The sequence below is a fragment of the Podarcis liolepis genome, assembly GCF_965112155.1.
Source record: "Podarcis liolepis genome assembly, chromosome: 5".
Taxonomy (NCBI): Eukaryota; Metazoa; Chordata; class Lepidosauria; order Squamata; family Lacertidae; genus Podarcis; species Podarcis liolepis.
Window position 1 is genome coordinate 53,013,153 of NC_139556.1, and position 72,089 is coordinate 53,085,241.

The 72,089-nt window shown below is 41.7% G+C and overlaps 2 protein-coding genes and 2 long non-coding RNA genes across 7 annotated transcripts in view; 1 reads left to right on the top strand and 3 right to left on the bottom strand.

Annotated features, from left to right (window-relative positions):
• Window positions 1-17,147: 17,147 nt before the first annotated feature.
• Window positions 17,148-44,533, bottom strand: TRUB1 (TruB pseudouridine synthase family member 1). Its single transcript, XM_083505018.1, has 8 exons — window positions 44,009-44,533; window positions 39,827-39,922; window positions 38,871-38,926; window positions 28,735-28,816; window positions 22,741-22,813; window positions 21,133-21,272; window positions 19,746-19,802; window positions 17,148-17,660 (listed from the first exon to the last, which is right to left on the bottom strand). The coding sequence occupies exons 1-8, from the start codon at window positions 44,151-44,153 to the stop codon at window positions 17,446-17,448; spliced, it is 864 nt and encodes a 287-aa protein (XP_083361144.1). The 5' UTR covers window positions 44,154-44,533; the 3' UTR covers window positions 17,148-17,445.
• On the bottom strand, window positions 23,597-28,718 carry LOC310707708. The gene is made up of 2 exons (XR_014526678.1): window positions 27,030-28,718; window positions 23,597-25,864 (listed from the first exon to the last, which is right to left on the bottom strand). It is a non-coding gene; the product is annotated as an uncharacterized lncRNA (long non-coding RNA).
• A 12,365-nt stretch (window positions 44,534-56,898) lies between the features above and the next one.
• The window catches only part of FHIP2A (FHF complex subunit HOOK interacting protein 2A), a 33,203-nt gene continuing 18,012 nt past the window's right edge, over window positions 56,899-72,089 (bottom strand). For 2 of the 4 annotated variants that reach the window (XR_014526629.1, XR_014526630.1), the window contains 6 exons: window positions 69,618-69,708; window positions 67,047-67,190; window positions 62,008-62,148; window positions 60,845-60,948; window positions 60,376-60,766; window positions 56,899-58,697 (listed from right to left, as the gene is read on the bottom strand). Coding sequence is in view for 2 of the 4 variants with exons in the window: in XM_083504794.1 (XP_083360920.1) it covers window positions 60,661-60,766; window positions 60,845-60,948; window positions 62,008-62,148; window positions 67,047-67,190; window positions 69,618-69,708 (586 nt within the window). In the remaining 2 variants the exon portion in view is untranslated. Of the gene's footprint in view, window positions 60,767-60,844; window positions 60,949-62,007; window positions 62,149-67,046; window positions 67,191-69,617; window positions 69,709-72,089 lie in introns of all 4 variants that reach the window. The other 2 variants (XM_083504794.1, XM_083504793.1) reach the window with 1 other exon arrangement.
• LOC310707696 lies at window positions 67,389-71,033 on the top strand. Its single transcript, XR_014526659.1, has 2 exons — window positions 67,389-69,638; window positions 70,733-71,033. It is a non-coding gene; the product is annotated as an uncharacterized lncRNA (long non-coding RNA).

Genomic DNA, 72,089 nt, shown 5'->3' on the forward strand with positions numbered 1-72,089 from the left:
CCTATGTTTCACCAAGGGGGTTGCTGGTGTTGTCAGCTGTCATTGTGAAGGACCCCTGACAGTTAATTCCAGTCGTGAACGACTCTGGGGTTGCGGTGCTCACCTCTCTTTACTGGCCGAGGGAGCCAACGTTTGTCCACAGACAGTTTTTCCAGGTCATGTGGCCAGCATGACTAAGCCGCTTCTGGCAAAACCAGAGCTGCACACTGAGATGCCGTTTACCTTCCCACCAGAGTGGTACCTATTTATCTACTTGCACTTTGATGTGCTTTTGAACTGCTAGGTTGGCAGGAGCAGGGACTGAGCAATGGGAGCTCACCCCATTGCGGGGATTCGAACCGCCAATCTTCTGATTGGCAAGCCCTAGGCTCAGTGGTTTAGACCACAGCGCCACCCGCTGTCATTGTACTATCCACTTATTGGGGGAAAGGTGATGCCCAGATAAGGTGACATCCCCCCTTATCTGAGCTAACAGTCCCAATCAATCACAGCATAGTGAGAGATATGCGTGCAAGCACACTACATTTGGCACCACCTTGGCTGTAGGAGTTCCTGGAAGGAGGCAGACAAGACACAATCCCAAAGCTGGGCAAGCATGAGCTAGGCTTTGGGAAGGATGTGGGAAGGCGCCCCCTTGGCCCCTACGCCCTGTTGCAGGGGAAGCAGTTGTGCTGCAATAAATCAATCTCTGTTCCCTGGCATATGTCCCCAAATGTTTTGACACCCTGCCATCTACCATTCAAATTTTTCATATTTCTGGGGAAAGAATTGTATATTTAATGCTACATATTACTGATTCTGTTTTCTTTCTTCAGTACGACCTTTAAGCCCCACTTTCATGGGTCCTTGTTTTTAAAATCCCATTTGGCCCCCTTCCAGAAAATCATTTCAACATCTTTCTGGTTCCATGGCAGAAGCAGCTACAATGAAATGCAAGACAACAAAGGACATTTTCTCTACTGATCCCATTTCCTTCTAGATGTTTTTAAAGAGATTGTTCAAAGAAAACATCTGAGAAAGAAGCACATGTAATTCTATTTTATCTCACTGTCTTCTAATCTTCCTCCATTATTGATGGGTTTTTGTCAGAAGCCTTTTTGTGATGGGAATTTCCTCTTTATTCACTTAAAGGAAATCAATACTGTTTTAGGAAGTCCAATTTTTAATTCTCTATCTACAGTGGGAGGGGAAGTGGGCTTTTTCTCTTCTGTGTCAATGCAGATCACCATGTCATGGGTTTAAAATGTATTCCGTAGACACGATATTGATATTTCATTTGCATGGCTTTGACAGGTTGAAGCCAGAACTTTCACATTCTGTTAAAAAAGTGGATTTCTCAGAATAAAAAAAAGGCAAATTGCAAACTAGAATAATCAAATAGTGCATTAACCTTATTTAACCTTCCTGCTGTTGCACCATTTACATGAGCATAGCTTTTAGATGTTGGTGTCAGAGGTATATTAAATTCTCATCTTTTCAAGGTGCTACTTCTGCAGTAATACCAAATCAAAACACCTATCCAGCCCCAGGAAAAAACAACAAATGTCTATATTAAACTCCATCAACATTTTCCTGCTTCAGAGTCATGCCCCAGGATTCTCACAGCAACAGCAGCATCATTCATGCTCTTAATGCAAGCTACCACCATCTCCCAGCTCACATATGCACTTTGTCAATATGACCAACATCAGCTGTGCAAATCATCTCTTTTGCATATAATAGGCATCTCACAATGCAGGTGTTTAATCCTCACCCCCTGCCCCCCTGACAAAAAGAGATGGATGACAAGTAATTCTGGAGAACAGTGGAATTATAGCTGTGATTGTGTTTAAAGGCAGACCACTGTTTAGCTTGTATGATCTGTCCATGGACCACCTTAGCATTGTTATAAGTTTGGGGTGGGAGAAGACCCCTCCCCTTCGAAACCCAAGAAATTAATGACTCTCAGAATCTAGCTAATATTTGAGATAGGAAGTGAAAATGCAAGCTACAGAACTGGGCCAGACAAGGAATTCCTGGGCTGATTTATGCAAATCGGCCTGGCCAGGCTGGTTGAATGCAAGCCGTTAATATGAAACAATGGCTAGGCATTTACACATCAAAGAAGGTTCTCAGGTCTGTACAAAACTGGGATTGCCAAGGTGATGGGGAGTGGTTTGAGGTGACAGGAAAAAGTGTCATTTTGCAGGAGGCAATTTTTTTGGGTGAGAGGTGTGCTAGGAAGGAGAACAAAAGGCAGTCCTCCATGAGCTGGGAGACATGACTGACTGCTGCTTTGGCCCCAACCTTGTTGAAGTTATCAGAGGGGCAACGATAGACACTCTTGGGTATAATGTTCTGCACACTCTCCATTGCAGACTTCCAAGTCTTGTTAATAAACCATATTTCTCAAAGAAACTAGTCTCCGCTGTGCCAACAGAAACACAACCCTGAGTAAGCCCCTGGAATCTCAATCAGCCACTCGGCAGAGATTGGGATGGTGTGTAACAGTATATGTATGTATTCCATGTGTACAAATGACTAGTGGATGGGGAGAAAATTCAGCATCTATTGTTGCCGTCAGGTGGGGCAAGGGATAATCAGTACAAAACATTCTATAAACAATGGATTGAAGTCTTGGCATTGTGCTGCCCTTTAATGGAACTCACAACATCAGCTGCCTGAGTGGGTGTCTCCTTGCCCCACCCAATGATACGGATAAGTGAATGGATATATGGGGGTGCCAACTCTAAAGAGCACAGTCCAAACAGATGGTTTGCATGGTCAGTGGCAACCATTACCTGCTGAAGGTAGGCAAGAAGTAGATCTAGCCCTGCTTCCTTTATCTGGCCCTATAGACCACCAAGCAGATGGAGATTCCTGCACTGTAGGGTCATATGTGCACCTGGGCATGCTGTTGTGCTCAACGACCCATGGGTTGTTGTTGCAGTCAAAATGTTTACACCTCTTACACACATAACAATTAATGCCTCCCCCCACAAATAAAACCCCAACAACAGCAGCTAATTGAAACTTTGTTCAGGGTACCGTTTCTTTCTTCTATCATATGGAGCGTTTCTGCTGACTAAGGAAGGAACAAACAGATGGCATATTATGGCTACATTTTACAATGGGGGGGGGGAACGCTTGGTCCTACCACTATTGAGAGTGCACGTGCCATTTAAGATTTTCCTGCAGATCCCAGTGAATTATGCTGAGCCTGTTTACAGCCTTGAAGCAAATGAAGCATGTCCAACTCAGGAGTTTGCACCTGTTAAACTAAATAAATCTCAAAAGGGAATATCCTTTTTCTGACCCAAATATCAACACTGATGCCAGGAAAATGTGCAAAACAATGAGAGAATCACACGTGCGCCAGAAACATGCCAGATAGGGGTGTGTTTGCATTTGGAGAGGTTGAATAGTCAGGTGTCTCGGTTGTGCAGACCAAATCCCATTTATATAAGTCACTTTTGCTAATGTACTAATCCTGAGAATGCTTCAAAAGGGAAATTGTGCCATTCTTCAGTGTGCAGCTGTCCTGCAAACAATAAAACAAATCCATCCAATTAAATGCGGAAAGTGAGTTCTACTGGTTGTCCCTAGCATTTTTTGTTTGTTTTATGTTTCTTTAGCTGCTGGGTGTGGAAATCAGATGTATATGAGCTAATGCATAGCTTAGAAATTAGAATATATATTTGGCCTTCTGAAAATGTCTTAGCTCAAAGGAATATCACTCCAGAGTAATGCACTTGCTCAAAAAGTGAAGTTATAGTAGGAATACTTCTTATGTTTCAGTGCCAATTTATATTGGACATTATTATTCATGCACAATTGCAAGGACACACTCAATAAGCTGCACATCTGAATGAGAGGTTGCATATGGTTCTCATCTCTTTGTTCCATACACTTGTCTTCTGATATCTCAAAGGACAACTTAACAGGCACTATCCTTAAATACTGGTAAGAAAGGAAATGAGATTTAGATTGTCATCAGGGCTCTTAGTGGCTTTTACAGAAATTGGACCTACGGACCTATGATAGGAGCCTGATGCCTAGTGAAGAGACAGAGCAGCTGACTATACTGCTTAACCCATAGTTCAGAGTAAAGATCACCTAGGAAGGTTTGACCTGGGGACAAATGCCAATATCATGGAAACTAAGATGTTAAAACCATTCTGGCCTGACCTGCAACCAACGATGGATTTTTGAGTAGCACCAATCCCTTCCAGCTGAAAAGCTAGTATGTAAAATAGCTCCAAGCCTCAACGTATAACACAGGACGGAGTAACCTGTGGCCCTCCAGATGTTGTTGGACTCCATCTCCCATCAGTGAGTCTCTGCCAGCATGGCCAATGATCAGGGATGATGGGAGTGGTAGTTCAATGACATATGGATCACCACAGGTTCCCCAACCCTGATTTAACAAGTGGTGGTATGTCTCATGCTGTAGATTTGAAATCTGGAGAGGAGATGGCTAACAGAACTATTAAGGCAGCCTCCAGCTCCAGCATAATTTCCAAATAACTCATTTTTGTTAGGTAGATTGGTTGAGGGCTCTTAATGGTTGGCCTTCTCAGTCACTGAGAAATACCTTAATCAGGGAATATCTCTCGCCTCCCTCCCTGCAGTCAATTCAGGAAGTAACTGAACAGTGAGAATGATAAAAATAATATTGCTCAGGAGATTGCAGAGTTTGGTCTCTGTACAGTATCTTAGGGTGCTGCCTCCCTCCCCAGAGATCTGATGTGGGAGCAGTAGACTTTGGCAGTCTGTTGCAGTGTTTAAGCCAAGTATTGGGAAATTTTAATTAGGCTCCAGTTGCCACCATCCCCATCCAGTATGGCCCACAGTTGGGGACAAAGGAAGCATCTGGAGGTTCCCCACCCCAGTTATAGGAGTCCTGTGGCCCTCCAGATGGTGAAGAACTACAACTTCCATGATTCCTGGCCACTGGCCATGCTGGTTGAGGCTGATGGGAGTTTAAGTCCAGCAGTAACTGGGGAGCCACAGGTTCCCTTCCCCTGGTTTGAGAAATACTACTACCTCCATATTTGCAAAGGAACACAATATTACAGAATTCCAATATGCCTCCTGTGGTTTCCTTCCAAAGGAAATCAAACCTGGGTCAATGCTTCAACCCCCTGGAACTTCTCACTGCTTGGAAAAGTGGTATGATCGTCACAATGCAAACAAATCTGGGCACAAGGGGGAGATTTTTTTCAAATCACTTAGAAAGGGATAAGGGGGGAGGGTGAGACGCCTAAACATTTTGCTGTTAATTTCAGTCCTTTCCTTGTGCAAGCTTTCAGTGTAATTGTACGAAAGTTAAATATTTTGTAGGGATAAATGTGGCAATGGACAATATTAGAACTCTTCATTCTTCCTGAAAAAAGAAGCCATTATCATATTCATTTCTCCAGGGCTAGAAAGTCATGAATACATCTGCAGCAATTTGACCTTTGAAATTTCTCCTTCAAGTTTCTGTAATGAAGGGGTGGGCCACATCACCAGCAGTCCTTACATTCCCACCTCCCACCTTTGGGACATCTACATGTTAGCCTACAGGCTCTGGTTAGAATCCCCCAAGGCTCTTGAGCTTTAATTATTATTTTTTCATTTTATGAAAGGAGTACATTTCAACTCTCATTGTGCTGCATACACTACAAACGTAATGGCAGTGGGTTCACCATTCTAAAAAAACGAGATAGCAGATAAGGAGAACTCCGCAGGGACTATTTCCAGGTTCCACATCTTGTTCACCTCTCGTATAGGTTTATGAGGCCAACTCATCATTTTGAATATCTAAGCTCTGTGCCCACTGGTGGGGGGGCAATAAAATCATGCTTGTTGTCTGTCCCTGTCACATATTGCTTAAGGTGCTTTATGTACGATATTAAAAATCTATTTAAAGCATTTTTTTTAGTGAGGGAAATGAAAGGAGAAAGGGGGATACATTAAGGCTGGGATAGGGAACATTTTTCACCCAAGGATACTCAGTCTTGGAACATATATAAGTGTGGCATAGTTTAGTTGGAGCTAAACTGCTTTGGTTGCCCTGAAGAGAGGGTGTGTATAACCCTGCTGATTCCCTTGCGGGGAATGTTCTGAGGGCTGCTTGCCAGCAATGGGTGAGGCAAGAGGCAAAAGCAAGTGAGACTCTGGGTGCGACGGATAGCTTTGAACAATAACCTGCATTCCAACCATGCAAAAACCATGCACACATATGCACACCTCTATCATACATCCAGGCAAGCAAGATACAGGATTACAGTTCCAGAACACATTCCAGTGAGGAAAAAGGGCTAAGGGAGAGCACAGAGCAGGGTCCATGAGAGCGTTGCATGGAGAGCTCTGGAGGAAGGCACTTGGTCCCTAGGCCTGAGGGTCCCCACTCCTTCATTTTGATCTCTGTTAGTGAGACTTTTTTTGAAAAGCAGATGGAACAATAAGCACTTCATATAAGTGAAGAGCTTACACTGTTTATAAGCTACTGGGGTCAGTTCAAGGCTTTAGTGCTTATGTATGAAGGGCTGAATGACTCAAGACCCAGTCATCTGAAGGAGGGCCTCTCCTGTCTTGCCTGGGCTTTAAGATCTGCCACAAACGAAAAGATAACATGGCACAAAGCTCAGAGAAAGTAATTGGAAGCAAACATAAGGTAGTTGGTGTCCTGCTTTTAGAAGGAGGCCACAGGTAAGGCTGCTGCAGCACCAAGAACCACCTTTAGTGGGCTGCAGCTAAGTTAATACATACTGAGCCTCTGCCCCCAGCCTAGCTCTCAAATGCTCCACCCTTTTTGTTAGAAAACACCTCTGGCCTGAAGATGGTTCTCCCTTTCCTTTCTTTAGCATCCTGCCTGGTGTTCTTCCTGCAGAGTGAACTCAGTTTCTTGGGCCCAGGGGAATGTTCTACAGACCCTGATGCTATAGCATTCATTTCAATAGGCTCCTGCCTACCAGGTTCAGGAAGGAGTCATAACTCAGTGGGAAAGCATTTGCTTTACAAGCAGAAGGTCCTAATTTCAATCTCCATAATCAGACCCCCGTCTGAAACCCTGCAGAGTCACTGTCCATCAATGTAAACAATATTGAGCTAGATGGACCAAGAGTATAAGGCCACTTCCTTATGTTCCCTGATTATCAGCTACAGGCTCAGCACTAGGAACCTGGTCCATCTCTTCAGCCGGTGGCACTGTAGCCTGGTTGCTGCTGGACTCTAATGTGAAGGCAGTTGGTGGCATCGCCTGGGAAGAAGGAAGATCCAGTACCACACCACAGTGTTTGACAGACATTAAATATACAATTTCTGTATGCCCAGTTACAGTTGTTACTTTTTAAGGTGGCCATGTTACCCATTTGCAGCCCTATATGTAGCTTGGGAAAATATAAAGAGAAGTGGGTCATCTACAAAGATTCAGCAGACCATTACAGCTCCTGCATTTATAACTCAAAGGAAGAACACCTTTTGAAAGCCTTCATCTCATGGAAGAAAGATGCTGCGTTAATGGGGCTAAGAGGAAAGCTGGTATCCTTTTAAAACTGCAACATCATATAAATTTTTCAAGCAGCAATTAAAAGATGCCAAATGCAATCTGGTACATTTCAAAACTCAAAAGTTAGCTCTGTTAGCGTATGCAATGGCAATTTATCAATGTTTTGGTCCCAGCTGGAGAATCCCTGGCTCCAGGAACACAAACAATAAAAGCCTTAATGAGACAACAAATAGAGCTGCAGTTTCAGATTTACCCTGAATGTCCACACTTACCCAATTAGCTGTTGGCAGAGGCCTAAGCAGCTTTGCCGACTCTGCTCATCAGAAGAAAACGAAACGTTTAGCACAGAGGGGGGAAAACCACACATACAGGCTAGCATTCATTATCCTAAATCCTATCTGAACAATATACTTTATAATACATATCCCTCCCCCATACATTGGCAGTCTCCTTTTCCCTTTTCAGGATTAAGCAGCAGATGTTCAAGCAACAGCTCATCTTAAGGCTCCTACCACATGCACACAATACATCACGGCACTCTTTTGTGTGCTTGCTGTACAGAACTGCAAATAACCTGACCCAGGCTTCAACTAATCAATGAGTAGAGCCAAGTGCATTTTGAAATCCATAATCTTTGAATTCTTGCCTGACATGGCTCACCTAGAAAGTTGCCTGTTTATACCATACGGTGCATGGCATGGATCTGAATCGATTCTCTCTTTTCAACCAAAAGCAAACAGCCATGTATTGTACATGACCAAAACAGACAAGCAGGTAAGCAATATCTGCACTTGGCTGACTACGTACTTTCCAATCCAAGTAGCCTACATTGTAAAGCACACAGAATCACTTTAGAAGCCAGAGTTTTTACTTTTTGTTACATCCATTCCTGAACACACACACGGAGAAGTGCGCCCCCTGGCCTATGCCTGGCCCCAACCTCCCTACATTCTTCAGACTAGACAGCTCAATTGGTTAGAATGTAGTGCTGATAACAACAAGGCTGCAGGTTCAATCCCTGTATGGGACAACTGCATATTACATGATCCAGGACCCTTTTTCCAACTCTACATTTCTATGATTCTATGATCTAAAAGGCACTGTGAAAATGCAACTGTAATGGTGCTTTTGGGGAGCAATAGTGCTCACTAGTACTGAGTACAGTCACCTCTTTTTTTGCTGCTCAAGGCAGCCATTTTGTGCTGGCATCCACAGCACTTTTATCAAGGTGAGAATGGGCACCTTATTATCATTATTATCATTATTTATTAATTAATTAAATTTGTATAGCATCCTATACCCACGTAATAAAAAATTCCCCCCACACTTCATTTGTCACTCTCCGAAAGACTGACTTGTATGGCCTACCCAAACAATTGAGAAGACCTCTTACACCAGAGCTTCTGATCACACATGGAGCCCCATTCTCAGCTTCTGGTCAATGAGAGGGCAAAGGGAGGAAATCCTCCACACATTCAATAAATGTATGAAAGAGAAGGTGAGACGACTATTGACTGAATTCATGAATTGTTTCACATGGCTAGTAAAATGTTGGCTGTTGTAACAGTTAGGGGTGTGTATGAGTGGGAAGGTTTTGCTTATATAATGTAGGGATCCTGGAAATTGGGAGAAATAAAATGACCTGTTGTCCCTGTATGAACCCATAGCTAGGTAGTGCAGATTTGGTCCCATATTGCAGTGTTCTTTATTTTATTTTTTTCAACAATATACTGTATATACTGCTTAACATGGTCATTTTTAAGTGGTGCAGCTGCTATTTTTCACATGAGCACCTGGCGGCCACTCACACACCTTCAAGATCCAACTCTTTAAAAAAAATATGATTCTAAGTTTATTTAATTAACAAATAATACAGCTTTTCCTGGCCAGTAACATTTCACGTGATGGGAGGAAGAGAGTTGCATGTTAGAATAACACGCACACAAACAAAAATATCCACGTACTTCAAATTATGCTGTCCTATAGTTCTATATTGCTTGAGCATTTCATGAAAAATGTGATATAGTGCAAGATAACCGTGGTTACTAGTGTAATTTTAGAATTCAATTTCCTTGGCAACAGATGCTGACATCTCTAACTCAAACAAAGTGCTGAGAAACACTGCACTCTCTCTAGAGTGGCCTAAAAAGGCAGAAAGAGAGGGAGAGAGATCCATTTCTGCTACAACACAGGAAGAGTGAGCCTTTCAGAATGCATCATTTATGGTTCTGTAGAACAGAAATGTTAATCCCAAACAGATTGACAGCCACAGGGCAGAATCCTGCCACAGCGAGACAATGGTGGGAAGATAAGGAAGATGGGTTGAGGCTCTGCCTGCATTGTAGGATAGCTGGGATGTTTTGTACTATGGCAGCCTACAGAAACTTGATTATTTAACCAGAGTGGTACTTCAAAATTGAAATCAACCACTGAAAGAGCTTATGCAACCTTTTCCCAGGGATTTTTTTCATGAAAGAGAGTGGCCCTGTGTCCATAAAATATGCTGTGGATCAAGAAATGGGGAGGGTTGTGACCAAGGAAGAATTAGGCATTGGTCAAAAAGGGACAAATTGTGAAGCTGGCATAGGTGATTTAAAAAGCATTTGAATTTGTGACAAGATTTATGGATGGTCCCACTGCAAACCTTGCTGATCAGAAGAAACCAAGTGCCATCAATTAGGCTTAGGAACAGGTTTTACTCATTTTCCTTTGGATTCAGCATCCATCTACAGCTTCAATCCATTTGACCATAGCTCTACACTATGGTCCAATTTTTACTGCAAATTGACATTTCTTTTTTTGTCTTTTTTTCTTCTTTCAGAAAGCACACACTCTCTCTGTTATAATCATTGTGTGTCTTCTGGAGCTAAGGAAGAGTGCAACACTAAACCCATTTTTCAGCCTGTACACCGAGATCCAGCTCCAGGGGCCTTCTGGATGTTCTCTCATTGCGAGAAGTGAGGTTTCAGGGAACCAGGCAGAGAACCTTCTTAGTAGTGGTGCCCGCCCTGTGGAACGCCCTCTCATCAGATGTCAATGAAATAAACACCTGACTTTTAGAAGACATCTGAAGGCATCCCTGTATAGGAAAGTTTTTAATGTTTGATGTTTTATTGTGTTGTGGCTGGGGCAACCCAGCAGCTGGGCGGCATATAAATAATAAATTATTATTAGTATTTATTACTGTTGCTCTTACTAGATCCCATATGGGTTTTTGACACCACTGACCACGGAATTCTCCTGGACCATCTACAGGAGATGGGTATCAGGGACTGTGTTCTGCAGTAGTTCTGATCTAATCTCCAGGAACTATTTCTGAATATAGCGTTGCACGATTGCTTCTAAGTCTCATGGCTCTTGAGCTACAAGACGCCACAAGTCACTATACTGTCTGCAATGCTATTTAACATCTACATGAAGTCATTGGGCATCCACATGAAGTCATTGGAAGTTATCTGTATTTAACAATTACAGTTCTCTGCTATCTCATTTACAGTTCTCTGCTATCCCATGCCCCTAAGTGGAAAAAGATGATGTGATAATGAAAGTAGGAAAACAGTCCCCTCACCAAGAGCTTTGAAAATCACAAGAGGTTCCTTCCACAATTCTTCCCAATCACACTCCTATTTCATAACAGCAAAACATCTTGGATTTTTGCCTTCTCTTTGCAAGTTTTTACCAAGCACAAGCTCACCTTCGGATAAACCCCTGAAACATGGCTATAAAAATGTCACAGGCACCATTGACTATTTCACAATTATCTGGATTGTATTTATAGCCAAAACGTAATTCCAGGCCAGTGATCTCAGCTCACTTGCTTAACAGCTTCTTTTCCCTGGAGTTGTTTTTTTTAACACCCCGAGTATGGAAGTACAATATTTCCTACCTGTCAGGATAACTCAACGCTCTGTGAGTATTTGCCAATATCTACCACCAGCCCACGCTCTCTCCCCTCTTAAGCATGCCTCTTAATACCAGTTGCTGGGAATGCAAGTGGGAAGAATGCTGCTGTGCTCAGCTCCTGCTTCTGTTCTTCCCACAGGCATCTGGTTGGCCACTGTGAGAACAAGATGCTGGACTAGATGGGCAGCCACTTCCCATGTCTTTAAGCAATGGATGCTAGAACTTTCCTACTATAATGTAACCTTCTAAGCAACTCAATTTTTAAAAGTTGTTGGGCTAACACAGCTGCAAAACAGGGCTGGCTTAATGATCACAGCACTATACCCAGGAAAGGTCACAAGAGAAGTCCATGCACAAGGCCTCATTTCCTATAGCATGGCTCAAAAGATGCCAGGGGATTGAACATAGGATTTCTCCATGCAAAACAGGTGCTTTTCTAAGCTACGTGCACCCCCACCTTGTAAGAGAAACCATCAACAACTGGGTCAATCCATTAATAGCTACATAGACCATGAAGATGCAATTTGTCTTTGAATACCAGTTGGATGGTGGGCAACAGACATAGTCTAACACCATCATGCCATGTTTGCGGGCTTCCCAAAAGTTATCAGACTGGCTACTGTAGGAGACAGGATGCTGAATGAGAATCTTTGGTCTGATCCAGCAGGGCTCCTAATAAGTTAAAATGCAGACACATTCAAGGCATCTATGAATTATAAAACAAGAAGCTTTACTAACACCTCCTTTATTAATATCCCCCACGATAAAGTGCAAAATAAGGATGCTTGGATGTCAGGCAAAGTTCAAGCAAGCACTCATCATGCATGCAGCATGCCAAGTGGTGCTTCCTCAGCAAATACCATGCTAGCCCAAACCAGCCACAGCATTCCACTCCTCCAAAATGTGAAGTTTTTACTGTAGTCTTAACTACAAATGAATAGAGAGCATAGTCAGGTCATTGGTTCACAAAGCAAATTGTCATCTGCTGCTATTGGCAGCGGCAGCTTTTCATGGCCTCTAGCAGAGGTATTTTCTGCCACTGCTGTTTGAAATCTTTTAACAAGAGATGTCATGGATCAACCTTATGCATGCAAAGAATGCAACATGCTGCTGAGCTATCACCCCAGACAGTTGAGTTTGATTTACCAAATATAGTAAGGATGAAGAACCTGTGGACCCTGAGAGGTCATTGGACTACCAACAGCCCTGTATAGCATAGCCAGTGCTCAGGGATGAAGGAAGTTGTAGTCCAACGATGACTGGAGGGCCACAGGTTAAGCACATCTGATGTACACTGCAGCAGGAATGCCGCTTTTCTTCCACAGGTTCACTTGCTACGATGCAAATACGAAACACAACGTTCTCTTAAGAAATGCTCAGTTCTGAAGATTCCAGCTGTGTCTCAGCCAACCTATTCCACCGTCAGGGATGATGGGAGTTGTAGTAATATGACATCCAGAGAGTATGTCATTGGCTACACTTTCCTTAGTCTAACCTACTTCCCAGGGTTGTTGTGAGGATAAAAGGGGGAAGAAACTATAAACTCTTTGCAAATAAGGGTGGGATAAAAATGGAAAGAACAAAACATTCGGAACACCCCTGAGCACTAAAGATATGTTCAGTCACGTAAGTAACTCCACTCAAACTAATGACATTGTGCTGGATTTACCATGACAGTAAGACAATGACAGCGTTCCTCAACCCTACAGCACAACTCAAAATTTATTTAAGGCCATGTTTTTCTTCAGTTAGTCAAGGAAGCATAGCTCTGCTTGTCCCTGGTAAGCACGACATTAAAAAGCTGGAGTTGTAGGCTTGTGCCAGCAAGTCCATTACACACAGGTTCCAAATGCAGACGAGTCTAACCACCCTTTCAATGAACCAAAGCAAGAGCCCTTCCCATATTCCATATCCATCTTATGCACATTCACAGACAGGGAAACCAAGAGTTAATGATACAGCATTCTGGGTACACCATCAAGAACATCATCTGGGAATAATTTGTGAACAGGGAACAAGCAAGCTTTTTAAATCAGGGAGGCAAGTGAACTAATCGTGGAGCACCTGGCAAGGCCTTAGAACAGTTGCAGCTGAGGGCTAGTTCATGTGTCCCCAAACAAAGACATTTCTGAAATTTTCTGCTTACCTGGAGTTCACTTATCTGTCACCAGTTCCCCATATCTGAGAGCAGGATGAGCTGGAGTTGCCTACAGGAATCCAATAAGGTGTTGATTCCCAAAAAAGACCCAGGAGGGACTGCAAGGTTTATTTCTTCTCAGGTGGCCACTCCTACTCATCTGCTGCACACCTGAGCCCTTCCTCTTTCCAATTAGAACACCCTCCCCACATTCACACTAGCAAAGTCCTCTGGCTGGCATACAAGCCCAAGACAGGATTTGGGATGGGGCTCCAGGTGTGTTACATGGGTTTGTCAGTGAATCATGCAAGATATCTTTGGATACCATGACAGTATACGTTTTTAAGAAGCCCAATGGATATCTTTTCAGAATTGCAGACCTCTTTCTTGGCTGAGGTCCAGAGCCTACTGTGGAGAAAGTTCCTGCTGATATTGTTCCCTTTCCCCTTGCAGCTAAGTAAAGAGAAGAGTTGGGAACACTCCCACAGCTGATAGGAAGGAGTTCATTCCAAAGCCCATTGGATTAGCTCAGAAAAAAACTGATTTGCATTTTACCTTTAAAAAAAACCTTTGCTTGTTTTGATTTTTAAAGTCCTAAACAACTTGGGACCTGGGTATTCAAAGAACCACTTTTCTCTTATACTCTGTTCAACATCTGAGGCCTTACTGCAAGGTACAGGGCCTTTTTAGTAGTGGTGCCTACTCCATGGAATGTCATCCTAGAGAGGCTTCCCAGGTCCTGACATTTTATTGTTTTATTGTTGTCCAGCCAACACATGGCTATTAAAAAAGAAGTTTGGTTTAGTGCTGCAGTCCTGTGATTTACTTTTTAAATCTACTACTAATAGTTTTGATTTTTGTATTATAGTGGATGTGTTTTATGTATGGTATGAAATTTTTCATGTAAGCTACTTTCAGGTTTATTTCTATAGTATTAAGCTGGATAGAGGTTGCTAAAACAATAACAATAATTATAAATAGATCAGCTCATTTCCAGTTAGTGTAAGGATGGTGTGGGTGAGTTCATAAATTACTATAAAAGATACATCCTCTATCAATAACAGGGCTGCATATGACTTCACCCAAACATTACTATGTGTTGGTATTCTACATAACTCCCTAAAACCTAATTTGGACTTAATGTCTAGTACTTTCTGGGGGGGAAATTGCAGGACAAAAATCACCCCCCCAAACAGCTGATATAATTATACTACCTTCTTTTTATGGCTAAGCCTTCTTTTTCCCTGAGAAAAGAGTTCATGTTCTGTCAGATAATTAGCATTCATACTATGTGCCCTGGAGAATATTTCTTTGGAAAAATATACTTACTCTTTTCACTGCAGCACTCATTTTTATTCACGTCTCCAATTAAAGGTAATTGCAAGGATGGAAAAGGTACTTGAGGCCATTTCACCTGTTACAGCTGAAGTAGCTATATGCAAAAAGTTTAGTATCCATTTCCACCCTATAACAAAGTAAGGCAACTATTTATGCAAGTGCTTATTGATCATAATTACATTAACAGGAACATCATTTCTTTTTCATCATGTGTGCAGAGGCAAGGAGGTTGTACACACATGGTTTAAGAAGATATGCTTTCAATTGTACGGTTGGATCCAAAGACCATGAGCTAGATAGAAAATATCTACAAGTTATGTTTCACAGCAGCATGCAGAATACTTTGTGAATTGGTATGTAGGTACTATAGTAGTTTTTGTGCTTCTACCTATAAAAGAGGGGTGTTCTTATAAGAACATAAGAGCCTGCTGGATCATGCCAATGGACCATTCAGTACAGCATGCTGTTCTCACAGTGGTTGCCTTTTGGAAACCAGCAAGCAGGATTTGAGCACAAGAGCACTCTCCCCTCCTGAGTTTCCAGCAACTGGAATTCAGAAGCATTGCCTTCAGCAGTGAGAGCAGAGCAGAGTCATCATGGCTAGTAGCCTTCGATAGTCCTTTCATAAATTGGTCTACTCCTCATGGAAAGCCATCTAGGTTGGTGGCCATCACTGCCTCCTATAGGAATGAGTTTCATAGGTTAACTATGTGCTGCATGTAGAAATGCACCTTCGGACCCAACCCATAATTATGATCAGCAGAGTACAGTCATACCTTGTTTCACGACCAGGATCTGTTTCGGCTGCTAGCTGAAAAGGACGCAGGGCAAAGTGCCGCGTCTGTACACGTGCACAGAGCGGTTTGTGCTTCTGCGCATGCGCGAAGCTCGATTTAGCGCTCTGAACATGTGTGAGCGGCAAACCCGGAAGTAACCCATTCTGGTACTTCCGGGCTTGCCGTGGACATTCACCAGAATGGACGCTAGAGGAGGCGGACATTTGTGGAGGTATTACTGTACCCAATACTTTCTGAAACAGCATGCAGGACTGGGACCCAAAACAGACATTTCAGAGACAGGCAAGAAGAGGCGCCAGTGTAGAGATAAAAAATTGTATCCCAACCTTCAACACACCTGCACTTTCAAGGCAGCTCACAACAATACTATCAGTCTAAAATTTCATATGGCAATACCCCCAAGAGGTGAAAAATAACAGCTGATTAAACAGTGCAGTAATGGTTTTTAAAGTCTTGGCAGAATTAAGGTCTCCAATGTGACATCAAAGCCGAAACTGGGCTAACATCCCTCAGCAGAACATTCCATAGACACAAAGATCCTCTCCACAGTTGCCACCTGTCTCACCCCCCAAAGGAGGTGGCATCAGGAGGAGAGCATACTGCTTGATCTGAGGAAGGTCCCTGGAGAGAATCACAGTCCTTGGTGGATAAGGGATGAAGTATAAGTATGCTCCTAGATCCACTTTGTTGCTGCTGCTCAGGTATTAGCTATTGCCCAGAGTCCTTTTTAGATTGTGTACACACTGTGTATTTAAAGCACATTTGAAGCACACACACAGCCCATCTAAAATTCTGTGCACTGTAGTTTGTGAAGGGTTGCTGGGAATTGTCACTCTGTGCCCTGATTTTTTTTGGGAGAAGTCATATGTTTTAAATGGTTTGGTTAATCACCTTTCTTTGGAAATAATCACCTTTATTTGGATAGGCCAACTTCACCTGCAGCCTGCAGCCTAGACATTGCCGCTGTCATCCATTCCAAGAATCTCATGACTCCAACAGCTTTAAAGAAATAGTCTACACACACAAAAGTACTGGGAAGGACAATAATGAATCAGAAAAAAGCAAGGCATTAATGCAGAGAAGAGATGTATATAATAAGATTCTCTTCGAGCAATTATAGGTAAGATGTGCTGAGAAATGAAAAAAGAGAAAACTTAGCTATAGAACTAGCCGCAGTGTATCAGCATACATGTCAATTCTTCAAAAAGAAGAAACACGCTGAAAAGCACAAGTATGGATCTTCAAATCCAGAGGTACATCTGCACACTTTCCCTAATTACCAGTACTCAGTATGGTAATTTAGGGCCCTATTGGCTTCATATAACCACAGTCTTCTAGGCTGTTTTTACTGTATTGCTGCTATATTAATTTTTTATTATTTTAAACTGTATTTATACAAATTTAATATTGTAACTTGCTTTTTGAAGGGGCTTTGCTTTTAAAGGTGAGATATAAGTACCCAAACAAACAAACAAACAAATAAGGACATGGAAGCAAATTCAAATTTTAGAAGTGTCCTGCAAGGTCTTTTACTGGGTGTAGTGATGAGTCTGCTTCCTTGACAAATAAGTTCACAACACAGTACGGACATTATGAAAGGAAATAAATGCTGGGCATCTTTGTGTGTGTCTGTGTGCTTCAGCGCGAACAGAAGAGATAGAAAGGTATCATTTTCATTGCATTGTAATTTGTCATCCTCCACGCACTGGACTGTAAATTTACAGGGGAAGACAAGACAATCCCAGAGCAATCTTAAAACATCTCAGTCATTCAGTCTTTTTCCTTGACCTGACTTATCACTTATCTTCAAAGTTCATGGCACATTCTTCAGACAGCTCCATCTTTAATTTTTTACGAGGCGGTTCTTCCTGGAGGAGAGGCATGCAACACTCCAGAGACCGGGCAATTTCATCAATGGTCCATTTGTCTTCATAAAGAACATGCTCTTCTAGGGTAAACGGTCCCTGTTTGGTTCGGGTCAGTTCCAGCACAGTGGCACAGGAGGACAGCTCTGCAGCATCAAAAGGGAGAAAACAAAAGCCAAGCTTGCAAACAGCACACCAATATTTTACAGAACTTGAAACTAGCACCCCAGTGGGAAATATGGGATATATATTATAACATCACCACTATGGTAGAATATAGAGTTGTAGCCTGTACCAGTCCTACTCAGAGTAGATCCATTCGAATTAATGAACCTATGTTTGTCATAATCATTTATTTTAAAGGCATTGGATACAGCCCAGAGTATTTTAAAGCCACGTAGTGTGCATCTTTGGCAATGTATTCTTTAAATACCAAATGGTTAGATCTGGTGTCGTGTACTGACTAAGGAACTGAGCTACAAATCAGAAAGTCCCTGGTTTCAATCTCGCCTCAGCCATAAACTCACTAGGTGGCCTTAGGCAAGCCACTCTGTCTCAACCTCAGTTCCCCCTTCAGCAATAGCAGGGGATAAGACTAATGCGCCTTACAGGGTTGTTGTAAGGGTAACAACTAGATAATGAACCTTGAAGCACTTTGATCATTTGACACATTATACAAACATTAACCATTAAACATTTCATTATCCAAATACGCTGCACATCTCATGGAAATGCAATTGGGGGGGGTACATTTCCCCACTACATTACTGCAACACATTATACATAGGGATGCACCTGAAGATGGTTTGGAAACTTCAGCTGGTGCAGATTTCAGTGGCCAGGTTGCTACCAGAGCAAGACGGTTTGAGCATATTACACTGATCCTGGCCCGAATGCACTGGCTGACAATTAGTTTTCGGGCCCAATTCAAAGTGATGATTTTTAACCTATAAAGTCTTAACCTATAAACCTATAAATGGCTCAGGACTGCAATACCTCAAGGACCACTTCTCGTATGAACCGACCTAGACCCTGCATTCATAATCTAGGGCCCTTCCTTGTGTGTTCCCTCCATGAGAAGTCCAGAGGGTGGCAACACGAGAAAAAGCCTTTCCTGCACTGGCTCTCCACTTGTGGAATGCTCTTCTCAGGGAGGCCTGCCTGGCACCATCATTTTTCCTTAGGCACCACACAAAAACTTTCCTCTATAACCAGGCCTTTGGCCTCTAACTATGAGTGGCCTTTTAGAAGTGGGTGGGAAGTAATGTTGTTGTTGTTTTGCTCCCCCCCCCCCGGGTTTTAATGTATCTATGTGGTTTTGTTTCTTTGTAAGTTGCTTTGGGTTTCCTTGGGCAAGATAAAGTGACTAACAAATTTTAACAACAACAATAGTAACACACAAACACATTTTATGATAAGATTTTTGACACAAGGTCAAACTGCATGCCTTAATAAGCTGTTGACATGTAGTACCTTTCTAGACTCCTTTAAAAATGAAAAGCGCCTGCAGGAGACTTCCCATGTGCAGTGCTGCCCCAAACAGAGCTAGTGTTCACATTACAGAGTATTAATATTACACAGTTGCCATTCAAACCCGATGGCTGCTTACTGAATTCGGTCTCTGCCAAAGGAGGAAAGTTGAGCACCAATAATTCTTGGTGTACAGCCATTATGTTCTGTTCATGCTGAGCAGAATCTAAAAGAGCTTAGTGTTTAAAAATGGCTGAACTTATCCTCCTGTCAATGATTATGTTACTCCCTGGGTGAAGTATAGCCAAATAAAAATTCCTTTTGTGGGATCACATCTCAGGTCAGAGGAAAAGCTGATTAAGTCATCATAAACAACAGGGGCAAATCCAGATGGGATGGTTATATCATGTTTGCAACTTTGCGCATTCTGATTTCAAAGCATTATTTATCATCATAACCTTTAGAAACAGGAACTTTCTTACCTCTCCACCCCCCCATCTGTTTATCTTGCAGGAAAAGAGAGTTCTTACTCCTCTCTCATAAGTCCATGGCCAAACCAACCACTTTACTGCTGCCCTCGAAGGACCACTTTTGTAGTCAGTTCACTCAGGTTCATCTTGCGCTACAGAGGTCCAAACCATGGCAAACAGTGCCGCAGCCCCAGTGCGCACATCTGGCAGCCAGAGATACTGACAGCTGATCTGGCCCTCTGTTAACAGGAACACTTGCTCCCCAAGCGATTGTGCTTTGTCTGTGCCTACCTTTGCCAATATCGTTGACCAAGCTTCTGACATAAAAGCCGCCGCCACATTCAACATCTGGAATGTTAACGGTGACATGGTAAATTGCCAGCATAGCACAAAAATCTACTTTACATAGAAATGTAAAAATGCACTAAGCAAACAATAGAGTGATTAAAATATTTATGGGTTATAATATAAATTATTCATCCTGTAACATATGTGAGGGTGAGATTGTGAAGCTGGCGAAGAACGGAAAGCAAACAGGAATAAAATGCACCGGCTTAACAATCATTCACTTTACAGCACCAGCTTCAGGATTTCAGTACTTCAGAGCCTTCATTTGGAGGAGGAGGAGGAGGAGGAGGAGGAGGAGGAGGAGGAGGAGGAGAAGAAGAAGAAGAAGAAGAGGAAGAGGAAGAGGAAGAGGAAGAGGAAGAGGAAGAGGAAGAGGAAGAAGAAGAAGAAGAAGAAGAAGAAGAAGAAGAAGAAGAAGAAGAAGAAGAAATAATATACCATGTCAGGTCATATATTTATCCATTGTTGCTTGAGGGGTGGGGAGATTATTTGAAGTGCTAGCAAAAAGCATCTATGAATGTTTTAAAGCACTGAGCAAACTTTTAAAAGTCTACGCACATCACACATATCCAGGAAGACCCAAGACAGTTTAAAATCTGCTCGCTATAAAGAGCTGCAAATCACCCGAGCAGTAAGTCGTTACCACTGAAATTACATAGTACATTGAAACACGGTTTGCATATTATGCAAAAGAGGAGAGCACTTAACCTGCAAGTCAAACATAGCCCCAAACTGTTAGCCTCACCAAGTGACACTTACTTAACACTTTGAAAATGTGCAAAGTTGTTTACTTCCGCTTTTGAACAATGTTGCAACCACTCCCATAAGTTACAAAAGTGTCCAAAGGCTGAGCAATCAGTGTTTTCCCCAGTTCATGCAGGGTGGGGTAGTGTGCAGCTGTGATCTCCTGGGTCTACATCCATCAGCTTAGCCTACACTGCCTTTTAATCACACTCGATAGAAAAGAGAACAGCATGTCATGGCTGACATCCCTGTCTGATTATTGGCAAAAGGGACTCAGCAGGAAGATCACTACTGTCCTTAATGGTCTTTCTCTGAAACACAGGGCCCAGAGATTCTCAGTCTGTACGCATCGATAGTCCATTGCTACGTATATAGTTGCACTGTAGATCCATAGGTCAAAATAATGTTGACTTCAGCACATTAAAATAATGGCCATGTGGTTCATCCAAGTTACTCAATTGTCTAAAGGTGGTCTATATTTCACTGATACAGCACTTAAAATAAAAGGCAATGGGAGAATTCCTTAGTTTGGCCTAGGCGTCTTGATTCACATTTTTAAATTATCACCACATTATTGGATCCTTACCAAGCGTGAAGAATGGCGGCTTGAAACTCCTAAGAGTGAGACTGTAGACCATAACTTGTCTGGCAGGCTTTGCTTCAACAACTTCTCCTTTCTTAACCAGAGTGGACAACCTCTGTCCATCTCTCTTCAGGGCACAATAGCTGATCAAAGAGTGAATACAACAGGGTATTTCTTATTTATTTCATTTTATTTCATATATTTATATACCACTCAATACAAGTAAATCTTTAAGATGTTTACAAAACAACAAATACAACAGATTCAATCCAGAGTAGTGCTAAGGAGCACCATCTGTCCAGGTGAATAAATAAATAATAAATCTCATATACACACACATGTCAGATGCTGTTGCAGTTGCTCGAGAGTAACCAGGCAGGACTCCGACCTGTCTTTTACAGGCTTTATTTTGGTGCAAACTATTTACAATGAAGAGCGTCATAAGTTCATGTCTGGCTCAATCGCTAGCAGAATCCGGGAGTGGTCTGTTTTTGTACCTCCCCCAACATAAAAGTTTCGTCACCCCAAGCCTTTTCCGCCTCTCCCTGCGCCTCAAACTACTGCGCATGATTGAGGATGGCAGGGGTGTGCTTCCCTCCTCTCCGGCTTGCTCAGGCGCGGTGTTAAGGCTCTCTCTAGCATCCTCTGGTCCTTGCACCTCTTCTCCACTGGAGGTGGGGAACTGCTTCGCAAGATTTTCGGAGGCTCCCTGTAACACAACTCCCCCTCTATCCCTCGCCACTGAGCCGATGGCAGTTCCCTGACAATATAGATATATGTTTCATTGCCTGCTGTCATGCATTTAAAAAGCGTTCTGGGGTGGGCAGAAGGTCTGCCAGTGGACCACTGTTCAGTTTCTGGTATAATTGATGGTGGCTGAAACTTGCTAAGTCCAGCACCAGGAGACCTTGATTTGATTTAGCAAGACCCTTCTCACATTCTCAGAAGCAAGGTCTTCCTTTATGAATTTAATAGGCATAGTTGAACGATTAACATTCAATAAAAAAGAGAAGATGCCTGCCAATCTGAAATTAGCTCATCTCTGATGAAGACACCTAATCATACATTTTATCACCATCCTGTTCATACATGACCCTTACATTCTGACACAGGGATCCATAAGGGAATGGGCATTTGCCAAGAACAGGTGGCACTTCCACAGTTTCTATGCCAAGCATTGTATTTGGTACTTCAAAGACTGCATGTAAAGTGGACTGGACTGCCTCAAGTGTCCCTCCAAGAAGCACTGTTACCTTCACTGAGAACACTTCCTATTATTGGTATACAAAAGTGTCCTAAAATGCAACACTGCCCATTAAGCAATACTATTTGATTTTGGTTTAAATATTCAAGGCAAGGGAAAGCTTTGCTTCAGTGATGACCAAAGGCCTGAAATTCAGTCATAACAGACAGCATCATGAGCTATTTGCATGTGCTGTTCAAGTCAATGTCACTCTTGGCTGTAATTCTGTCAAGTTAATAAATTCTTTCCAGACTGCCCTGTCTTGCCAGCTTTCTGCTCTACAGAGGTCACTTTCTACTGCCAGCAAAATGAGATTTTGCAGGCAGGCTTCCCAAAGATGACGTTCAACTATTTATCAAAGCACTTACATCGGGGGAACTTGCATGATGCTGCCTGTGAACTTCTGCAGGACATTCTCAAGATCCTCTTTTGTTATCCAATCTGCCAAAAGAGAAAACATGGGCATATGTACATTTCAGTATTCATTATTCGTGTAACAACTGACAAACTTTGAGCACTTCGGAGAATTGAGAAGAAAGCTGCTGATCTTTTGGATTTTATATTAAAGCCAAGACAATACATTGAGTACTTTACCAACTTCATCTGATATACCAGCTATGATTGTATCTGAACAGATAGTCTTGCAACAATTGTCTATGCTCTATTAACACCCCAGATGGATTACTGCAATGCATTATACATGGTGTTGCCTTTGTCTGGAAATGTCCACTAGCCCAAAATAGCAAGATTATCGACAGTAGATATCAGCATATCACACCAGTCCATCATCATTTGCATTGACTTCCAGTCCATTCCTGGGTCCAATTCCAAGTGATGGTATTAAATAATAAAGCTCCAAATGGATTGCTTCCGGTTGTATATACTTGCCTGGACATTAACATCTAAATCAGAGGGCCCTTTTCAAATTACCCCACTTAGTGAGGTGAGGACAGTGATGACCAGGAAAAGGGACTTCTTGGTGGTGGCAACCCAGTTATGGAATGTTCTCCCTAAAAGGGCTTGAGGATCTCTTTGGTACCAGGTGAAGCCATTTTCATTTTCCTAGGCTTTGGAACATCTATAGTTTTACTGATTTTTAGTTCTTCCATTTATTTTGTTTCCCTCTGCTGTTTCCCTCTTTAGTCGTGTCTTTATTGTTCTCATCTGCTTCATGACAGCCTTATCTGCTTCATGCCCATGTTAGTTTGTTTTTAATATTCACTATTTTATTTTTGTATTGTGTTGCTTCTAAATTTGTGAACTGCCCATTGTGAACTGGATATATAAATATCCTAAATAAATAAAATATAACTGACTAGCCAATACCAACTTGAACATTTTAAATGACATTAGGGCCAGTCATCATTTTTTGGTCCAAAAAAAGAGTCAGGCAATAGTCCAGAAAGTTAAGTAAGGCTAAGTAGCAAAAGTATGTAATTTCTTCTCTTCCCCTTTTGTCTCATGCGCTACTAACAAAGCTATCCCAGCAGGAATGATGGGAACTGTAGTTCAACAAAACCTGAAGGGCACCAGGTTTGGAAGAATGGCTTAACCTATGCCACAGAATAGTTGTGCAAGTAAATGAATAGGTTAAAAGATATGTGGGGTATCTAATTTGCATCACATTATCCTGAACACAAGGATATGTGGACCAAAAGAGGGGCAAAATATTCATAAATCTATTTGATTTAAAATTCTCAACACACATCAGCCTTTATATTACCAGAGGGAGAAAAAGAAATATAACCCCATAAACACGGAACTTTCTGCACACAGGATTTGGCTGCTTATTTGCTTCCACTCCAATCTGAACGCTCATTTTTCTGATAAGCTATGTAATGTTATGAAAATCTTCCTCTATCGAATTGTAATGTATGCTAATGCAAGTCGATCTAAGACTCTTCTTAATAACTAGGATGTGCAACATGGTAGGGGAGAATGTAGTAGATACATTATGAAATACTCAGTGCACAAAACGTTTTCTTCCTCACGAGAGATTAAAGAAAAATTTAGAATGGCCTAGCTATCTGGGTTCCGATTTCCAGCACATTAATAATTCTAGGGTATTATGATACTCACTTTTTACATAATCTAGTTATCATTATCCAATGCAGTACAGCCAGAATATAAATCTCGCCTTTCTAGCATATGCGCCCACACTCTCACATATACATTGCCAAGAGACGGCTCAAAAGAATCACAAGCACACTGAGTACAACTCCCGTCAAAGACCGATTTCTGGAGAAACCAAAACATAGACTTCAGGAACATAATGCAACAGAATACAGATATTTGGACTCTGACCAAAAGGTCAGATTTGGGACTGGTTATCCTTCCTGCAGTTATTAACCTGAACATCCCCTCTGCTCAGCCTCCCTCCCTCTGGTGAATCCCAAAGGATTCCTGCCAAGGAATAAATAAATATCATGAATGGCTTTTTCTTCTTCTTCTCATGCTTTAATCCTTGCTCTTTACTTCTTCTAGGCACTTGCAGCTCCCTTCCTGAACAGATGGCTCTCGTGATACAGATAAGAGGGTTATTCCTTGAAAAGAAAACATTTCATCTCTTATGCTGTATCGGAAGGAAACAACTTTAATATCTCACTTTATACAAAGAGAACATTTGGAACCGCGATGGCAGATGCTGCTACTGTGCCCAGCAGCAGTCTAAATGAAGTGTCATTAATGATAATGCTGCAGCAGTTCATAAATCAGTCAGGGCTGCAGGAGGGGAACAATATGTACGGGAATGAGGAGAGGGAGAGACAGGCTCCCTGGTGTTGCAGACACCCTGTTTGCTTCTAAGATCAAGCTCCTATGACTCATGGCATGTGGGTGCAGGTGTGTAAAAATCAATCATTCAAAATTTTTTAATGATGTTTTGATTTACATCAGATTTTTTAAAAATTGTAAATATTAAGTTTCCCTTAAATAATAGCTAATATTAAGTAATCTTGATATAAGAATGTTAGCCCTAGAGGTTAATCTCTAAACTGAACCAATGGGCGGGATTTACCTAATGAGTCCCATTGGCGGAAGCCCTTTGAAGGTCTTCTCCTTGCACAATGGGGCTCCTCCTCTCTTCTCCCCCTGCAATTGATTCTGGAAGGATCAGGAGAACACACAGGGAGAAGAGAGGGGGGCATCATTCAGTCTGGCAAAATGAAATGGTTGCGCTGACAAAACAGTCAACTTGGTGCAATGTTAAATACTTCCTATTGCCTCTACCAAATATGTAGACTTAAATAATGCTTTTCTGTATAAATGAAGAACCAATCTGAACATTTCTCAAATGGGAATGTTTGCATTTTCTACCTACCAAACACAGGCATTTCATCTTCACCTGATGAAAAAAACCTGTTCTAGTTTGCCCAGTAACTATTAGGCCTTCCTTTGACCTATATCAGTCATACGCATTTCATTTTTGTTTTGCTACTTTTGGCGGGTGGGGTGGGGTGGGGTATCTCAGCCTAAGAGCAGAGTGAAACAACACTGGAAAACAGAAGACAATAAAAAAAAACTACCTATATTCACATGCTTAACATCATAAACTCTTATGGGTTCTAAGGCTGAACATATTTAGGATATTTTTAAGACATCCCTGCTACCAGTTATAAAGGAAAACATGCATGGGGTGGGGAGAGGTAAGCAATGAAGCTCTTTCAACATTTCCTTTTGCTGTTGGTGACTGAAAGACCTTATTTTCAAACAACCTTTGGACACCTTTGTAGGACTAAAATTTCAGTGTTTGTCTTTGATTTGAAAAATAGGAACCTCACCATAAGAAGAGGGTATACTCTGAGCCCAGCACTGTATTTGGGAAATAATTTTTGAATTTTAAGATACTGTTCAAATTATCCTGGGCTTCTGTTTTTAAGAGGCTTTAAATTTAATTACTATTCACAAACAAGTGAGCAAATAGTACAAGTACAAAAAATCACAAATTGGTAGCAAATCTATACTCCTGCTAGGACAAACACCAGGGAAGCAGGGACAAAACATAGCACTAATAATATATAACACTAATAATTATAAATACAAGCCAAGATTAAAAACAACATCAAAATACTATGGTGGATGATCCTTTTTGCGGTTTGTGGCAAACGTTTGTAGAAAACTGCAGCAATTATTTTCAGCTGCTACTGCAAAGATGGCAGCCTTGTTTGTAATGATTTTATTGTGGTCTGCCAATATTTATTAATCTACAGCTTTTACTGTTGATCTGTTTTTGTACACCACATCAAGGATTTTTAAAAGAAATTCAGTCATGGCTTGAAGTTTTCTATACCTGACATCATATATGTAATCAGGTAAGGGGCAAAAGTGGGTGTAATTTGCTCAAAATGGCCTGGTGGGCCAATATTCCAGGCTTTATTAGGCTTGTGGGCCGGAGGTTCTTCAGCCCTGGCTTATAATATCTGAATTGGGTCTTTGGCTAGTTTGCTCATTCAGCATTAAAAATGAATCAAGCAACAGACATGAATTAAAATGAAGGTAGGTCTGTGAGGCAGTATAAGTTGTGAGGCAATATTATATTTTAAGAGGTGTGGGAAAAGTGAGAACATACTGCATGCAAGAAAAAGGAGTAAAGAAAAAAAAATCCACAGAGACCTCCTTTATCACCACAAGGCAACAGAAGATAATTTATCATGGTTACCTGTTACTGGGTATTATAAATACAGAGGGTTGCATAGCAGTTGCTAGGAGACCAGCTATCTATAGCTCTGTTCTCTTTAAGTTGTGAAGGAATTAATGAGAGTAGTAGCAAGTTTGCTCCGCAATTAGTGGCATGTTATTTCTCAGAAGCACAGGAGAGATGCATCTTTGCATATGACCAAAAGCAAGGCACGCAACAAAGCAGAAACCTAGCAACCATTCCAGCTATTTAAAAGGCTCTTGTTCTCCTCCTTGGATGAATTTGTTGATTTAGCTGTTTGTCTGAAATGTAAAACAGCACTGAGAGGTGATAGAAAGATCTGAAGAGAAGGGTCTACTTTGAGGAAGTAGTAAGAACTGGAAACTTCCCCCGTTGCATTACCAACCACAGAAGGATCATCTCCTAGGGTGGGTGGAATGAAAGAAAACATTTACAATAGACAGTTAACTCATGGTCATCCCATTATGCTATGATTATGGCTATTGTTAGTGGAGCAAGAAGCCTTATAGGTATCACCTCACAAACAGGCATCACAAATACTTACATACCCACAGCAGGAACTTTAAGTGATTACAACCCCAATTCCTCTACACCCAACATACTACTTACATGCTTTTTCTTTCTTGCCTCATTAAAAGCACACATAGTAGTACTTTGATTGCAGAGCGTCAGTTCAGAAGAAAACATGACACCATACTCATACTCTGTGCCCAAGCTAAGTTGAGACACCAAGGATGTGCATGCACAAGCTTGGGGATATTCAGGCAGTGCACGCTATCCCAACACAGCTCAGGAGGGGATAGCTAAGTTGGTAGAACGTGAGGGTCTTAATCTCAGGGTTGTGAGTTTGAGCCCCATGTTGGGTGAAAGATTCCTGCACTGCAGGGTTGGACTAGATGATCCTCATGGTCACTTCCAACTCTACAAGTCTGTGCTTCTGTGATCTCTGAAAGTTTAGTCAAGGGAAACCTGCACACAACATACCACCTTTTAAAAGCACAAATGCCCATTACATCCACACCACATGCATGCAGAAACAGAGGTAGGAAATTTGGGAAGCTCACTTCTACTGAGTCAGAGCACTAAACCATCCAGATCACTCTTGTTCATGCTAACAGGAATTGGCTCTCCACAGCTTCAGACCCTAACTCAGATGCCAGGACTGAGCCTTTGCATGCACTCTATCAGTGAGCTAGGGTCCTTCCAACTCCTCATCTAAAAAAGAAGCAATATCAATCACAATCCACTGGTGGTTTCTGGGAACGGACCAAGCTGAAATGGAAGCTAAGCAACTAAAGCCAGGGATGGGAAACTGGGGAGTTCAACACCTGGAGGGCCACATCTCCCATTAGACCTAGTAAGTACAGCCAACAGTCAGGCATATTGGGAGCTGGAGTCTAACATATGCAGAGAGTTACAGTTCCTAAATGCCTGCTGATTAATTACAGTGATGCGCTCAGTAACTAGGGGTCTGTGGATTTATATGACCTTCAAGTGTTGAGTTCAGTTTCTCAGAAGTCATCTTAAAAGCTGACAAAGAATCCCCATTTCCAAAGATGTTGCAAACCATTTAATCTGTCAGCTAGACTAACAAAATTCCTTTAAAAATAAGCTACAAACCTGAGCCTGACACCATCTTTGCTGCAATCTAAACAAAGCACTGCAGTCAAACAGTCAGAACAGAACACGTTATGTGATTCTTTACCGTAAGGTTTTTCTTCTGTTACTTTGCCTGTAGAATCAAATGTGTCAGTTGCCTTTCCCAATTCCCCAACAGCTGTGTATTTCTGTAAGGGAAGAAAATAATTAGTGTGAAACACGGAGTGGAGGGCAACAGAGGTTTAATGAAAAATATCACCAGCATCTTGAGTTTATACCATGCCACCAAGCTAGACAATTCAGAAAAAAGAAACAATTATGGAGATGAACAAATCTATTCCTGTGCATGCACATTCCCATTCTGATTTAGAGTACTCATAAAAACAGAAGTATACTAATTGGATATTATAAAAAGTGTAAGTCACACCCATGAAAGAATACTAAATGTTAGAATATTTTAGTGAAATCAAGGGTAGATATAACACAGGAATGCACTCAGTCAGCTTTGGTGAGCCTGTCATCAAGAAGGATTGCACAATGCTATAAAATCAGATTATAAAAAAGAAAAAAACTGAGAGAAAGAAGGAGATGGAGATGACTTCAGTTCCCTTTGTGAATGCCATCACCTCTGGAAAGAGAAAAGGAAACAGCACAGGCAGCAATACAGACAAGGAAAAGTGGAAGAATATTATCTCTAAATTGAAACTGAGGCACAGAGCTTTCAGTCAAACTGAGCACCGCTTGCCACATTTGCCTTTTTTTTTTTTACAAAAGCTTACTACATATTTAGAATCAAGACACACAAAAATATTTTGCATCACAATTTTAGTAAGTATATGCATGTGTGTATGTGTGTTTGTGTGCACATTTATGTACACAAGTGTAGCCTAGGCATTTGGCTGAATACATGAAAACCAAAGCAGGTAGAGGAACGCAACTCGATGTGTTGGTTCTGCTGCTGGGCGTGCACATTCCACCCCAAACCCTTGCAAGTGTAGCATGAAGGTAGCCTCAAGCAGACGTAGTGCGAATAGAGCTTTTAAGTTCTCTTACTTTGCTTCCAGGCAAGGCCTGCTAAGTGCCAGCTCTAGCAGTGGTGAGGATACTCTCACGAGATCTCCCAGGAAGTCAGATTGTTCTGTAAGATCTTGCAAAAGCATCCCTAACACTACCAGAGCTGGCGTGCTGAGCAGGCTCCGCCCAAGAGTCAAGGCCAAGAGCTTAAAACCTCTTTTTGCATTGGGTAACCCCAAGCAGACCTGGCATGAAAAGCTTTTAAGCTCTCAGTCTACCCTGCTGAGCAAGGCCCACTGGGAGCACTGGGGATGCTCTCTTCCTTATCGGCTACCTTCTAGAAGTCAGGCTGGCTTGCTTTGTGGGAGGCTCCAGGCGTTTGTTATATCTGCTTTCCATGTATACATGTAACCCTTGGAACCAAACCCTCATGCAAGATGAGGTATGCTAAGATAGTCCTAGCTGCTGCTAAACATGCAGTTCCCATCATTAGGAAAACAGGGAAAGCAAGAACAAGCATATTTGAAGTAAATAAGATAGTAAATAAGATTTCCCAATAATGCATTGGTTAATGAATAGTCAAAATGCTGCTCTGATGCCTAAGCAAGCATATTTAAGCCACAGAATTAAGAGGTATGTTTAGGTATAATTTATGTCTGAAGATGGAAAAGTTCATGATACACGCTTCCCATCTATCTGTCCCTTCCACAGAAGCTAGTATAGTAGATAGTATGCTGAACTTGAACTAGGGACACCTGGATGCCAATCCTCAATCACTGGTGAAGCTCCCTAGGCAACCTTGGACCAATCACTATCTCACTGAACCTAATGTACCCCATGGAGTTGTTGTGAGGAAAAAAGCAGATAGTCTTCAGTTAGGAAGCCCTGGGCTTCTTTGAAGAAAACAGCAACCATCAGTGAATGGAGAAGACCTTGAAGACACAAGAACTCCATGTGCTCAGAGTTCCTGCCCCTGCAATGAATCACGGAATCAGAGTGCAGAAAACGATTAGATTACCTAGCCATGGTTCAGAATTTCACATACTTCCACCATAATCTTACTCTGGCTTGCATTGAATATAATCAGGTGTGACCTTAGATTTTATGAACACAAGATCTCAGTCACTAGCAAGTAACAATTAAGCCACAGTTAACAAGAAAATTAACCACCTGCCCCCAACTGCTAAAGCAACCCAGACTGTTCCCTAGATCAGCATTGTTTTTAGGGATGCTGGTGATTAAAAAAAGAGAGAGTGAGATCCAAGAGTTGCCTCAGCATTGCAAGGTATATTAGGGGGGCTGGACTATGTAGTGCAGCTGCTTAAAAAGTATCTCTGAGCAGCACCAATTAACCAAAGGGTTATTAAACCCATGATGAACCAATGAGTTTGGGAATCCAGCATAGCTATAAATTCTCAGAAAAGGACAAGCTCACGTGTGTTGTTAGATTATCCTCCATCTACACTACATAAGCAAGTGATTATGGAAAAAGTATATGATTTCAGGATGATTTATTTATCCCACAAAAATATCATTTACTCCTAAATAATAAGTATGTTATATTATTATTCATCTGCCCTCTTATCCAAGATATTGTAACACAAACTCAAAATAAAGCCCCTTCTCTACATAAGATATGAAAAGGGAGACTACAGACATCATTCCATCTCAATAACACCATTAAAGTAATTTTTTTAAAATGAAGATTAGATAATGAAAATAGATGCACCCAGCAAGTCAAACCCAAGGAGTAAAACTTTAAAGCCAAGAGCAGGTTATAGACAACGGAGCAAATTTAAATTTAACGAATAGTCAACATGATGTCTTAATACCAAGAAACATTACAACTCTCTTCTAGAATAATTTTTCTCTGGAGAGAAAAAGCTGACTTTGTACTAACACTGCACTAAATTTCTTTTACTGCAAGATGCTGTAATTGTTCTGTCACTGCTGAAGAACTACAAGTATAGCTGGATCATTTGACCCTGTATATCCACCTCTACTTTGTGACTAGATTAACTCACAGGGTGACCTGACTTCCAGTGAGGCAGGCAAGAGTCCTTAATAATATGAGCCAGAACATTTTAATTTATACTATTATTAAGGTTTTTATTATTATTTATGCTATTAAACAGATAAACTCTTACTAGATTTTTAGCACGATGACTGCATGCTAAAATTGCAACAGTGCGAGAACTAGACCTGGATCTATCCAATACAATTATTCCTTGGTTTATAATCCATGACAGTGGCAAATGGGGCTCATCAACCTGGTAAGGTATCCCATCTAGGAGAGGGAAAACTCTGATCCTAAAGTTCTGCTGCTTTGCAGGAAATCTCAGGAGAAGAAAAGGCTACAGAGTAAAGCCCTACACAAACTTGGAGTGGAGTCCCTCAGATGGTTGGATGGCATCTTGTACATTTTCTTCTGGCAACTTCAGCAGCCAAGCTGATACCAAACATATTGCTCTGCTTTCCGTACCACATCAGAGAGGCCGAGAGGGGTGTCTTGTTGTCTGGGCAGCCCAGGACCTCCATACACACTGCCCAGGTTTGCACCTCAGTGGGGTCACTTCAGTGCTGCTAAAGCAAGGGCTTGACTTCACTCCTGGAGGTGCACTCCATTGTCTCTCAAGACAGATGAATGCCAAGAATTCATGCTACAAAAACTACACTGAGATGCAACAAACCATGGTTTTCCATGACATGCATTAATGGAGGTGAACCTCCCTTCTCCTGTATGAGGGGGAAGTAATAAGCACCTGAATTATTGATCCTTATTTAATGACAAATTAGGATCTGGACTTTAGTTCTGAGAACCTGGCTTATAAGCAGCAAACCATAAGCTGCCACATTCAGATACAATGGCAAGTTATTGTTGTTGCTACCCTAATGTGGAAATATTCTAATCTACTGACTTCACATACTCTCTTCACATACACAAACTCAAAGTTTGCTGCCGTTTGTACAGGTAAGAGAAAACTATGGTTTGCTATTGCATCTGCATGGTGTCTCTCTTTCTCTGTGTTAACAGAACCTCTGTTAATCTGTTTAGTAAATTTGTATCTTGCCCTTCCAGTGAATGAAAATACATTTAGTGAAGGATGTGAATTCCAAATTTCTCAACACTATTGACAGAGCAAAAAATGAATTGCTATAGGAAGGATGTTTTTTGGAGGTATTTCTGTGGCAATTATAATGTGTTCTATAGCTTTTGAAACCTTACATGTACGAAAGCTTTGTGACTCCAAAGCAGAGTCAAAATAGGTTGTGGTCCATGAATAGGCCATTGGCCAACTTCTGGTGGACCACTTAGTGCTATGTATTTTGCAAAGGATGCTGGTCTACGTAGAATTTGATGTGATTCAGCAGAGCATGTCATACATTTTTAAGCAAGAATGAACACTCACTTAATGCGTATTAGCTGCTCCTTGCTTTGAAAACATCAGTGGACCATGGGGAATCTTCACAGTTTTTGTATCACCCTACACCTGCTATACAAAATTCCAGGTTTCCGGAAACAATCTTTCCAAAGCCAGAAGCCTGTTCCATTTGATCCCTGTGCCTACAATGAGCTCCATTGTTAGCAACATGAAAGTGATTCCAGTTTGCTTTATCATAGCAGCACCAATAAAAGTAGCTTGACAAGTAGCTGTCCATGTTTATTCAGAATTATGTCTCAGTGTTTTTTAATGGTGCTTATTCCAAGGAAAATGTGTATGGGTTCGCAGCCTGCATGCTTTTTGTTTGTAAGTCATGGCATCAGTATTCCTCCTAGATAACCAATGGATAATGGTACTTTTATGATTTGTGCACATATGCATGTGTATTATCCCTTGATGACTGCAACAGTGGACAATGACTTGTATGAACAAATTGAACCATCACCAAACTAACACTACAGAAACAACTCTCTGTCAGCTGCTGTCATTTGTAAAAGACTATCAGCAGGCAGCATGATCATAAATCTCACTCCTTATGGGAAGATTTAACCATCAGCTGAACAGGCCTGAAAATAGAGCACTGAGTGCAGTAAGGAGGGGAAGAAAGGCTAATTCAGCTTTATATACCACAGAGCAGCAAGTCACCCAGATAAAGTATCCGTAAATCTTAATTTGTTTAGCAAAGCTATTCTGCAGACTTATTTAAATACATTCATGCAAACTCAGATCTAATTTGAAATTGTTTATCATCATTTACAATAATTACTTGCACACTACAGGTGCTTAATGGGTTCCAGGAAAGACTGCTTTGCCCAAGCATCAGTAAAACTGCCTCTTTCTAAAATATACATCTTTGCCATCAATTAGCATTTCCATTAGAACAAATAGCTGATTGTGTTAAGAATGGTTAGCAAAAGTGAACATCCCTGCATATGCACTGTGTCCAGAAGAATACCAAAAGCTAGCAATTACCAAAAGCAACATAATGTTTTTTTAGAGGAAGCCGTCAAATGCATTACTAACTCTTACCAGTTACTCCCATTCAATATATAAAAGGCACTATAGAAGTGTCCCCTTCCATAGTAATCCTATTTCATAAGCATGGATCTATTTCCTGAAGGTCTTGTGGGAGACACACAAACCTGTCTACTGAGCTACAGGCTCCCATAGCTCTAGATCAGGAGTGAGGAACCTGTGCCTCTCCAGATGGTCATTAGTGGTGGCTGATAGCTTCTGGACCTGGTGGGGGCAGCCAAGGTTATGTAGGCAGGGCCAATAAGGTAACATGGGTGGGAACATGGGTAGGGCCAAATTTGTTCTGGTTTTCTTCCCATTCTCCCCCCTGCAAAGGCATGGACACAAAAGAATTGCAACTGTATAAGAACTTAGCGCCTAACTCAGTGTTTTTCAATGTTGGGTCCCCAGCTATTGTTGTACTGCAATTCCCATCATCCATAGCTAGCAGGACCAGCGGTCAGGGATGATGGGAGATGTAGTCTAACAGAAACTGGAGACCCAAGTTTGAGAAACATTGGCTAACTAAACTGAAACATCTCTAAACTTGGTTTAGAAGGGCAATGTACACCCACAGAACCCACTGCCCGACTCAAGGCATTCTATGGGAGAGAGTTGTGAAGTCAGAGGCGGGACTTGCTGGTAGTAATTATTTTGACTGGCTAGACAGATGAGGTGGGCAGAAGCATCTAGGAAGCCTCTCAGTCAGTGGAAATATGTTAATAATGACTGTGGGTGACAGGAGAAAGCCTAGACAATAGATTTCAAGGTCTGAGGAGCTCAGAATCTTAGATGGGCTATATTCCACTTTGCTCCAAAGAGGAGCCTTCACTGTTGGCCATGCCAGTTAGGACTTATGCGAGATGAAGTTTAACAACATCTGAAGGACCACTGGTTCCCCACCCCTGTTCCAGATACTAAATTCCCGCTGTAATGGAATAGGAAACAAAAAGAAAATTTAAAAACATCAGACATTCATTACAGTGGTACCTTGGGATGCGAACGGGATCCGTTCCGGAGCCCCGTTCGCAACCCAAATGGAACGCAAGACGCGACAGCGCGTCTGCGCGGGTCGTGTTTCGCCGCTTCCGCACATGCCGTCATTTTGAGCGTCTGCACATGCGCGAGCTGCAAAACCCGGAAGTAACGCACTCCGTTACTTCCGGGTTGCCGCAGAGCGCAACTCGAACACACTCAACCCAAAGCACATTCAACTCGAGGTATGACTGTATACTTTTTCTAAGCCATGCTTACAATGCTTGTCTTCCACACACCAATGATTATTTTCAGGAGTTTAACAAAGAGATTCCACAGACTTTCAGTATTGCTTCAGCTGTACAATACACACCTGAGAATGAGTTAATACTTCACAAATATAAGATGGGGGACACCTGGCTTGCCAGCAGTACAGTGGTACCTCTGGTTGCGAACGGGATCCATTCTGGAGGCCCGTTCGCAACATGAAAGGAACACAACCCGTGTCTGCGCATGTGTGGGTTGCGATTCGCCGTGTCTGTGCATGCGTGTTACGCCATTTTGCGCGTCTGTGCATGCGCGAGCGGCGAAACTCAGAAGTAACCCTTTCCGGTACTTCTGGGTCACTGCAGGACACAACGTGAAAAAACGTAAAATGAAGCAAACGTAACAAGAGGTATGACTGTATATGTGAAAAGGATCTAGGGGTCTTGGTGGACCACAAGCTACACATGAGTTAACAATGTGATGCAGCAAGCTTGCTTTCTCCTGCTCTGGAGGCTAGGACGCAAAGCAATGGATTCAAGTTACTATAAAGGAGATTCTGACTAAACCTCAGGAAGAACTTTCTGATGGTAAGATCTGTTTGACAGTGGAATGGCCTCCCTTGGAAGGTAGTGGACTCTCCTTCATTGGAGTTCTTTAAGCAGAGGTTGAATGGCAATCTGTGGTGGATCTTTAGCTGATATTCCTGCATTGCAGGGGCTGGACTAGATAACCCTCTGGACCCCTTCCAACTCTACAATTCTATGATTCTGTTTTTCATACAAAGTCAAGATTGCCAACCAGAAAGTTGCTCATCATTTAACTCTCTACTTCCATGCAGCATCCAAGCTGATTTTGCCACACCGGTTTAAATGTCTTGTGAAAAATAGCTCTTTGACCTTTGGATTAATTCTAATCTTTCTGTGTACCTGAGTACAAAATGCATGCACTACCTGTCAAGGGGTGTTAGGTGAATTCTGCTTCTAAAAAAGGCAAAGGGAAAAAAGCAACCAGGGAAGGACACCACAAGAAACCTATAAGCCAGCAATAGTCTCAGTCTAGAGGGAAATTAGCCATTATGTTCCTCGAGCCCCTCTGACAGCAAGCTTGTGTCAGAGTAAAACAGAACAGTTTCATTTCAGACAACTAATTAAAGTGGCTTCCATTACCCATTTGGGGATCCCTGGGAAATTCAACTGACTATTAAAAAATATCTGAGTTGTTCAAGACCATGGCAAGCTCAGTAAACCCCTTGTTCTGTTCATCTTTTTCCTCCCTAACCTCTGAGGCCACTGGGAGCCTGGATTTGATGTTATCCGGGTGACATTTTGATAACGGTTCTCTCTGGAGAGATGACAACCTTTGAGATCAAACGCTCATTCACCTATCACTTAAACAAGAAGCTGCAATTAATGCAGGGGAGTCAATTCTAATCTTCTGCAAGTCAGTGAAGCTCCTGGGGATTCAGATAAAAAACAGCTAGCCTAGGAGAGCCCATTTTAAAAGAGCGGATTTTCAACTAGTTAGTGCATTGGAGATCACAGTACAGATTACTCACACTGAGCCTCTCATTCTCAGGGGAAAGTGAAATCACTCTCGTCTGACCTACTTGAGGGAAGTAGAACTACTGTTATATGGAAGAAGCTAAAACTGGATAATGCACAATGTAATCAAATGAATCCACACAGATGGTATGAAGTAGCAGAAGTCTGCACCACTGTATCTAGTCATAGCTAACACTGACAACAGCTAGCTTTGCCAGATATGAGGTATCTCTGTTGTCAGAGAATATAGGGCCACACCAGAAAAATAGGTAAACAGGTGTCCTGGGATAATAAATTTGGGAAATGGAAGCTAAGAGCGTTTCAAACTATTCAGCAGCAATTAAAGCATCTTAACAACTATTTGCACCTCCTCTCCAGAGCCAGAAAGCATATTTACTAGCCAGCTTCAACAAAGGTGAATTTTAATAAACAGATCACCTTTAGGGCCGAAACACCCAACATCATCCACTTACTTCCAAGCAGATCTGTGCAAGATGATAGTGTAGGAGTTCAAAGTTAAGCGGCTCTTTGCTTCACTTTTGAAGCTGAGCTGTTGCATCCAATACTGTCATTCAGCAAGCCCTGTGCTTGAACAGGTCCATTTCTCCATGCTGGGCAGATGAATACAACACAGCAAAAGCACTGATGGAGCCATTGTGCAAGAGCTTGTGTGAGTTTGAAGTCTCATTAAACTACCTTTTTATGCTCCTATCCTCTCTATATACAAAGCTATCTGGTTGTGGAACCTCTTTCACAAGATGACCCTCTAGTGAAACAAGTTCAGTGCTAATTCTCTTTTACTTAGCAGTATGTGGGATACAACCCCCAATGATCACCAAGTTCTAATTTTATTTCTTGAGCCCTGGAGGACTAAGCTCTCTCTTTTGTCAGTACATATATTTTGCGGGTAAGTATTAAAACTCACCAGTGTGTATAAATTGAGATCTCAATTAACCAAGCATAATTTCCAAAACAACCAAGGAACTGCCATTTCTAATCTCACACCAGAAATTTCATACGCTGTATCAAAGAGGAAGTGTAACATGTCCTCCAGCTGCGTCCAGCGTGTTCATGCAGATTACATTATGTTATGCTTTTCCTCCCTTGACACATTATGCACATTAATTGCACTATTTCTGCACCCTGCAAGTTTATGGCTACTGCCAACAGTGAATACGAAGCTGAAAAGCCTCCATACCACAGATCATCAGCTACATACAGAATTCTACTCAAGAAGTGGTGCCTAGCGTCTACTGGGGTTGGCAGAGTGGAAGTCAGCAAGGTCAACAGGAGGCAGAGTCAGAACCAATGAAAGGCAGGGCCAACTCATTCCAGTTTTGCCCCATCCTCCTCCTTGCTCCGTTCTACAAGGGCAACACCGAGGCTAAGAAAGGAGAAGTTGATAAGACACTGCTCCCCCTGGACTGAATGCAAGTGAGAAATTAAGCCGGGGGAGAGGCTAGCTAATGGCCGGTTGAAGTTAGTGGGGCAGTGCCGCAATCCACCCTAGCGGACCAACCTCTGTTGCTGCCTTTTCTTATGGGCTTCCTATCAGATATTTTGACTTAAAATAAGTTAATAGAAGCAGTTTCACATCTTCTCTTTCCCCTAAAAAACATATCAGAAGGTTGCGGGAGCATCACAAACAGCATGGAATGGAGCATAGAGTGGTGCAGAAGGGAAGGAAGTGACAGGAGACTTTCCCGCTGTGAACTTCCTTACGTTATATTAGGATCCAAGCCAAGGAAGCATTAACCGTTAAAAGAATTAACCAGAATGTGCACAGCCAGGATTCCAATGTAGGTTAAGCCTCAAGGCCTCACTTCTTTTAGACAGACTTGTTTTGTCAAAGCAATTTAAAGATCAGTGTGATTCCCAGTCTTTGCTATCTGAAAATAGTGTCTGCCCTCACCTCCCTATTCATAGTTAGTTTATTCACTTAAGGTGGAAAACATACAGAAAACATGAAGTACCCCATTTTCCCTTACCTTAGAACCTGCCAGCAAGCTGCTCAGCATTTTAGTTCCTTTTCCAATGCCAACCACTGTTAACAAAGAGAAACATTACTTCAACAACTGCCCCTGTCACCTCTGTATTCACTACTGCTGTCTGTAAAACATCATGCCAGTAACAAATATTATTTCACGCAATTCTGACACTTTCCATTAACAGGGTCAATCGATTGAAAACGATGACAGAAGAAATTTTAGGAGGGGGAAAAATACTCTGGTGCTTTTCATTTTTCCAGTATGTCAGGGTGGGGTGGGGTATGGTGCATCAAGAAGCAATGCACATAAGTGCAATGTATTACTAAAAGGACCATCAATCTACATTGGGGTCCTTCCGAACTATTTTAAAGAGTCTGCAGTATTTATGACTAAGCAAGCAGTACTCATTTCTCCAACGTCAGTGGCTTAAAAAAGGAATGCCAGCAAAGACAAATACGGTAATTCAGTTTATTTGCCCAGTTTACAATAACAGAAAAAAGGACCTGCTTTATTTCTATTATTGTTGTTTTAAGCTGTTTTTAATGTTGCATAATGTTGCAACCCACCTTGGGAACTTAAAAGCTGGCTTCACATGTAATGCTAGGCCTTAAAGTATGCTTTTGTACTGGGCACAAGCTGCAGGCTGGTGTACTCAGTCCAAGCACTTCTGCTTTGGAGTGAACAGGTAAACAAACTACAGCTGGACTAGCTTAGTATGATGGCAGAACCTCAGAAAATATAACATAAAAACCATAAAATCAATGGACATCATAAAATGGCAGTCCAGGAGCAGAGGAACCAGCTATTTAAACCAGCCATCTGCACAGGACTGAAGAAAAAGTACATCTAAATTTCACATGGAAAAGCTGCTAATGTGGCAGACAAGTTATCTTCAGTGGGAGAGAGTTCTCTAGGGACATTGCAAATAAATAAATGACTGCTAATATGCAAATTACCTAACACTCCTGCAGCACTGCTATCCAGAATCCCACCATGTCCAATCTTTAACATTTTATTCCTCTTCCTTCTACTAGGCTTTGGCATACCGGTTTCTGAAAAAATAAGATCCCAAAGGATAAAAAGCTTCATAGAACTTCATAAAAATAACAAACAAGGCACATAAATCTGCCGTTCACATTGAAAGGTACCAAAGTGGCACAACTAATTTAATGGAAACAGTTTAATCCCAAGGAGGGAGGAAAATTGTGAATCAGAATCCTAGGATTTGTCGTATCATAAAACGAATAGCATACCTAGAGCTTGTTCTCATATCTACCATAAGCTGGCATCAGATAATTAATAATTTTAATAGTTAACAGACAGGGTGCATTATTTTCCCCAACAACGTACAAGAAGCATCACATTTACTGATTTGTTACAGTAATAAAACCATAACTAGCAACAGTCACAGAATTTTTCCAATGTTGTCAACAGTGCACAGCAGTCTCTCAATATGTTTCCCACATTTAATTACATATAATGGCTTGGATCCAGCAGCCTACATGCACAACAAAGTCCCTTGCTGGCTATGTAAAGAAACGATATGAGATTGCACGCTGTTCTGTAGATAACACTGTGAAAGCCCTGCCTGCACTTGCATTCCCAGCTACAAGGTTGCGTGCAGATGGCAATGTGGTGCTCAAGTCAGGGGATGCAGTAGCTAACCCAGTTTCCTCCAACCTGGTACCCTCCAGCTGTTTTGGATCACAGCTCCTATTGGCCACTGCCAGCATAGTACTGTAATTGTAGTTCAGAACACCAGGAGGGTACCAAGCTGGGAAAGGTGGATCTGAAGCAGATCTACAGGTGCAAAACCCAGGTACAAACCTTAACCAAGTCCCTGTGTGTGGGTTTTTTTAATTGCTGTGTGTTTAAAACCCTGCTCCAAATGCATTGGAAGAAAGGCAAAATACAGAGGCCACCTATACTGACATTCCACTGGCTCTTGTTTACACAAGCATTTTCCTGATCCCATGACCTGGATCTCCTTTTTTATGATACTGCTTTGTTGTGTATTTTAATCTTGCTTTTAAATTGGTTTTTGTGTATTTGGCTTTTATAATTTGTAAACCACTTAGCAACCCGCTTGGCCATTAAGCAGCATAAAGGTAAAGGGACCCCTGACCATTAGGTCCAGTCATGACCGACTCTGGGATTGCAGCGCTCATTTCGCTTTATTGGCCGAGGGAGCCGGCGTACAGCTTCTGGGTCATGTGGCCAGCATGACTAAGCCACTTCTGGCGAACCAGAGCAGCGCACGGAAACGCCGTTTACCTTCCCGCCGGAGCGGTACCTATTTATCTACTTGCACTTTGACGTGCTTTTGAACTGCTAGGTTGGCAGGGGATTAAGCAGTATATTATCCAAAAAAATAATCACAACAAAACCGATGCATCTGAAATTGAATAAGTGAAATTGAATTTGTGCTTTAGTAATGAATACTTCATAGAAGCCAATAATAAACTGCTGTTAACTATTACCTGCTATTGGTCTATTTTTTATTTCCTACAAACCGAGGGTGAGCACATGCTTACCATCCCCATTTAAATCAATGGGCCCAGTACATGCAAAAAAACTTAGTGCTCAGAAATGGTGGTAAATCCAGAAACAAAGCTAGATTGCAAATAATTCATAAATTTTGCCAAAATATGTTGGTAACTTTCTCTTTCCAGCAAGGCAACTAATATGACTAGTAGTGTGTTTATGTGGCCATGTCCCTACAAAAACTGGCTTCTCATTGGAGAACACTTACACAGCATCCACTATTTGGATATTTTAGGACATATCTAAGCTCTCGCCTTTCCCTCAACAGGAACATCCAAATAAAAGTTATCCACCTTACATACTCATGCAAAGATACAAATGGTCCCAACTCTAGAACCCCCAAATTCAGCTCCAAATTAGGCATGTTGACAATATTAAAAGAAACCTCAGAAGCTACACAATCATTTGGTTAGAAAAGAAGGTTTAGGATGCTTTTTTAAAGGCATGCCACAGATACATAACTCCTTTCTGCATCTTGGGTTAATTGCAACAGGAGAACCATATCAGCACTCTTGACATAAATGTGAAGTGAGAAATGCTATCCATCAAGTCAGACTTCCATGGATTATACTGGAAGATCAGATAAAGTGTGGAGACATTTGTTCTTTGCACCTGTTTGCAAAGACAATGGAACCCGCAGAATTTGGGCCCAAGTCCGAGGCCCCACATCGCTATGGACAAGATAGGTGGGAAACAGGTAGGTATCAGTACAACACCCAGCATGATCGTTTTTTCTAGTGCTCCATACGTCAATCCCCTTGTTTGAGGCTGGTTACTGACTGCATCATGGGAGGAGCAAAGAGGTGGCAGGCCAAAGCCAACCAGAACTTGAACCTGCTCAGCAAACACACTGGTATGCCAGCAGGATCAGACCAGCATTTGGTGTACTCCACACTGTGTCCTGATGTGTTCCCTCACCTCCAGTTCCACACCATCAAAGAACCCCTACAAAAAAAGCTTTTAGTTTTTCCCCAGGAGGTAGTGTTGAGAATGGCAGATAGACGGCAGGAGGGGAGACCAAATGTGATGGGCAGATCACTGCCCCCGCCAACAGCTGTGGGGTGGGAATCAAAGACTATTGTTCTTTTGAAAGTTACCAATGACAAAAAACAACAACAACAAACCACTGGGTTTTCCTTTGAAGGGATGCCATAGTTACTCTGGAAAATCTGTATTACAGATGTGGCAGAAAAAGAAACGAAAAATCCACCATCGCAATCTGTTATCGTGAAAATGAAAATACATGCACAAACACCATTTAGAAGAGCTTAAGACAGAAGTGGATGAAAGAGATTAAGACAGGAAACTACACATTATCAGGGTCTTTCTTTGTAATTATCTGGGTTGCCAAGCTGTTGCTACTACTGCCATTATTATTATTATTATTATTATTATTATTATTATTATTCCAGTGTAGGAATGAAGCAGTTGTAAAGAATGCAATTAGGTGGATGGAGGTGGGGAGCGGGCAAGAAATGAGCACTACCTGAAGGGAAGCAATACCCACTGTCCAATGCCTAAAATGACCAAAGTGCACCACTGTGTATAGAAAACAGTGCCAGATTTAGGTTTGATGAGGCCCTAAGCTACTGAAGGTAATGGGGCCCTTTACATGTCCAGCTGTCCTTTGTCAACAACAAATTGTCACTGTTTTTTGTGTTGAATATATGCTATATGGTAATTTATGGACCTAATAGGTATCTAAAACCATTTGCACATGTTGCCATGCAACCAGTCCATGCAGAATGTAGGCACCCTATATATAGAAATGAGCAAACCAGGGATATTTTAGGGAGCAGGCTAGCAGGTGGGGCCCATTACTTACATCATAGGAGCCTATACAACACAAAACACTGTTGCTGTATGTAGGTTTTATTTATTTGTTCTTTATCTTATATTTTGGAAATGTACATCCAGGGGGTTTTTGTCCTTTAATTTTTTTGGGGGGCCCTAAGCTATATCTTGTTTAGCTTACACATAAATCCGGCGCTGAGGAAATAATGAAAAAAAGGGTTGTGCAGCATTCAGAGTCTCCGAGTCAACTAAACTCCACTACTTCCTCACACGCCTTAGGCAGGCATAGGCAAACTTGGCCCTCCAGATGTTCTGGGACTACAGGAGTACCTCTGGTTAAGAACTTAATTCGTTCTGGAGGTCTGTTCTTAACCTGAGGTACCACTTTAGCTAATGGGGCCTCCTGCTGCCGCCGCGCAATTTCTGTTCTCACCCTGAAAAAAAGTTCTTAACCAGAGGTACTATTTCTGGGTTTGCGGAGTCTGTAACCTGAAGCGTCTGTAACCCGAGGTACCACTGTACAACTCCCATCATCCCTAGCTGACAGGACCAGTGGTCAGGGATGATGGGAGTTGTAGTCCCAAAACATCTGGAGGGCCGAGTTTGCCTATGCCTGCCTTAGGACCTGCCTAGATGAGGAACCTGAGGCCTTCCAGATGTTGCTCCGCAACCTGTCGGCCGCCGCGCAGGCTGCTGAGTTGAGAAGAGCCTGGTCGTCTCGGGAGGGCCGTAGGCTCCCCACCTCTGGCCCAGACTCCCCCTCCTTCCCTGGACTTTCTGCTCTCCCCCTTCAGTGGTACCTGCCATCAGCTTCGCCCTAAGCCGGTTCAGCACAGCGGCTGAGGTGCATCCCTTGGCCTTATACACGGCGAAGAGCCCGCTAAAAGACAGCAGCTGAGCGGCAGCTGCTTTGGCCCGGACGGCCTCCACCACCGTCCCAGACATGGGCGAGAGCACAGTGGGGAAGCCCGGCCGCCTCGCTGCGTCCCGAGTCCCGGCGCCGTTTTCTGCCCACGTGGGTCGACGGGAGGAGGAGCGGCAGGCAAGCAAGCAACGGCCACCGCGGGGCAAAACGGCGAAGAGAAACGGCCACTTCCTCGCCCGCAAACTGTAAGGCCGAAGAGCACTCTGGGGACTGTAGTCCTCGGGTTGGTTTCGCCGAGGGACTCGGGAGCAGGGGCTTGTGGGACTTGTAGTTTTGTAGTCTTTTCCCCCTGCTGCTATTATAGCAGGGTTTAGAAAACAACCCACAGCCGATGTTGGTTGTTCTTATTATTACCGACAACTGTACACACTGACGGTAACAGTGTGGCTTGAAAGGAGAAGAGAGTAATCTTCTGCTCTAACGTCTGCCCAGAAATAAGTTCCATTGTGTTCATTGGTGTGCGCGCGATGCTGGCTGGGGCTGATGTGGGTGGTGGCCCAAAAGATCTGGGGCGGGCATCAGATTGGGGGAGGCTGGTCCAAGCTTTTGTTGATTAGAGTCTACACGAGGATATGCATTTATTAGGGCATAGCTCATCAGATACACGAAGGGTTATGCCCTGATAAATGCAGGGTGAGGTGCATCTGGTGAGTTTACTTTTGGTGCTTCTGTACAGATAACAACTCAAACGTATTGATTTCCATAATACACTTAATGCAGAGTCAGGAGAAGGCTGTTCTTCTAGTACATACCACTTTATTTCACCCAAGAGGGAGGGGGGCAGAAACATCTTGTACATGATATTACAGTTTCGAGTCATTTTTCACCTCCTGGGCAGCTTGTTTCCTCCAATATCACATTTGTGTGCAATATTTACACATGGCATTGCATCTCCCACTCAACCAAGACATGTACACAGTTCATACTCTATCACCCAAGAGAATTTCTTCAGAGACAATATATCGCTCTGAGCAAAAAGGTGCTGCTGCTTTCTGATAAATTGGCTTGGAAAGCTACTGCTTCTTCCTTTTTCTTACCCATCACTTGGACAGTCATTGCACCTTCCCTACATGACTTAAAAGAATTATATGACACTGACCAGTTGTTCAGTCCATTAATCTTAACTGCCTCTGTAGCACCCTATAAAGAATTCCTACTGCAGGCTTCCCCTCACTCTGGTCATAGTACAGTAATTCGTTTCCTTCAACTACTGTGCAAAATGCATCACTCAGGATCCTAGACTACTTTCAGACGTCAGATTAAACCCCATGGATTTGAAAACTTGATAATCATCATGGAATAAATGTGATACCTGTACAGAAAGACATCTGCTACAGCAATATTGTCATTATCAAATATCTGGATCCTGAGAATGCCCGGCTTTTTATTAACTCAAGATCTTACTTTGGTGCTGGGAGAAAAAAGGAAGGGAGAAGCAGCATTGTAGAAGCAGACAGGCTGTGTACACACTCCTGTTTACTCTGTATCCAGTCTGCTCCCATCACCAGTTTGGGAAGTGGTACACACATGATGTTAGCCACAATTTTATTTATATCCAATGTTGCTTATGAGATACTACATTCTGATGTGTTTTTCCTTAGTTAAGATATGGACTGAAAGGGAAAAAAAAGACTAGGCTGCATTTTAAGCTGGTAATGTGGGCTATCTCTCTTAGACGAATGTACCACACAGGGTTGTTTGAGGGAGCCAAGGCTGCTGCTTTAAGCTCTGTAGAGCAGGGGTCAGCAATCTTTTTCAGCAGGGTGCCGGTCCACTGTCCCTCAGACTTTGTGGGGGCCCCGACTATATTGGGGGGTGGGAATGAATGAATTCCTATGCCCCACAAATAACCAGAGATGAATTTTAAATAAAAGCACACATTCTACTCATGTGAAAACACGGATTCCTGGACCGTCTGCAGGCTGGGTTTAGAAGGCAATTGGGCTGGATCCAGCCCCCGGGCCTTAGTTTGCCTACCCATGCTGTAGACATGGTACTAGTGAGGGGTATGGCCTGTGGAGAGAGTCCAAATAGAAAGACCTAGAGCAGGGGTACCCAAACTGTGGTCCATAAGCTTCATTCAGGTGGTCCACAGCATGGAATCCCAGAATTGTAGAGATGGAAGATGACCCTTGGGGTCCCTACAAGTCTATGATTCCTCGGCTAATCAATGAAATAGATAGATAGATAGATAGATAGATAGATAGATAGATAGATAGATAATAGAACTGTGACCCAAACAGGTCATTTATCTACAACAGTGTCCGGAGGAGAAATTACCACTGGGAGGAGCACAGAGAGAAAAAACACCATGGGGCACCTGTAGCAGCAAAACCAATGCCTTCATCTGCCCCACCTGCAATAAAGCATGTCTGTCCTGTATTGGTCTCTTCAGCCACAGCAGGCACTGTAACTCTCCAATGGTTTGATTTCCCTCCAACGGCACACTCTTCCAAGACATATGTATGCCAACAACCACCACCACCACTATGACCTGTATAAGTTAATGGCAATATTAACTTTTTATCTGCTAAGAAGGTGGCTGGTAAAGTAATCTGATAACATTATTCAGTATTTTATGCTATTACTGATTTTCCTTCCACACAGAAGGGAACTCCATTATAAATTAAGTAAGCTAGCATTATTTATAGCCCACTGACCTGTTCAGGTTGCTTGTAGTGCTGAATAGAGAATGTTATTTCTAAGCAGGTGCCTTTCACTTTTTGCTACCTGTGGTTGAAATTTGGGTTCCTCTAAAGTGTTGCTAATGGGCCACAGCTGCAAAGGAAAATGACTCTGGATTGCAGTTTATTTACTAAAGACACGTTAATGGAAATCTGTGAGTGCACATTAATGTTAAATGACTCATTTGTGTGGCTTCAGCTGTATTTTCCATTCTGGAATTGAATAATTCTAGGAAGAAAAGTTACATCTCCCCATCACAAGTAGAAAGGCAGAATAAAGGATAATACCATGTAGAAGTATTTTAATATTTCTGATTTTTATAAGCAGATAAAGCACCAACAGGGCAAGTCTGTCAATATCACACTATATCTTCAATATCACACTATATCTTCAATATCAGTTCAATTTTATAGATCAGAAAAAGAGAGACCTGGTGACTTGTTCCTTCTTTCTCACGAATGACTATATCTTCAAGGCAGTGGAGGTATTGCATCAGAGTTTTCCTTCTCCTAGATGGGCTACCTTCCCAGGTTGACGAGTTCATCTGCCCTTCACTTCCCTCTATAGCACGTGCAGTACCCACCTTCTTGACTGTTGGACCCACTATTGGTCTCATCTGCTCAATCTTCCAGAGCCTGTCTTTGCATGCAGGAAAGTCCCTAACTCACTGAGTTCTTGAGAACTTAGAAATATGCAGGAGGATGACAACAATATTGTGTCTATATGTAAGCAAATTTCTCTTGTATTTTTTAATGATACTTCAAACCACTGTGTTTTGGGAGGTCATTAAGTTACTCTACTCCTGACGTCACTCTGTTAGTCCTCACTGTAATGCAGCATGTTTTCTCTCTCTCTCTCTCAAGGCTTCCTAGTGAAACATTAATGAGAAACTCATGCACAGCCATACAATTTGTCTGATTAGGTCATTCATGTTTAATATGCTTGCTGCTCACAGTTCTTCCCAACACCAGGTATTGGATAGAGTTGTATTTCATCATCAAAATACCCTTTACGCTGAGATCTAAATGATTAATTACTTTGACTAATGGTACTTTGGCACCAGACTTTCCTGACCACTTCTGAGTGTAATCTGCACACGTTACAATTTCTACTTACAAATAAGAAGCTCTGCCCATTATGCTCGATGGCAGAAATGTGCAGCCTTTCAATGAATCAGGATGCAAGCTCACAGAGGTGGCCACCACAGGCTTGGCACCAAAATGAGGCATTCAACATATGCATTCAAGCCTAGAGATGCAAGAACAGCGAAGCAAAGAGCTCACATCTGCTGCAATAGCCAAAAGTAGTCAAGCAAGGAGACGGCTTGTTCCAGTGGTTTCCAAGCATCTGGTTGATAATTGAATTGCACCTCGTGAGGAATCTTTATACTCAATGCCAGTGATGGAACCTGGGACCTTTTGCATGTCAAGCACGTGCTCTACCACAGAGCCATCACCATTCCCCAAGGCTGATTGGTGCTATCAGTACTTTTAACAAACTGGGACTACATACCCTCCGCCCCAGCAGCTGGTTGAGGGAGGATTGAGCACATGATCCATCATCCAGTCAGGGATACTCATGTGGAAGTTTGCTCTTGGCTTGTTCTTGGTTACAGCTCAGGGTGAGGAGAGAGCTTAATTACAGGTCCCAGTTTGGATGACATGCTGGACCAAACTTTGGCTTAGCTTAACACAACATGGCAGCAAAATGGACTGGGCGGGAGCAAAGTGGCTCCAAGCTTGCTGTCTCGCTAAGCCAAGGTTGGTTCTTTGGCCACCCGAGATGCTTATCAAGCTACAAAAACATGGAAAACAAACCAAACTTTGAAGAAACAAGCCATAGTTTGTTTAAGCATCTGTATGACAACTCATGGTTACGGTAACTTGTAGTTTGTTAAACCGCAGCCTAAATAAATCATGGTTTAATGTTTCATGTGACACAGGGTACCAAGAATAACATTACTGCCTGCCTTCTTTAATGTCTGTAAATTGCTTTGTTAATGGCTGTTATTAGTATCTGAACAAACAAAACAGCAATGGTGCTGCGTCTAATAAATACGCAAACCTTCATCTTCTGGAATAAAAACATGCTATCTCCATTGAGGTTTTGGCACTATCCTTGTCCCCAATATCTTTTGAATTACTTCAGGTCTTTATCTGCATTTCCGTTCTTCTTGAATGTGCTTCACAGACAAATGCATGATCAGAAATGCATTTATTACTAAACTAGCTAGCAAAGTTAACAGTCCAGTCTCTCATATGTCCTATCCCTGGAACACTTATAAGGACTGCTTGAACCCTGCAAAACTAATCCAGATAAAGGGACACTTTGGGAAAAGGACACCCAATCAAAATCTCCTAGATGAGAGCCAACTAACAGATGGTAAGAACTGAATGTCCTGGAAAAATACCTTCATGGACATAGTGGCGAGTGCATCAGGTTGATAGCCTGCCAAGCACAAGGCCCAGATGAACAAGCTGCAAGAAGCTTATGGTGAAACAGGATCCTGTTATAAAAGAAATTGATATAATGGGAAAAGGTCAGGCAGACGAAGTCCTACATATGGACAACAAATGACATAATCTTGTTTATCCCTGCATTAACAATTTGAACAATGGTCACACACACCCAAAATGATCACTGCATTTCATAATTAGTTTTGACTGTCTTTATTATTGAATGGGCCAAGTGCACTTGGCTCATGACCATTCAGAACATTCAGCAACATGCAGTGAACAAGCTCAGGATCTAAGCACCATGTCAGGCTTCAGTATTGCTCAAAGTGATGTACAAGACGCCCTACAAGTTCACCCTTTTTGTTTTCCGAAACAGGTATCATTGTTGTGTGGAACAGATAATCTGTTTCTCTCCAGGGATCTGTTCTCAACAATAATGTTAGTGTAGAAATAAAAATCTATTTGTTTACTGCAAATGTAGTTTACACTCAGCTATTAACAAAATCAAAAGATTGGTAAGTCTCCTTTTAAGATAAAATACATGCTAAGTGAAGGGACGCAGGTGGTGCTGTGGGTTAAACCACAGAGCCTAGGACTTGCCAATCAGAAGGTTGGCAGTTCAAATCCCTGCGACGGGGTGAGCTCCCGTTGCTCGGTCCCTGCTCCTGCCAACCTAGCAGTTCAAAAGCATGTCAAAGTGCAAGTAGATAAATAGGTACCGCTCCGGTGGGAAGGTAAACGGCGTTTCCGTGCACTGCACTGGTTCGCCAGAAGCAGTTTAGTCATGCTGGCACGACCCGGAAGCTGTACGCTGGCTCCCTCAGCCAATAAAGCGAGATAAGCACCGCAACCCCAGAGTTGGTCATGACTGGACCTACCGGTAATGGTCAGGGGTCCCTTTACCTTTACCTACTAAGTGGGTTGTCCCTCCCTCCCTCCCTCCCTCCCTCCCTCCCTCCCTCCCTTTTCTCTTTTGGTAGAACACTGGATTTAACTGTCAGTTTTAAGGTAATATGGGAAATACTTGAACTGCTGAAAAATGTGCAGTAATATTGCAAGTGTCTCTTTTTTTGCAGTATTTTAATTGCCTTGTACAAAAACATTTTTCTCAAGAGGAGTACTGCATCTAGCCCTGTGGAACTCCCTCCCATCAGATGTCAAGGAAATAAACAACTATCTGACTTTTAGAAGGCATCTGAAGGCAGCCCTGTTTAGGGAAGTTTTTAATGTATGATGTTTTGTTTTCTTTTTAATATTTTGTTGGAAGCTGCCCAGAGTGGCTGGGGAAACCCAGCCAGATGGGTGGGGTATAAATATATTAATTATTATTGATGTTGTTATTATTATTATTATTGTTACTACTACTATGGGAGTGCCAGCATAAAGTTGTGGAAGCCAATCTGAACTTTTACCATTATAATTCTGTGAGATGTAAATATAAGAGCCCAGAGTTTCCTGGCAGCTTGCCTGTCATTCACGGTAAAGCCATAATAGATGGGCACATAAAATTACTACTTCTTAGATATAGGCCAGTTTAATGGCCCTTGTTCCATTTTGTCTTTGAGACGAATTATAGCACACACTAAACAGATAATAGCATGACCAGGATAATGGCCCATTGGGACTGCAAATATCTAACACAAGACAGAGGAACGTTTATATAACTGACAAGTCTGCATTGTAAGGGAGAAAAACTTTTATGTAACTGACCATCACTGATCATATAAAAGATCGCTTGTATGCCGATGATCACACCCTGTTATAATGGATTTACACACTATTAAGCACAGAAGTGGCTTTAAAGCAGGAGCTGACTGCTACATTCTGGAAATGTAAGGTGATGATTCTCATTATAGTAACAGGAGTGTGTACTATATAGGAGTGTGTACTATGTAGGCAAATGATAAACTATATGTTATTTGCAGGCATGAGAAGTGTAGTTTTTAGAGAGTCAGGCTAAGAGTAGAGGATGGCTAAGACTAGAGAGACCTGAATTTGAATCCACACTCAGCCATAAAGCTCAGAGCAACCTTGGATCAGTTGCTGTATTTCAGCCTACCCTGCCTTACAGTTGTTGTGCAGATAAAATGGAGGGGAGAAATAGGTACATCACCTTGAGTTCCTTGTAGGAAAGGTGGGCTATTAATGTAGTAAATGAACATACTGTATGTCCTATTATGGATCGGCTTGGAATCATACAGAGGACTTCCCAGTTTGGTACAGTGGTAGAAAATTGGCTTGGCTTAGCCATATCTACGTGTCAGATGTTGTTAATAATGCAGGATTTGATAACTGAAATGATTGTTAAGGGTTTTTGGGGAGCCAGAGTTTGCAAGTGACCACCTTTTAACTCCTGGATACAGCAAATGTAAAAATATATGCCATGTTAGCAATTTCACTCCTCCGATGCTGCATTTGTGATTGGTGTAAATCACATGCCTGTCTGAGAAGAGTGTGGGAAACGGAAGACAGTCTTATCTCTTCCGCTGTATGTACTTTGTAATGTACTTTCACTTTTACTTGTGCCTGTTGCTCTCTCGGAGCTGGAGAGAACGGACACCATTAGGCTTTTGTCTGTACATAGTGTGTAAATAAACACAGTCATACCTCGGGATAAATACGCTTCAGGTTGAGCGCTTTCAGGTTGCGCTCTGCGGCGAACTGGAAGTTACAGAGCGCGTTACTTCCGGGTTTCGCCGCTCATGCATGCGCAGACGCACAAAAGGACGTCACGCGCATGCATGGAAGCGGTGAAATGTGACCAGCTGTCGCGTCTTGTGTTCCATTCGGGATGCGAATGGGGCTCCGGAACGGATCCCGTTCAGATCCCGAGGTATCACTGTAGTAGATTAGCTCTACGATGTCTCACACATCTTGCTGTGTTATGCCAGAAGTGTAGTGTGCATATACCATCTGGTATATGTCGCTGAGCACACTGGAAAAGAAGGGAGGTGCCTTTTCCAGAGCTGTGCATACCGGGAGACGCTCAGAGTTCCAGGGGCTTGCAGGCACCCCCAGCTTCCTGATGAAGCAATCTTAGGCTCTACGTCAAGTGTAGAGGACTAATTATAGAATACCATTCATTTTATTTCAATACAACCTCACTTCACCTCGAACCATTTCATAAATATCTTGAAACAGACCCCTGTGGCTGACTTGGTGCATGCTCAGGATCTTGTTTCATACACATGTCTAAATAGCTTGGGCCCATGTCACAGGTTTGTAAAGGAGAGGTGAATAGTAATAGCAAAACCGAGTCTGTCTAGTAGTGACTGGTGAGTCTCAGATGTGCCACTTTTCTACTCTCAGAAGTTCTGTAGCTCTGCAGTGCCTCTGTCTTCAAGCCAGGAAGATCACAGAGGTGGTGGCAGGGTTGACTAAAGAGCTGCCTCTCCATCAGGTGTACCTGGGTTTCAGTCTCTAAGTGAAGTGGGGCTTACTTCTGAATAAACATGTTGAAGACTGCATCGTAAAGCCCTAACCCCAAAGTTCTCTCACAGACTTTGGGGATATTACCATAGTGCATGATGTGGTCTGGGGACTGCAACTTATGTGGAGGCCATAAGATGCTATTTTGCAGAATCAGGTATCCAATATCTTTTTCATTACTCTAACCATTTCCTTCCTTAAATTTATTTAGCATTAGTTTTTCTTCCAGGAAGCCCAAAGTGGCTTACATTTGGTTTATTTATTCATGATAGGTCGCCCTCTCAGGACAGCTTATAGAGAAAAATAAAAAACAAATTAAAATTCAATGGCAATAAAATAAGTAACAATAAAAATGGAATGCAGCATAAAAGGTCAAATAGCAGAGCTTCATAAGTTATACAAATACTTCTGTCCCCAAGGATTTCACAACTGAGACTGAAATCCCACAACTGTTTACCTGGGAATCAGTCAATTGTGTTTTTCTAGGACTTACTTCTGAGTAGGCATATATATGCTTGCCCTGTAAATGGTTAGGAGGGATAATTGAATGGTTAGGAGGGATAATTGAAACTCCATGGAACAAAAGTGACATTTTGTAGACATGAAATATAATTTAGATATATAAAAACTGCACATGCATTCCGTGCTGAACATTATGAACTATGCACTCATTATATTGGATTTATCCATGTTCACCAAGCTAGAAAGTTATAATTTGGCTACTTACTTTAAATCAAGCTTTTAAGCAAACAGAAAAAGTAAATTTCAATTAATAATGATATTCAATTTTACTTGTGTGGAGCACACACCATAAAGACTTGGAACAGAAAGGCCGTGATATTTCAGGCCTTTTGTCATTTAGAAACAGCACAGCACAATTCCCCTCCCGTCCAAAGAGGCAGTTTTTATTTGTTTCTGTTTACAGAAAAGAAATAATAGTTAAAAAGTTTTTAAAAGTTCACGGAAGAAATAATAGTTTAAAAATGGAGATAAATCACAGCTTTCGGAAACCATTTAAGAGGAAAAACCCACATATTAGCGATTTTGTTCTTTAGCTCACCATGATGGTGCTTCTTTCTTTCTTTCTTTCTTTCTTTCTTTCTTTCTTTCTTTCTTTCTTTCTTTCTTTCTAAAAGGCTGCCTTCCACAGAACACTTTAGGGGGAAAACCCAGTTATAAATGCAACGGTGAACTGGTAATCCCATAAAGAAAATTGCTTCAAAACTCCTTTCGTTTTTGAATTTGCTAAAATGTCCTTGTAATATATCCCACTTGATTGACTTTGTATTGTTCCCCCCTAGCGACATTACTCTGTGTAACTAGATCCAGAGTCAGAGAATTCAGCAGTTGTCCAGGTGAAATAATCATTCACTTCAGCTGCCGAGTGCTTTGACTAAGTCACAGAGGCCGGAGGCCGGCATTCAGCGTTAACCTAAGCTGAGGAAATGCTAGTTAAATCACTGAAATCGAGGTTGAGGGCATCTGGTTTGATTGATAGCAGCACCACTGGTTTTGTGTTTTGTGAGCTAGTAAAATATTGCCTTCCTGCTCCTTTCCCTCCTTTAAACATGTTACTTCATCAAGGTACGGGATAATCACTGCCAAGTTTATGCCCCTCCAATTCAGCCAATTACAATGCAATTATGATTTTCTTAAGTTTGCAAATGGATGTTCTCATGGGTATCACCCATCACACATGGGCTAAACAAACTGCTTAAATAACTTGGCAAAATAGTGAGACGGCTATTTTTCACATCATTCAGGGCAAACTCCAGTCTGCTGTAGTCAGCCGGTCCTGGTTTCTTGATGAATATGTTATAAGTTTGCCAACATGTGTTTGCCCCATTCACCCTTTACATTTTTAGGCACACACTTCAGTTACATGCAGAATATATGAAAAGTTCCTCATAGGTTTATATTAGAAATCTCATTATTACAAGTGGAACCAAACCAGTCCCTATTAAGTTCAGAAAGCAAATGTACTACCTTAGCTATCATTGCAAACAGCATCCTTACAAATCTGTTTGACTCCTTTTGTTGCAGAATATACATATTAACTGATATATAATTACATTTTCACTGATTTGGAACAGAGGATATCTACAGCCGAAAGCTTGTCAGTGGCTTATCGCTAGTTCTCTCTCTGTGCAGAGAATTTTCCTAGCAGATGGGAGAAGCAGGGAAGATGAACAGCAGTGAAAAATTTTCAGAAATAAACAGCAACAGTTCCCTTTCCTCCCTTTGGAAATGAAACCTAGGCGATGCCTGCAGAGAAACAGGGTGACAGAATCCTGGGGTACCATACCCCTTCAAGGCTACAAAGGTATGTATTATTTAAAAAGTACCTCAGGGAGAGATGTTTTGTCTCAGCTTGCTCCCTGCAGTGTTAGTTTCTCCTTGCAGAGAGCAGTAAAAAATATGACCCACCTGCAGTTTGAAGTGGTATAACCCATTCAGCTTGGGACCTTTCTACCTGCACACATACTCCAGCTGTTCCTTGAAGCTGCTTCAATATCCTTTTCCTGTTGAAAGGGAGCCTTCAAAGGTCTGAACAGGGAGAGGTGGACTACATTTCACGTGGTAAGCGCTGTGCTCTAGTGCAAACATGACCAACAACACTAATATGAGTTCTGGCTACTGCTAGCACAGCTAACCAATCTTGGCAACAGCTTGACTATACCTGGCTTCTGGCAAGATTCCATGGTAATTATTACAGAGCAGCTGAAATCTGTGATAGATGACAAGTACTGTTTAGAGTTCTGAAACCGCAACATTTCAACTCGGCGTACGGTGCCCTGAACATACGACGAAACTATATCAAACTCACAAAGAGGCATGGAAAGAACCAGGGCATGCAGTCCTGAGCATTTTTAAAAACTTCAGCCTCTACAGAATATGACTGCAGTAAGCACTCTGATGTTTCAGAAGCCAATCCAAGTCTAATGGTTTGAGGATAGTATGATTAGAACACATTTCTGTTATGCTTCACAAAAGAAATATATCTGAGCATGCAAATACAGGTTCCAATGAAGTCTTTTAAATGAGGTAATAAGGTAGAAGAGGTATGCATGATGAAATGGTAGCTACTGCCATAAAACACAACACGCTGGCTAATTTCCGCCCACCTATGTCTAGTGTAGGTCTCCTGCAAACACTTTAATGACAAAAAAAAGCTATAATGAGGCACACATTAAGGCTGATTTAATGGCAGCAAAAAGCCTTTACAGTGGAGAGGTATTTTTGCGGTGGGCCTTGTTTGTTTACGCCTCAGCTGCATAAATGAAGAAAGTACTTCACCAATGCTCGTTTTACAAAGAGTCTTTGAATATGTGCTTGCAGGCACTAAAATTTCAGAACATTCCAGTGTGAAGCATTACATATGCCCCAAATGAGTGAGGCATTCTTGGACCGAAAAGTGCAAGTGGGTGGCTGACTTTGTGCATGCCTGCTGGGGTAGGAACCAGAGTTATGAGAGAATGGGATAATAAGACTTAATGTGCTCAAGAATCACTTAGGAGGAATGTGTTTGCCCTCAATAACTCTCAATTGGGAATGGGGAACCAACAGGCCAAGGACCAAATGTGGTCCTCAAGGCCTCTTATCTGGACCATGGGCCTCTGCTGAAACTGTAAGCCCTTCACAACCACACCCCTTTGCCCTGAGCCACATTCCTTACCAGCCCTGCTTTGCATCTGTTTCTGCCCAGCTGTCTTTGAACTGGATGGACAATATATGGGAGTATGTGAGTGTATGTAGAAATGAGTCTATTGTACAAATCACATTTGTTGCTTTGCTAACTTTTGCCTCTGCCCCCCCCCCGAATTGACGCTTGGCCTGAAAAAGATTGTCCACCCATTAATTAAAAAAATTACCAACATGGTTTTAAACCTGGATTTTCTAGCTATCTATATTATTCCCATAAAAAGGCGAGGCAGAAGTAATATATACCGGTAAGTAAAATGATGAAGCCCAATGTCCACTTACTAATGAAAGGAGTTATTTTAATTTAATGAGAGGAAATGGGTGGAGGGGGCAGATGCAATGCAGGTGAGGTGTAAAACCAATATTAGGAGAAGGGTCAGCTGGGAGGGTGATAGGAAAAAGCGGAATGTAAATGTAAAATCTGGTTACTTTGTATTTAGAGATGATAGTCAAACTTAAAAATGCACAAACTTCAGCAAACATAAGGCACCACTCTGTTGAAATTATATTAATTTATTTTTAAGAATATCCCTTTTAATCCTTCATGCATGCTTTTTAACAAAAAACACCTGAATTGTATCTGCTGACACAAGTTTCCGCCGTGAGCTCTCTAATGTGGCTGTTTCAACCATCCTTCATGGGTCTATTACACCTTGGCAAACATTGTCAGCGAATGAACTACACCAAGTTCAATAGGAAAGGTTTGCTGAACATCTTCTGTTTAATGTAAACAAGACAGGAGGGGAGAAAAATCCAGGAGTATATATTGATAGATAGAGACAGACCTTGTAACACTAGGCAACAGGGCACAGGCATTATTAATCATGGTTATACAGATGTGTTTGTTGAGAGATGCTAATCTTAATTTCTCACACAATTGAGAACAGTGGATGTGTAGCTTCTGCATTGTACTATCCTGTTTCTTGTGCCAAGTTAAATAAGGATGTTATTTCACAATTGAAAGCTTTGCTGCATTCAGCAGCTCATGGTGAGCAGCTGCCATGCATTTATAAAGGAATGCCACGATTACTGTGCCCTGTAGAATGCAGTGTTACAATCTTTGCACCGGCAATACTGCAAGCAAGTGCTGGGTTTCAGTCCATTAGTATACAAATATACACACGTAAACAGATGATGTACAACCAGGCTGAAGCTGTGCCTTGTATCACAGCTTCAATATTGCACTGATGAATACATTATATCAGAACGCTACAGTTAAAAGATGACACTACTAGGCAGACAACTACAGTTATAACAAAAATAGCTTAAGAGGAAATGGCTATTCCAGTAGACGCCTCATGTTGTTGTTACAAAATTTTCAACATCAGAATCTAAATTAAATAGATACAATAGATGATATAAAGGTGCCTTTATTTACATAAATGTGCATCAGGGAAAAACTGAAACGGGATCTGTATCCTGGAATCAAACAATTCTAGCTTTCCTCATCCACTCTCATATAGAAACACTGTTTGTTTTATCTGTAATGGGACCAAGAACCCAATAGTTAGCACAAACATCTTTATAACCAGTGGCTGCTCACTACTTCTGGAGAACAGGCTGTATGTTCTCCTGACGGATAATAAATAACCACACATGCATCTCCATGTGTGCACACATGCATGCACATAAACACACTCATACACATCAGAATAGGGGTAGTTATGACATGCATAGATTCAACCAATTCAAACATGGGCCCAACTAGCCTTTAAAATAAAAGTGCATGAAAACAAGTTATAAAAACGTTAAACAAGTTCCATATGGGAAGGAAAATTCAATTGTTTTTACAAAAATAAAAAGGTTGCTGCTATCAGTTTATGGGTTCAAGAGAACAATTATGATGCCAAGAGAGAGAGTTAAAGCGTTTCCTAAATTTGTGCCAGGTATTATGACAAAAAGGGAATGGGAAAATGTTGGTGTCTTCAAATGACATCAGCAGGGTTACATCCTGAAAACAAGAGAACTTCCTGAATATGCAGGCTATGTGCAATCAAGCTTGGATCTTGATGTTTCTAAAAGCAAACTGAACTTTAATGTTAGATATCCTGCTTGCACTAATAGATGTATCCTGTATCATTTTTATTTATTTGTTTTTATAATTCAATCCAGCATCGTGTGAATAACTTTGGCTATCATGAATAGCTAATTACACAGTTAGCTTAAGTAAACCTTTTCCCTTATACTTTTAAACACCAAAACTTAAGTCTGCCTCCCACTTACTTTGGGATATCATTAGAGAACCATCATCAACTTCTGTGGGACTCCAAAAGGATTTCTCTAAAATGCTACCTGCAATGCAAAAAATGTAAAAAGCTGTTCAGGCCCGCTTCCATGAATGTTTATTTTATAACTTCTTACCCAATATCTATCTGAAAATTTTCTTCTCCAGAAGAAAATTCTGAGACTTATCTTATGTGTAGTTTAGTTAGTTGTATTTGTGAGTCAAATTCAGTGACTTTGGTGCAAAAACATTTAAAAAATCAATGTGCTATTATTCAACTAGGGAGGCAAATATCTTGGTCACAGAGTACAGGCAGCTCCTTGGCTATATCTCATTTATAATAAAGGCAGCTCAAAATTTTGCTCCACTGTTTTTGATGTTTGTATTTCCACCACAGAGGCCTGCCAATATAACTAAATTATCCCACTTTCCAACACTTGGCCTTCATGCTCAGCAAGTTTCTGTATCATTAGAACTTCTTGTGGTACAAACCAGAGTTTACATCACTGGAGCAAAATTCAACCACATTTACATCAACCCTGACAATATCTGAGGCAGGCAGCAATTGTGTTAAAAGGTTACACGGAATACCCAAGAATGAGATTAATGGAACAACTGTTTAGGAACCAAATTATGTGTTGTTAATACCATAGCATTATGTCAATTAACGGCAAATGGGTGAGAAAGGGCACTCCCACCCCATATCTGCCTCTCCTCATTTTCTACTGAGAACAAAAAGATTATAGAAAAACTATATTAAAACCAGGGTAGACAACATGTTTGTTTGGAGTTTTCAGCTTATGAAGAACTGGCAGAGATGAGTCAGAAGAAAGAAAGAAAGAAAGAAAGAAAGAAAGAAAGAGAAAGAGAGAGAGAGAGAGAGAGAGAGAGAGAGAGAGAGAGAGAGAGAAAGAGAGAGAAAGAGAGAGAGAGAGAGAGAGAGAGAGAGACCACTGGCAGAATGAGGTGGTTCAAGTGCTCTTTCCTCTTACTCGTCTTCTAGCTCAGATTGTCTGGCAAGGGAATCTATTTTATGACAATGGCAAAATGAAGGGATCTTGTTTTCTCCTTGGCTTATAATGGATCCCTGTTGCAAACAGTAAGATCACAAAACTGAAGCCTAAGCATGCAACAACCTGAAGAATTTCAGCCTATATGCACTATGACAACTGGTATCAGACCCAGCTGTCCCTTGGCTTGGACGCTTCAGTCATTCAAATTAGCCAAGTAATAACATATCTGAAAAGCACAAAACAATGATACTGCCAATCATCAAGGCACAGGATACTCTTCAGCCAACTAATCATAAAAAAGAATCTTAAAAGCCCTATAAAGTGACCTGTAATACTAGCATTTTTGTAAACGGGCATTTGGATCAAATAATCCAGGGCTCCAATACAAAATAGAAGGCAAATAAAGTTATGCGGCATAACAAAGGAGAATAAGCAAGGATTCAAGGAAAACCAATACTTGAGTATACTTGTGGTCACCTGTTTTTTTGTGTAACAAAATAATAATAATCAGTGATCAACTGGAACAACACAATGAACAGGACTCAACATGAAAGATACACAAAGAAAAATCATTTGTTTAGCTGTGTGTGCATTTACAACTTCTTATTTAAATACTTTACAATGCTTTAATCACTTACTGGTTTTCATTTAAATGGATAAAACACACCTCAGCTATGAAACAAATGTATTTTTTTAAAAGCCTAGGAACCCTAAAGTATATAAAAACTCCTACCTCCTAGAAGGTTATTAAAATAAGAAAACCTTTAAACTTAAGTCTTCATGTGTGCAGCTCTTTGAGCTTCTTGTGATCTGTGATATCCCATTGATTGCGTTGTAGGTTGAACATCCATTTTCCTCTCCCATATGGTCACTACCAATGAATTTAGTATTTCAATTTGAAGGTGTCCCATATGAGTCCTCCAAATGAATGCCAAGGCTTTGCTTTCTGTTCTCCTGCCTGGGAAGTTAGCAGTCTTTTCTGCTTGAATCTCGTAGCCAGGATGCTCAGAGCAGCTTTTTACGGCGTGGACGAGGCATGGTATTTCACAAATGCAATTGCAGCCAGCTCTTTACAAAATTCTTCCAATACAATTACACCTTCTAGTAATGTCATGTGGTCAACACTGCGGAGATAGGATGAGGAATTATTAGAAAGTCACACATGGTGCCTCTTGGAATAGGCTGGTCATTAATATACTTACATGGGCCCTTCAGGTTCTAAGCCAAGGAGACGCTTCCTGACCAGCAGCAATTTAGGTGTGAAGTCGGGTATGCGCTGGATCCTCACCATGAGATCCGCAACAACCTGCATGTCGTGCATATGAGAGCGTTGAACAAAATGAAGCAAAGAGCAAGTTAGTGCTGGAAGCTATTGCCGTTAGCCTCCAGGGCTGCCAGCGCAGTGTTTAGCAGTCTAAATACTACAAAAGAACTTTTCAAAAGGGAACACTTTCCATGTCTTTATTTTTCTACAGAAAATATTCCATTTCTAAAAATTCAGTGTTTCAAAAAATTAATAAATAACAATAAATGAATGGCAATACATAAGGCAAGCTTGTTTCAAAGCTGTCAGTGCATGTTTTACAGGTTACTTTCCCTAGAGTGTGCGAGAAAGTACATATATGTTTTATTACTTTGTAAGCAGGTGAGTAATATAAAACCACAAATACACATAATAATCAAGCAAAAACTGCAGCTACAAATACATCTAACTGGTTTGATCTGACCTGCACAGCTAAAGCTAAAATTCTTATTTCACCTAAGACTGTGTTTTCAGCTCTGTTTACAAAACAGAAGTCAAACAAACATGCTAAATAAGATTGCACACTATTTACCTCATCAGAAAACTTCCCAGGAAATTTTAAAACTGAAAATTTCCCAGAAAACCTGCATCACACACTGGTCAGGAACACATAATATGTTACATTTCCCCCCACATAATCATATCTGTCAAAGTGTAAAGTATGATCTGTGCTTGATGTAATTACCCTGCAACAACTGTTCACTCGTTGCAAGAAAAACTAATGGTTTGTCCTACATGGTTCATAAAATGTTACTTTTTCTACTTGGAGATTGCAGCTATTCCAAAGAAAATATACCATAAGCAGGTGTAGGCTGCAATTCTATACCCACCTACATGGGACTAAGTCCTACAGAACTCAGTGGTACCTACTTCTGAGTAAGGAGGTACAAGAATGCACTTTTTATTTAAATCCCAAGTGGATTTGGCTGGTCCTTAACTGAAAGATGAGGAGCTGCATTACAAAAATAGGTCGGTCATCTGAAAGGTGCCTTAGCATCATTTGTTAATCAGCCACAGATACTTTGTGGCACTGTTCAAGTTGAATATTCTTCATTTACTTACCCTGACTATGACTGAAAAAAGAGAGCGGCATCCGGAGGCTAGGTTTACATAGGGATCCAAAAGGTATTCATGGATGTGTGGATGAGGAAACAAGGCGAGCTTGGACAACACAGACGTGACTTGTAAATTGACATCATATGGCTGTGTGAAAAAGCAAAAAATAATTAAAAAAAGGTTTTCCATATGTTTACATTCTGTGCAGTATAGTTTAGGGGTTTACAAAATGCAAAATTTGCAGCATGTGATGGCCATCAGATTTGCAGCATGTAATGGCCAATGTGAGGCACATTGTTAGAAATATCTTGTGCAAGCAATATCAAAGGTTCCTGCACAAGCCCCAAAACTCATTACATAACCCTAGGAAAGTCAATTGATGTGTTCTCTGTTTCTTTTGTTTAGAACAATTATCGATCTCATGTGTTCTCAAACTGCAAACATAAAGGGGAAGGCAGGTGTGCGATGGAACAGCTGTGACTACTGTTTTATAGGCAGGGGCTATTTGTGTGTCGGGCATGCTAATTCAGTATACATGACACCTGCAAACCATACTGGTGATAGTGGTCATTTCAGTTCCTGCAATCTAAATGGCAGATTGGGACCAGCACAGAGAGATCAGTATGTCTTGGGACTGCTCCCCAACCTTATTCCTCTATTTTAAGCCCTACAGCTAAAAGTGGAGAATATTTTTATCTTGGGAAAATGGTGTTAAAAAACCTGGAAATAGAAACTGTTTTCCAAATGTACAACCCCTTTCATGAGCTGACCTTCAAGTTCTTTCCTACTTTCTTCTGCTTATTGTTTCTTCATGTTATTTCGCAGCCTACTTTCCCTCTGAATACTAGCAAAAAAGCCCACCTCGCCCTCCATAATGTGTCAGAGCAATCTGATGCCAGAAACATGGAAAGAAGAATTCCCCGGACTGGGTGGTAGTGGACTGATTATTTACAGCCTACCGAACCGTATCACTAGCACGGTGAACTGAAACAAAGCAACTGGCAAAAGGCCATCAATATTAACCATATTGGAACAAATACACAAGAAGAAGTTGATTGTGAGCTGCCCGGCAGCCAAAAAGACATAATTGCTCCCAGAGGGTATGTACTTATAGTTACAATTACAGATTGACTGAGCCAAAACCACCAAGAATATGAAGCACCACCCTCTGGGTACAGCCTTACTGAGGGTAAAAGCAGCACTAGGACTTGGCTGCTAGAGCAGCAAGTAGTATTTAGGGCCATCACCCAAGTAAATAGCTTTTTATTAATTAATCATAGGAGTTTGGATTCATGAATCAATTAAATGTATAAACATTTCAAAGAAAAAGGCACTGGCAGCATTCACACATCAAGGTGAAGCACAATTTAATGGTTTGCCGTGAGTGCACAAAAAGATCCTGTTTTGCTCCTGCCCTCTGGCCTGTGGGAGCAACAAGCCATGCTCTCTTGGCTTAGTGTCATGCACAAACCAGGAAACATAGCTTGTTTTGCTCTAGTCTAGACCATCCATAATGTCAAGCCAAGCATTGCTCTTTGCTGACCAATCATGGTTTATTGGGAGTGAAATGAACCACAATTCCCTATTTGGATGCAATGCTAAGATGGGGATTGTGGTTTGTTACTGCCACCGGGTAGACAGAGGGAGTGAAGCAGGAGTGATCTCCACGCTGCTCATGGTAAACCATTAAAGATGGGTTATTTCTATTTATTTACGTAATTTTAAAATCACTTTATATGCAGAAATTTCTAAGCAATACACAAAAAGTCATTCAGACAACAACAGACAACAACAGTATAAAATACGTATAACCCAGAAATTGCCCCAAAGTATGATATGCCATTACATGTGACCTGGACCACGATTTCTTTGTCCAGCAATTATGCATGCATGTTACTGCAAAGACAGCCCAAGAAGAGGCATTCCCTCCTGCTGCATGAGATTAAGAGGAAGAATACTTCTGCTTAAGATGATACTTTGAAGAGTGAAATTACATACAATATGGGAGATCCAGTTCATAGATCTCCTGTGATGATTTTAAATTTTTTTAAAAAGCCACTGCACAGTGTGTTTGGGGATGCTGCTCTGTGTTTTTAAAAATCCTTCCCCCCACCTGCTGTATTCCAATTTAAATCCTCCTCCCTATGGCAGGAAACAAAGACATACTCCAAAAACGTGTGTGTAAGATATTATGGCACAAAACATTAAACAAATTCATCTCATCCCCACTCCCCTGAATATACTGTTCACAAGTCTACTCCATCACATCTAGTAAGGTTCTAACTGCATTTATTTTCTCATTTTCTTTCATTCAGCAAAGTGAAATAGACATTTGCAGGCCATCCAGTGGCAGCGCATGGTACTGCAATATAGCTGTTATGCCAAGCCTTTTTCTGTTGTAATGTTTTTTATTGCTTTCTATAAATTGGATGGAACAATTTCTGGTCTGCCCAAATGGAAGATTTTTAAGGGAAAGGGGAAAAAATCAGAGAACTCCAACAGGACCCAGACACTCTAGAATTAACTACTCTATTACTCTCACAGTAATCAAAACACTGGTATAAGAAAACACAGTGAATTTAAGTTGTTCAGTGATTTCAGTGGGTCTACTTTAAATATTACTTAGTTGGATCTCACCCCAAGGGCTGCAAGTGGCTTTTAGCCAACTTAATGGCAATGTCTTTTAATGGCACTATTGTGTAATTTGGGGGCTTCATTTGCAGAATTGCAGTGGTGGATGTATAAGGGAACAGAAGCAGAAGAAACTTATTTTGTACAAACCAAGTCGCCTGTGCCATATAAACATGCCATGTAGCATTAAGAAAGCCTGCAGAAAAATCAGGATTCTATGCCAGATAAATTATATTCAATTGTATCGAGGTCCGTTATGTGGCATAATTGTTAAGCTAACTAATGGCATCAAGTTTTGCCATTTTTAATTTGAGTTGACTACATCAACAGTCTTCTATTCCTGGCTTACATTAGCATTTTCAAGCAATTTATCCCTACAGGAGGGAAAATCATTTTGGCTCAACATTTTTTTAGTAGGTGAGGGGTTTAGCAATTTCCCCATCCTACTGCATATTTTAATTCTCTGTGCATCAGCTATTGCCCTTGACACAGGAGAGAGAACAGCAGCATGCTTGACTGATCCGGAAATTTTGTCATTCTGACAGGTACTATATCAAATTGACACCCTACCACAATAACCCATAGCCTTTTTTCTTTGCAATACTACTAGATACTTGTTCCCCTGACAATCTTTAGGTAAGGACTTTTTTCCTTCTTTTCCTCTTGACTATTAGGGTCTCATCACCTAGATCAGATTTTCATATGTATGAAGATTAGTTTTCATAAAGCTGTTGAGACTCAGAATTTAAGCCTCAAATCCAATATTCATTTTTAATGAGGCATGTGTAGAATGGGTGTTTAATGGAAGCTACTTCAATGTTACATTTTCCTGGTGAAGATATGAAAGAATCAGACAGAAGCTGGCTTCAGGTTGAAATCTTTATGCCACAAGAGTGGTCTGGTGGAAGTCAGACCACGTGTCCTAGAGCAGACCCATTTCTTTAAGCACAGGACAACACAGGTACCCAAGAAATTGCCTTATGCCTGATCAAACTATATGTCCCTCTAGTCCAGCGTTTACTCTGATTCAGAACAGCAATCTTGCATTTCAAGCAGAGGTCTTCCCTGTCAACTACCACAACTTTTTTTACTAAAGAAGCCAGACTGAGCTTGCAATCTTCTGTAGGCAACACATAGGCTCCACCCGTGTGCTCCCTGACCGTTTCTTAGACTTTGTTTTTGCTGGAAATGGTTTAGCTCTAGGAAGTGTTCCCACAACAGAGGCTGCATAGAAAGCACATGATCTAACACAAAGTTTATGGGACTGCTGCAAATGTGTAAAGCAGTAGCTGAAGTATGTGACTTCAGAAACAAAAGGTGTGTTCGAGCAGAGGGTGGTGGTCACCCTGCCTCCACTCCACCCCCACCCCGATCCCACCCCCGCAAGCCATTTTCCATGCCAGCCATGTTCCAGTACTCGATGAACAGTAGCTGGAAGGGAATACGTGATCAGGTATGTTAAGAACGTATCTATTTTCTCATAATCATGTACAGTGGTGCCTCGCAAGATGAAATTAATTCGTTCCGCGAGTTTTGTCGTCTTGCGGTTTTTGTCGTCTTGCGAAGCACGGTGTCGGGAAAGTTTTGGAAAAGCTTCAAAAATCACCAAAGTCTTTAAAAACCTCAAAAAAGGCTACCACACCGCGTTCTATGAGTTGCTCCTCGAAGTCAAGTTGCAACTGTATTAACGGTGTTAAGAAAAAGGAAACAAACTTGCAAGATGTTTCCGTCTTGCGAAGCAACTCAAAAAACCAAAAACCCTTTCGTCTTGCGAGTTTTTTGTCTTACGAGGCATTTGTCTTGCGAGGTACCACTGTATACCTAAAAGCCACTGCACATTGCTGTTTGTAAAAACATACATGAAATGTACTCATGACACATGCAAAGCCACCTTCTTTACTGCTCATGGGCCTCTTGCTTATATTACAAAGAGTTTCTTCTGTGGCCAGTTTATAATCAGCAACAAAAAAATGGAACACCAGAAGCGGCTTTAGAAGTCAGATGGCGAAGGCATAAACATTTGCTCATTTTATTGTGATAAACAATGTTCAGAGGAGCACATCATATTCATTTGGTTATTTTTTTTTAGAAAGTGTTTTTAACTCTTTATTTTACTATTTAGAGTGCCCTTTAGAGTCTAGGATGAAAAGACAGAAGAGGTAGGCAGCTCGCTTCCTTCCCCAGGGTAGCCAACTTGGTGCTGCCCAGATGTTTTGGCTTATAACTCCCATCATCTCTGACCAGCATGGCCCATTGTATGAGCATTTGGAAGGTACCGTGTTGGCTACCTCTGCAATAGGCTAACAGCGACCCAGAATACTGTTTACCTTCATACTGCCAGATTTCCATGATATGGACATCTCTGTGAAAACCATCCAGGTCAGAAACAAAAGGATCTAGAGCTGCAGACTTACCTGATCGAGAATTCTGCCCATTCTATCAAACAGAACTTTTAGGAAAAATCCTTCAAAGAATGGAGCTTCTAAATTGCACTTTTCCAAGGGCGTGGGAGAGCCCGGCCATTCCCATCGTAAGCATATGGCGCAATAATCACGGAACTAGAGAAAGCAGAAAACAAATGGCTGACTCCTTTGTGAACTAAAGAAGAGGTCCAATTTTAATGGATATTTATTACAATGTACACTGGCAAAGTTACATGCTTTTAAATGCTTTGCCTTTCACAGAGATTTGTAGTATCCCATCCCAAGTAGCATTTTATTCAGAAACATTTTTCATGTAGAAATACTATGCCCTGCAAGGCAGAAATTTCAACTAAAACATCCATGGCAGATGGCCATCCAACCTCTGCTTCCACCACCTTCCAAGGGAGTCCATTCCACTGTCAAACTGCTTCCTGTCAAAGTTCTTCCTGATACATGTATTTAGTCAGAATCTATTTTCTTGTAACCACTGGTCCAGCTTGCCACACCTTCCATGTGACAGCCATTTAGATGGCCAGGGCAGGTGTGAAAATACTGGGACCACTGGCATCTGAGTCAATTCTGATGGTACTCAGTTTCTTCTTTCATTCAAATAGACACTACCAAAGAAGCAACATATATTTTTGTCCACTCAAGTTTAGCATACTAAAGGCTCATGGCTCGTCCATCTTCCCTTATCTGCCTTATATTTTTCCATCAGGTATTTGGAAAGACAAAAAAGTCAAACTCAGAATAAAAATGAAATACTTTATGTTTGACTGGGCACATATTACACTTGTTTCTGGGAGTATAACCTTCTGAATATTATGTGACTGCGTGTCTTTTTCAGCTCCCTTAACCATCCCATTAAATTTACTCAGAGCACTTGCATGTTATTTACAAGGTTACAATTAAGCTCTGTTTGTCTTCAGACCAAGGAGACCTATACCTTTTGAAAGCGGAATGTGTTTGAGGTTTCTAAATAGGAACAGTAAAGTTCCTGTTTCTCAGCACTATAATCCACTTCAAAACTGCATGCCTGAGGCTGCACATTACTTGCACTAAGCTTTTATCTATAAAATCACGGCTGTGTTAACTCGTATAGCTATTCCACAGCAACTTGCCTCTGTCAAAGACCTTGCTACAACAGACCACAGATAAATATAAAGGCAATTTAGAGAAAAAGGTGTCCAATTTGTATGATTATCTTAACTGAAATAAAAATATTACTGCACCATGTACATCCCATTTGTACCACTGTAATAACTATGCAACACACAGTTATTTCCTGTGAATTATCCCACAAACATTCCCCCTTTTAGCAGACATGGCTGAATGCACTGTCAGAAAGATTACAATCCTTCAAAATATCTCTATGTTTTTAGACAGTAGCAATATAAAAACGCAATGCCCTCCAAAATAATACACCACAACACATCACTTGGAAAGCAAAGTTAGGACTCTCATACATGGAACACAATATAGGGTTGATTACTATTATTTATAAAAAAGACATTTCTGTTCTGCCACTTGTTTCCACATCCCAGTCCCCGCAAAACAGGTTGGTGTTATTATATAGTTCACAGTGCTGCATAGGTAAAGAAAGATCAACATAACCAACAGCGGGTGGCGCTGTGGGTTAAACCACAGAGCCTAGGGCAGGGGTCAGCAAACTTTTTCAGCAGGGAGCCAGTCCACTGTCCCTCAGACCATGTGGGGGGCCAGACTATATTTTTCTTTGGGGGGGGGAATGAATTCCTATGCCCCACAAATAACCCAGATGCATTTTAAATAAAAGCACACATTCTACTCATATAAAAACATGCTGATTCCTGTACCATCCACGGGCTGGATTTAGAAGGCAATTGGGCCGGCTCTGGCTCCTGGGCCTTAGTTTGCTTACCCATGGCCTAGGGCTTGCCGATCAGAAGGTCGGCGGTTCAAATCCCCGTGACAGGGTCAGCTCCTGTTGCTCGGTCCCTGCTCCTGTCAACCTAGCAGTTCAAAAGCACATCAAAGTGCAAGTACATAAATAGGTACCGCTCCAGTGGGAAGGTAAACAGCATTTCCGTGCGCTGCTCTGGTTCGCCAGAAGCGGCTTAGTCATGCTGGCCACATGACCCAGAAGCTGTATCCCGGCTCCCTCGGCCAATAAAGCGAGATGAGTTCCGCAACCCAAGTCGTCCGCAACTGGACCTAACGGTCAGGGGTCCCTTTACCTTTTACCTTTACTGGAGAATGATATATGGCCAATACTTGGTTTCCCACTTTAAATTTCAATGAACTTTCAGCAGACCAAAGGACTGTTGAAATGAGCCTGAATGTTTTAGAATATGATGGAGTGAAAGCATGATGAGAGACAGGATGTTCTGTTGCTAAGCACCTGAACACAACAGAGAAGCTGAGCTACATTTGTGTTCTCTTATACAGAGGCACTTCAGTGAGAGTATTATATTTCAGCAGATGGGTGATAATGTGTTATTATTATCCGTCTATCTGCAAAATGGCGTTGCCTCATCTGCAACTGCATCAGCCACCAAACAGCATTTTCCTTCTGTCACTTACTTGTCTATGGGCATCTCTGAGGTAGGTATCATACCCTGTGCCCTCCACATGGTAGGAAGATTTGGCTTCATCCGGTACAAGACAGAGAAAACTGAAAACAAAAACAAGTAAAGCAGGAAACAAAAAGCAAGTCAATATAAATTTGTTCCTTCATCATGGCAGCAATAGATATGTCAAACATTGTTAAGCCCTCGCTCGACATAAGCGGCTATGTGGACTTCTGTACAATGAAGACAGATGAAAAAATCAGTGGAGGCATTTCTGTCAATCTGGCTACTGAAATTTTTCACAGCAAGAGAACCCTGCCTTGTTAATGACTCCAGCATATTTCCGATAGCACAGTAGCAGGACACAGTATGGCAGGGGTCAGCAAACTTTTTCAGGAGGGGGCTGGTCCACTGTCCCTCAGACCTTGTGGGGGGCCAGACCCACCCTCTCCTGAAAGCAACCCCCCCAAAAGGACCCACCCTGCCACCACTCACGCGGCAGCTGCCACCAGCACCTCATCTTTGGCAGCATTGTCGTCCTCTGCTTTGGCCAGGGGTCCACGGGGCGCAGAGCCCATGCTGCTGGCCTGGGTGGCAGAGGCAGCCTCCCCACTGCTGCTGCTTCCTCCCACTCAGCTCTTTGCACTACGCAGCCGCCTCAGTGGGAAGGAAGGGGCATCGCCCAGAGGTGTCCGTGGCTTCGGATTGGCTGCAGGAGCTTCCTGTGGCCAATCTGAAGCCACTCCAGCATCACCCCCACCCAGAAGTGTCTGCGGCTTCGGATTGGCTGCAGGAGCTTCCTGCAGCCAATCCAAAGCCGCGCCAGCATCGCAGAAGTCAGTCCCCATGCGGTGAGGCCTCCGCGCCATGCTGGTTTAGCGCGGGGACTGACTGAGCGGGTGGCAGGATCTGCAAGGTTTGCAGGCCGGATTAACGAGCCCAGTGGGCCACATCCAGCCCACGGATCTTAGTTTGCCAACCCATGCAGTATGGGGTAAAAACAATTCTCATTTTATCATAATTTTAGAAACAATGAGTAAAATATAGAGTGCTTATTGCATTTCTTGCTATTCCATCTAATAAGTGGAGTGCTACACTAAATATAGCTTATTTTCATTTTGTTTTCAGCCACACTCATCGTTTCTGTTCTTCAATCAAACAGGGAAAAGTTACAAGATACTAGTCCCCTTCATGTATTACTCGTGTGAAAGAGTGTGTAGAAAGGGTGGCAATGGCAGTCTAGTAGCCCCACCTCCAACAATGTGCAGCTCTTTCTGACCCTGCAACCCGCTTTGAGACCTTATGGAGAAGGGTGGATAAGAAATCCAAAAAATGATAATAAATATAAAGTCATTTTGGGGAAACATTTCAGGGCCCCAAAGTGCATATATAAAATAACAAATAAACAACAACAAAAAATTGTGCACCATTAATGACTGTAAATCATTCTTTAGCATTTCATCCACTCAACAATAGCTAATAGCCTAATTTTAACCCTTCTACTAAGTCACTGTAAAAAAAAAAGTATTGCGTGATTTAAAATTCTTAACGTTTTTGCCTATTTTCACCTTTGTTTGAAAATTTCACTGTTTACTCTGGTTTACACAAGTTAATTACTAAGATATGTAGAAATCCTGCCTTAATATCTAATTTAGGTCTCCTATCTGAAAATTCTGCATAACATAATTAATAGTTGTTCCAATATTTGCGAAGTCTAATGAATACTGTGCCTGAGTAAACAGAGCAGGAATTTACCTGCCTGGAGAAGAGCAGGTCTTGATCGGGGATGGTGGGTGGGGCGGGGAGAGAAGCAGCAACTCTCTTAGTCTAACTTGCTTTTAGCTTTGCACATAACACAATAGTGTGATTTTTTTTTGCAACAAAACCTATGTATATACACAACTCAAAAGAACCTTGAGATGATTTTCCTTACTGGACACTGTAGCAAAGGTACATCACCTAATGACATTTCTCTTCTCTTGAGTGTTTCTCTCCGAGCTCTTTAGTTTATAGTTTCACATGCACTACTGAGATATTTTCTTTGGCACCCATCTCACACATAGTTTTATAAAATTTCATGATGCAGTCGATGACAACTCAACAGTTATTTCTTCATTAAGCTAAGATACTGAGACTGAAGAACTATTTTTGAATGTATGAAATAAGGTTAGGAGCACAAGGTCAAATATTTCAGGTGGAACAGTATCATAACTTTCCATTTAGCCTGTTTATTTGCACTTGCTCTACCTTCACAAACTTCCTCACTTCCTCACCCCCCATTCTCTCTCTCCCTCTTTCACACACCACAATAGTGGCAGTGTCTCTGCCATACAAGACGTTGGTCTCAATCTTCATCAGAGAAGGATGGTGATCACTAATCTGCTCACCTTTTTACATTCCTGTTTGAACTCCTGGGAAACTAAAATGCTATATATCAACTAGCATAGTACAGTACAATCTCATCTTGCACACATTTAACTTCGGC

Bases quoted from the DNA above. Each gene is read 5' to 3' on its own strand.
- TRUB1 (XM_083505018.1), bottom strand. From the start codon at position 44,153: ATGTCTGGGACGGTGGTGGAGGCCGTCCGGGCCAAAGCAGCTGCCGCT. The intron at 39,923-44,008 runs GTACCACTGAAG...TTATTTTTTCAG, and splicing joins TAGGGCGAAGCTGATGGCAG to AAACCGGTATGCCAAAGCCT. The intron at 22,814-28,734 runs GTAAAGAATCAC...CTCTTTTGGCAG, and splicing joins AACAGAAGAAAAACCTTACG to ATTGGATAACAAAAGAGGAT.